Genomic DNA, 72089 nt, shown 5'->3' with positions numbered 1-72089 from the left:
AGCGCACCGACATGAAATAGGAACAATGACGACTGGGGGAAAAAACAAAGGGAGTGACATATATAGGGCAGGTAATCAAGGAGGTGATGGAGTCCAGGTGAGTGTCAATAAGTGCGTAACGCTGTTGACAGGTGGGCGCCATAACAAGCAGCCTGGTGACCTAGAGGCCGGAGAGGGAGCACATTTGACAGCACCCCCTCCCCGACACGCGGCTCCGGCCGCAGGACGCCGACCAAGATGACGATCCCATGGCTATTTGAAGAATCTCAAATCTCAAATATATTTTGATTTGTTTAACAACTTTTTGGTTACTACATGACTCCATATATGTTACTTCATAGTTTTGATGTCCTCACTATTATTCTACAATGTAGAAAATAGTCAAATTAAAGAGAAACTCTTGAATGAGTAGGTGTTCTATATTTTATATTTTAGCAATTACATTTAATTTTGATACTTACGTATATTTAAAACCAAATACTTTTAGACTTTTACTCAGGTAGGATTTCAGTCGGTGACTTTCACTTGAACTTTTTTTCATTTTCAATTAAGGTGTCTTTACTTTTACTCAAGTATGACAATTGGGTACTTTTTCAACCACTGGTGAAGGCCCTTATACTCACTCGTATAACGCAGTTTCCTTGGATCCCCGCAAGATCGGAGTTTTCCACACGCACCCACACAGTTGTGACGAAGGCGCAACAGCGATTGGGGTAGAGGCTGTTAAGAAGCCTTTTGTACCTAGACTTGACGCTCCGGTACCGCTTGCCATGCGGTAGCAAAGAGAACAGTCTATAACTAGGGTGGCTAGAGTCTTTGACCGTTTTTAGGGTCTTCCTCTGACAATGCCTGGTATAGAGGCCCTGGATGGCAGGAAGCTTAGCCCCAGTGATATACTGGGCCATACAAATTGCTCTCTGTGGTGCATTGCGGTCGGAGACCGAGCAGTTGCCATACCAGGCAGTGGTGCAACCAGTCAGGATGCTCTTGATGGTGGAGCTGTGAAACAATTTGAGGATCTGAGAACCCATTCCAAATCTTTTCAGTCTCAGGAGGGGGAATAGGCTTTGCTGAGCCCTCTTCACAACTATTCTGGTGTTTTTGGACCATGATAGTTTGTTGGTGATGTGGACACCGAGGAACTTGAAGCTCTCACTCTGCTGCACTACAGCCCCGTCGATGAGAATGGGGGCATGCTCGGGTCCTCCTTTTCCTGTAGTCCACAATCATCTCCTGAACATGCACCCCTGAGGGGCCACCGTGTTGAGGATCAGCGTGGCAGATGTGTTGTTACCTACCCTTACCACCTGGGGGCGGCCCGTCAGGAAGTCCAGGATCCAGTTGCAGAGGGAGGTGTTTAGTCCCAGGGTCCTTAGCTTAGTGATGAGCTTTGAGGGCACTATGGTGTTGAACGTTGAGCTGTTGTCAATGAATACCATTCTCACATAGTTGTTCCTTTTGTCCAAGGGTGAAAGGGCTGTGTGGAGTGCAATAAAGATTTCATCATCTGTGGATCTGTTGGGGCGGTATGCAAATTGGAGTGGATCTAGGGTTTCTTGGATAATGGTGTTGATGTGAGCCATGACCAGCCTTTCAAAGCACTTCATGGCTACAGACGTGAGTGCTATGGGTTGGTAGTCATTTAGGCAGGTTACCAGTGTTCTAGGGGACAGGGACTATGGTGGTTTGCTTGACACATGTTGGTATTACAGACTCAGTCAGGGACAGGTTGAAAATGTCAGTGAAGACACTTGCCACTTGCGCATGCTCGGAGTACACGTCCTGGTAATCCGTCTGGCCCTGTGGCCTTGTGAATGTTACATGTGACCTGTTTAAAGGTCTTACATCAGCTACAGAGAGTGTAATCACACAGTTGTCCGGAACAGCTGATGCTCTAATGCATGTTTCAGTGTTGCTTGCCCCGAAGCGAGCATAGAAGTAATTTAGCTAGTCTGGTTGGCTTGTGTCACTGGGCAGCTCGTGGCTTTGCTTCACTTTGCAGTCTGTAATAGTTTGCAAACCCTGCCACATCCGACGAGCGTCTGATCCGGTGTAGTACGATTCGATCTTAGTCCTGTATTAACGCGTTGCCTGTTTGGTTCGTTGGAGGGTAGAGCGGGATTTCTTATAAGCGTCTGTGTTAGAGTACTGCTTCTTGAAAGCGGCAGCTCTACCCTTTAGCTCAGTGCAGATGCCGCCTGTAATCCATGGCTTCTGGTTGGGGTATGTATGTACGAACACTGTGGGGGCGACGTCATCGATGCTCTTATTGATGAAGCCAGTGACTGAGGTGGTGTACTCCTCAATGCCATTGGAAGAATCCTGGAACATATTCCAGTCTGTGCTAGCAAAACAGTCCTGTAGCTTAGCATCTGCGTCATCTGACCACTTCTTTATTGACCGAGTCACTGCTTTTTCCTGCTTTAGTTTTTCCTCGTAAGCGGGAATCAGAAGGATAGAATTATGGTCAGATTGGCCAAATGGAGGGCGAGTGAGAGCTTTGTGCGCGTCTCTGTGTGTGGAGTAAAGGTGGTCTATAGTTTTTTTGCCTTCTGTTTGCACATTTAAGATGTTGGTAGAAATGAGGTAAAACGGTTGTAAGTTTCCATGCATTAAAGACCCACTAGGAGCGCCGCTTCTGGATGAGCGTTTTCATGTTTGCTTATGGCCTTATATAGCTCATTGAGTTCGGTCTTAGTGCCAGCAACGGTTTGTGGTGGTAAATAGACAGACATGAAAAATATAGATGAAAACTCTCATCAACTTGAGGATGGACATGCCTATGGACAGACAAGGGTTGGCATTGTAAATTGTTTTTCATTTAAATTGACGTAATCCTGAGAGACTTAGAGTAGGCAGTGCATACATTTATGGGTACACTTGACAACCAGTGTCATAACACGTTATGACACGTTCATAGAAAATGTCATAAAATGTCATAACAGCTGACATAACTTGTCATAACCTGTATATAATATGGCCATTCCACTGTCATGACACATATTTTTAGACCGGTTCTGACATATATTGTGACACCTACTTTACATTAGAGTGTCAAAACCCACAAAACCTACCACGGTAGTTATATTATTGCTGGTTATGACACCTACTTTACATTAGATAGCTCTTTCGTCCCACTGATGCTTCCAGAGACGAAACCTCTCTCATCATCATGCAACGCATAGGTTTACCTCCACTATATTCACATCCTACCATACCATTATGCTTTGAATCTATTATACCACACCCAGAAACCTGCTCCTTTTATTCTCTGTCCCCAATGCACTAGAGGACCAGATCTTATAGCCTTATCCTACTCCTCCTCTGTTCCTCTGGTGATGTAAAGGTTATCCCAGGCCCTGTAGCCCCGAGTTCCACTCCTATTCCCCAGGCGCTATCATTTGTTGACTTCTGTAACCGTAAAAGCCGTCGTTTCATGCATGTTAATATCAGAAGATTCCTCCCTAAGTTTGTTTTTGTGTGCTTTAGCACACTCCGCCAACCCTGATGTCCTAGCTGTGTCTGAATCCTGGCTTAGGAAGGCCACCAAAAATACTGACATTTCCATCCCCAACTATAACATTTTCCGCCAAGATAGATCTGCCAAAGGGGGTGGAGTTGCAATCTACTGCAGAGACAGCCTGCAGAGTTCTGTCATGCTATCCAGATCTGTGCCCAAACAGTTCGAGCTTCTACTTCTAAAAATCCACAGTTCCAGAAACAAGTCTCTCACTGTTGCCGCTTGTTACAGACCCCCCTCATCCCCCAGCTGCACCCCGGACACCATATGTGAATTAATTGCCACCCATTTATCTTCAGAGTTTGTACTGTTAGGTGACCTAAACTGGGATATGCTTTTCGCCGTCCTACAATCTAAGCTAGATGCCCTCAATCTCACCCAAATTATCATGGAACCTACCAGGTACAACCCCAAATCCGTAAACTCAGGCACCCCCATAGATATCATCCTGACCAACCTGCCCTCTAAATACACCTCTGCTGTCTCAACCAGGATCTCAGCGATCACTGCCTCATTGCCTGCGTCCGTAATGGGTCCGCAGTCAAACGACCACCCCTCATCACAGTCAAACGCTCCTTAAAACACTTCAGCGATCAGGCCTTTCTAATCGACCTGGCCCGGGTATCCTGGAAGGATATTGACCTCATTCCGTCAGTAGAGGATGCCTGGTTATTTTTTTAAAGTGCTTACCTCACCATCTTAAATAAGCATGCCCCATTGAAAAAATGTTGAACCAGGAACAGATATGGCCCTTGGTTCACTCCAGACCTGACTGCCCTTGACCAGCACAAAAACATCCTGTGGCGTACTGCATTAGCATCGAATAGCCCCCACGATATGCAACTTTTCAGGGAAGTTAGGAACCAATATACACAGGCAGTTAGGAAAGCAAAGACTAGCTTTTTCAAACAGAAATGTGCATCCTGTAGCACAAACTCAAAAAAGTTCTGGGACACTGTAAAGTCCATGGAGAATAAGAACACCTCCTCCCAGCTACCCACTGCACTGAGGCTAGAAAACACTATCACCACCGATAAATCTACGATAATCGAGAATTTCAATAAGCATTTTCCTATGGCTGGCCATGCTTTCCACCTGGCTACCCCTACCTTGGTAAACAGCTCTGCACCCCCCACAGCAACTTGCCCAAGCCTCCCCCATTTCTCCTTCACCCAAATCCATAGATAGCTGATGTTCTGAAAGAGCTGCAAAATCTGGACCCCTACAAATTAGCTGGGCTAGACAATCTGGACCCTCTCTTTTGTTGCGACCCCTATTACTAGCCTTTTCAACCTCTCTTTCGTATAGTCTGAGATCCCCGAAGATTGGAAAGCTGCCAGGGTCATCCCCCTCTTCAAAGGGCAGACACTCTAGAACCAAACTGTTGCAGACCTATATCTATCCTACCCTGCCTTTCTAAGGTCTTTGAAAGCCAAGTTAACAAACAGATCACCGACCATTTCAATTCCCACCGTACCTTCTCCGCTATGCAATCTGGTTTCCGAGCTGGTCATGGGTGCACCTCAGCCACGCTCAAGGGCCTAAACGATATCATAACTGCCATCGACAAAAGACAATAATGTGCAGTCGTATTCATCGACCTGGCCAAGGTTTTCGACTCTGTCAATCACCGCATTCTTATCGGCATACTCAACAGCCTTGGTTTCTCAAATAACTGCCTTGCCTGGTTCACCATACTACGACCAGTATGCTCTCGTTGGCTGGCCCTCGCGATTTTCATCGCCAAACCACTGGCTCCAGGTCATCTACAAGTCTTTGCTAGGTAAAGCCCAGCCTTATATCAGCTCACTGGTCACCATAGCAGTACCCACCCGTAGCACACGCTCCAGCAAGTATATTTCACTGGTCACCCCTAAAGCCAATTCCTCCTTTGGCCTTCTTTCCTTCCAGTTCTCTGCTGCCAATGACAGGAACGAATTGCAAAAATCACTGAAGCTGGAGGCTCATATCTCCCTCACCAACTTTTAAGCATCAGCTATCAGAGCAGCTTACACAGCCCATCTGTACATAGCCCATCCAACTACCTCATCCCAATATTGTTATTTATTTTATTTATATATTTTTTGCTCCTTTGCACCGCAGTGTCTCTACTTGCACATTCATCTTCTGCACATCTATCACTCCAGTGTTTAATTGCTAGATTGAAAATAAATAGGCCGTAGTGGCAAAATTATTACAGACTCCTATTTTGGAGGCATTTCTGAACATTGCGCCAATGTAAACTGAGGTTTTTGGATATAAATATAAGCTTTATTGAACAAAACATATGTATTGTGTAACATGAAGTCCTATGAGTGTCATCTGATGAAGATCATCAAAGTTTAGTGATTCATTTTATCTCTATTTCTGCTTTTTGTGACTCCTGTCTTTGGCTGGGAAAATGACTGTGTTTTTCTGTGAATTTGCGGTGACCTAACATAATCGTTTGTGGTGCTTTCGCTGTAAAGCCTATTTGAAATCGGACACTTGGTGGGATTAACAACAAGATTACCTTTAAAATTGTATAAAATACATGTATGTTTGAGGAACTTTAATTATGAGATTTCTGTTGTTTGAATTTGGCACCCTACACTTTTGTCACACCCTGACCTTACTTCCTCTTGTTATGTCTCTATTTTGGTTTGGTCAGGGCGTGAGTTGGGGTGGGCATTCTATGTTTTTGTTCTATGTTTTATATTTCTATGTGTTTGGCCGAGTGTGGTTCTCAATCAGAGGCAGCTGTCTATCGTTGTCTCTGATTGAGAACCATACTTAGGTAGCCTCATCCCACCTGTGTTTTGTGGGTAGTTGTTTTCTGTTTTGTGTGTCTTCACCTTACAGAACTGTTTTGTTTTTTCGTTCTTGCTCTTTGTTATTTTGTTCAGTGTTCAGGTTATTTATTCTATTAAAATATGAACACTTACCACGCTGTACCTTGGTCCTCTCCTTCCAACAGCCGTTACGGGTTATGACGGTGTTATGACCATGTTATGACAAGTTATATCAGCTGTTATGACATATTATGACATGGTTATGACCATGTCATAATGTGTTATGACACTAGGTGTCAAGTTAAGTGTTACCCATTTTTGTACTTTTTTGTAATGCTACCCCGTGGGAATATGAACTCACAACCCTGGCATTGCTCTACCAACTGAGCCACATGGGACAAAGATCGAAGAGCAAAGAGCTTGTGCTTTTTAATTTCCTTTGAATGATATTATTATTATTATTTTATTAAACCTTTATTTTGACAGGAAAGTCATACTGAGACTAGGGTCTCTTTTACAGATGAGCCCTGCAGAAATACATCAAACACATACAATATACAATATAAAAAATGACAAAAATACATGAAGAAAAACAAACACGTTCAACAACTCTGATCATTTCTCCGAACTGACCAAGGGGGACCAGAACATCTCATTTCAGAGATCTCTGTGAGTTGTTCCACGTAAAGAGCGCAAAAAAAAAACTAAAAGCAGCTTAACCCAACTCTGTGGAGACCGAAGGGGCCTCCAGTGTTATCCAAGCGTGTGAGCGGGTTTGGTAATTTGTACGTCTAAATTGAATTAATGATGATAGATACATAGGAAGTTTCTGCATGAGCGCTTAGTAAATAAACACAAGAGAATGCTGCTCTCTCCTTCCATACAAAGAGGCCCAACCTACTTTTTGGTACAAAACACAATGGTGAGTTCTATAACCATCACCAGTAATAAACCTAAGGGCACAATAGAAAACAGAATCTAGTGGTTTAAGTGTAGATGCTGCTGCATGCATGTAGATAATATCCCAATAAACTAAAATAGACATTAAAGTGGCCTGGTAAATTTACCTCCTATTAACAAAAGTCAGACATTCTTTGTTTCTGTAAAAGAAACCAACCTTGAACTTCAATTTCTTCACCAGCTCAGTGACAGGTTTTATAAATGGCAGTTTGTCATCATGCCAGATACCAAGATATTTGTAGGAAGGAACTCACCGTTCAAACAAGTCATTACAAATACATTTACATTTGGGTTATGGGAGCTATAAAAAAAACATGAATTGTGTTTTGTTTTTATTTAGCACTAACTTTACATCCAATAGTGACCTCTGACGTACTAGAAAATCGGATTTCAGATTTGAAAAGGCTTGGCCAACCGATGGAGCAATGGAATACGACACCGCATGCATCTGCATACACATTAATAAAAAACATTTTTACAGCATTACCACTGTTGTTGACAGTGGTGCAAAAAAGTATTTAGTCAGCCACCAATTGTGCAAGTTCTCCTACTTAAAACGATGAGAGAGGCCTGTAATTTTCATCATAGGTACACTTCAACTATGACAGACAAATTGAGAAAAAAAAATCCAGAAAATCACACTGTAGGATTTTTTATGAATTTATTGGCAAATTATTCAGTTAACCTGTTGAGGACAGAGGGCGCTGTTTTCACTTTGGGGGGAAATCGTGCCCAATTTAAACGGCCTCGTACTCAATTCTTGCTCGTACAATATGCATATTATTATTACTATTGGATAGAAAACACTCTCTAGTTTCTAAAACCGTTTGAATTATATCTGTGAGTAAAACAGAACTCCTTTTGCAGCAAACTTCCTGACAGGAAGTGGAAAATCTGAAATCGATGCACTGTTCTAGGGCCTGCCTATTAAAGTCCTTGATATTTATTAGTTTAGATGCACTTCATACGTCTTCCACTAGATGTCGACAGGCAGTGAGAGAAGAAATGGAGTGTGTAACTTGATCTGGTGTCGAATAATAGCTCTCTGCATGACGTGTCACCAGTTTCCTGTTTTCTGGAGAGCGCGTGAAGGGACCTGGATTTGCCTTCTGATAAGCTGTCCTTATGGACGACTAATATCTCCGGCTTTGATTTTATTTGATACATGTGACAATATCATCGTAAAGTATGTTTTTTCAATATAGTTTAATCAGATTATTGAAATTTTTTCAGGAGTTTTGCCGTGTTCCGTTCGCGCCACTTGGCAAGTGTGCTTGCTAAATCGAGAGGGAAAAAGGCCGTTCTAAAACCAAAAAACGATTGTTCTGGACAAAGGACCCCTTGTACAACATTCTGATGGAAGATCAGCAAAAGTAGGACCCATTTTATGATGTTATTTCATATATCTGTCGAACATGTGAAATAGTCGTTTGCGCCCAGATTTTGTGTACTCTCTCGCTATAACTAAGCTGTATGTCGTAATGAAGTTATTTTTAGAATTCTAACACGGCGATTGCATTAAGAACTAGTGTATCTATCATTTCCTACACAACATGTATTTTTTAGTTATGTTTATGAATAGTTATTTGGTCAGAATATGTGTGTCAGAAAAAGTGTCAGAAAAATATCCGGACGTTGTGGGAAAAAGATGCTACGTTAGCACAATGTATAACCACTGATTTCAGCTCTAACTATGCACATTTTCGAACAAAACATAAGTGTATGTATAACCTGATGTTACAGGACTGTCATCTGATGAAGCTTATCAAGGTTAGTCAAAAATTATATATCTTGCTAGTTTATTCGCTATCGCTAACGTGCCTATTGCTATCGCTAACGTGCCTTGATGAATGAATGCGGTAGTGTGGTAGGCTATTGTAGTAAGCTAATATAATGCTATATTGTGTTTTCGCTGTAAAACACTTAAAGAATCGGAAATATTGGCTGCATTCACAAGATGTTTGTCTTTAATTTGCTGTACACCATCGATTTTTCAGAAATGTTTTATGATGAGTATTTAGGTATTTGACGTTGGTGTCTGTAATTACTCTGGCTGCTTCGGTTCTATTTCTGACGGTAGCTGTGATTGTAGCTGCAATGTAAAACTGATTTATACCTCAAATATGCACATTTTTCGAACAAGACATAGATTTATTGTATAACATGTTATAAGACTGTCATCTGATGAAGTTGTTTCTTGGTTAGTTTGGTTGGTACTTGGTTAGTTAGGTTGGCTTTGTGCATGCTACCTGTGCTGTGAAAAATGTCTGTCCTTTTTTGTATTTGGTGGTGAGCTAACATAAATATATGTGGTGTTTTCGCTGTAAAACATTAAAAAAATCGGACATGTTGACTGGATTCACAAGATGTGTCACGTTCCTGACCTGTTTTCTGTTGTTTTGTATGTGTTTAGTTGGTCAGGACGTGAGCTGGGTGGGAATTCTATGTTGTGTGTCTAGTTTGTCTGTTTCTATGTCAGCCTAGTGTGGGTTCTCAATCAGAGACAGATGGTAGTCGTTGTCTCTGATTGAGACTCATATATAGGAGGCTTGTTTTGTGTTGGGATTTTGTGGGTGTTTGTTACCTGTCTCTGTGTTTGTGTTCTGCACCAGATAGGTCTGTATCGGTTTTGCACATTTGTTATTTTGTATGTTGTTTGTAGTGTTTCACTTGTGTTATTTTATTAAACATGTTGAACACTAGCCGCACTGCACTTTGGTCCAATCCTTGCTACTCCTCTTCGGATGAAGAGATGGAAGAAGCCCGTTACAGAAACACCCACCAAACCCGGACCAAGCAGTGTGGCAACGGGCAGCAGCAACAGCAGCAGCGGTACCAGGAGGAATTGTCATGGGAGGAAATCATAAACGGAGAAGGACCCTGGGCAAAGGTGGGAGAGAATCGCCACTCTTGGGAGGAGAAGGAGGCAGCCACAGCCCAGGAGCGCTGGATTGAGGAGGCAGCACGTAAGAGAGGCTGGAAGCCCGAGAGGCTCACCCAAAAATTTCTTGGGGGGGGGGGGGGGGGGGCTAAAGGGGCGTTTGGCGAAGCCGGGTTGGATACCTGAGCCAACTCCCCGGGCTTACCGTGGAGTGAGAGGGCGTCGTACTGGTCAGACACCGTGTTATGCGGTAAAGCGCACGGTGTCCCCAGTACGCGTGCTTAGCCCAGTGCGGGCTATTCCACCTTGCCGCACTGGGAGGGATAGGTTGGGCATCGAGCGGGATATCATGAAGCCGGCCCAACGTATCTGGCCTCCAGTACATCTCCTCGGGCCGGCGTACATGGCACCAGCCTTACAGGTGATGTCCCCGGTTCGCCTGCATAGCCCAGTGCGGGTTGTTCCACCTCGCCGCACTGGCAGGGCTACGGGGACCATTCAACCTGGTAAGGTTGGAGAGGCTCGATGCTCAAGAGCGCGTGTCCTCCCTCACGGTCCGGTATATCCGGCGCCACCTTCCCGCCCCAGCCCAGTACCACCAGTCCCTACACCACGCACCAGGCTTCCAGTGCCTCGCCAGAGCCCTGTTCCTCCTCCCCGCACTCGCCCTGAGGTGCGTGCCCTCAGCCCGGTACCTCCAGTTCCGGCACCACGCATCAGGCCTATAGTGCGTCTCAGCCGGCCAGAGTCTGCCGTCTGCCCAGCGGTGCCTGAACTGCCCGTCTGCCCAGCGGCGCCTGAACTGCCCGTCTGCCCAGCGGCGCCTGAACTGCCCGTCTGCCCAGCGCCGTCTGAGCCGTCCGTCTGCCCAGCGCCGTCTGATCTGTCCGTCTGCCCAGCGCCGTCTGAGCCGTCTGTCTGCCCAGCGCCGTCTGAGCCGTCCGTCTGCCCAGCGCCGTCTGAGCCGTCCGTCTGCCCAGCGCCGTCTGAGCCGTCCGTCTGCCCAGCGTCGTCTGAGCCGTCCGTCTGCCCAGCGTCGTCTGAGCCGTCCGTCTGCCCAGCGCCGTCTGAGCCGTCCGTCTGCCCAGCGCCGTCTGAGCCGTCCGTCTGCCCAGCGCCGTCTGAGCCGTCCGTCTGCCCAGCGCCGTCTGAGCTGTCCGTCTGCCCAGCGCCGTCTGAGCCCTCCGTCTGCCCAGCGCCGTCTGAGCCATCCGTCTGCCCAGCGCCGTCTGAGCCATCCGTCTGCCCAGCGCCATCTGAGCCATCCGTCTGCCCAGCGCCGTCTGAGCCATATGTCTGCCCAGCGCCATCTGAGTCATCCGTCTGCCACGAGCCATTAGAGCCACCCGTCTGTCCCGAGCCATTAGAGCCGTCCGTCAGTCAGGAGCCGCTAGAGCTGTCCGTCAGTCAGGAGCTGCCAGAGCCGCCAGCCAGTCAGGAGCTGCCAGAGCCGCCAGCCAGTCAGGAGCTGCCAGAGACGCCAGCCAGTCAGGAGCTGCCAGAGACGCCAGCCAGTCAGGAGCTGCCAGAGACGCCAGCCAGTCAGGAGCTGCCAGAGACGCCAGCCAGTCAGGAGCTGCCAGAGACGCCAGCCAGTCAGGAGCTGCCAGAGACGCCAGCCAGTCAGGAGCTGCCAGAGACGCCAGCCAGTCAGGAGCTGCCAGAGACGCCAGCCAGTCAGGAGCTGCCAGAGACGTCAGCCAGTCAGGAGCTGCCAGAGACACCAGCCAGTCAGGAGCTGCCAGAGCTGCCCTACAGTCATGAGCTGCCATACAGTAATGAGCTGCCCTCCAGTCATGAGCTGCCCTCCAGTCATGAGCTGCCCTCCAGTCATGAGCTGCCCTCCAGTCATGAGCTGCCACTCAGTCCGGAGCTGCCACTCAGTCCGGAGCTGCCACTAGTCCGGAGTTGTCCCTCTGTCCTGAGCTACCTCTCTGTCCTGGGCTACCTCTCTGTCCTGGGCTACCTCTTTGTCCTGAACTACCTCTTTGTCCTGAACTACCTCTCTGTCCTGAGTTGTCTCCTCTATTGTAGAGGGGAGTTGGAGAAGGTTCCTGGACCATGGTCGGGGGCGAGGGTCGCCACTCAAAGGACGCTAAGGAGGTGGACAAAGACAATGGTGGAGTGGTGCCCTTGTCCACCGCCGGTGCCGCCACCGCGGACAGATGCCCACCCAGACCCTCCCCTTGAGTTTTAGGGGTGCGCCCGGAGTTCGCACCTTGAGGGGGGGGGTTGTGTCACGTTCCTGACCTGTTTTCTGTTGTTTTGTATGTGTTTAGTTGGTCAGGACGTGAGCTGGGTGGGAATTCTATGTTGTGTGTCTAGTTTGTCTGTTTCTATGTCAGCCTAGTGTGGGTTCTCAATCAGAGACAGATGGTAGTCGTTGTCTCTGATTGAGACTCATATATAGGAGGCTAGTTTTGTGTTGGGATTTTGTGGGTGTTTGTTACCTGTCTCTGTGTTTATGTTCTGCACCAGATAGGTCTGTATCGGTTTTGCACATTTGTTATTTTGTATGTTGTTTGTAGTGTTTCACTTGTGTTATTTTATTAAACATGTTGAACACTAGCCACGCTGCACTTTGGTCCAATCCTTGCTACTCCTCTTCGGAAGAAGCCCGTTACAGAAACAAGATGTGTATCTTTCATTTGCTGTATTAGACTTGTTAATGTGTGAAAGTTAAATATTTCAAAAAAATATCTTTTGAATTTCGCGCTCTGCCTTTTCAGTGGCGGAACGCTAGAGCCAGACAGGATAATTATGAAACCATCGGCAAGAATTAGTACGGAACCCTATCGAGGACAGCTTATTCAACAGAATAACATGGTCTACGGTATCAAAAGCTTTTGACAAGTTTACAAACGCAATTCTTTCTATCATCTACGGCATTTGCAATATTCATTTACAACAAGCATGGTAGCCGTGGTGGTACTATGTTTAGGTCTGAATCCGGATTGATTAACATTAAGAACACCATGTACAGATAGAAAATAACATAGCAGTTTGTTGACCAATGATTCTAGGATTTCCGCAAGACAAGGGAGCCTGGAAATGTGTCCATAATTATCGAGATCACTACTATCCCCGCCCTTATGGAGTGGCAGCACAAATGCTGCTTCCACACTTTTGGAATATTTCCTGACACTAAATTTAATGAAAAATGTGTGTCACTGAGCCAGTAATGAGCGGCGCTGCATACTTAAGCAAAGATGGGCCCAAATTGTCAGCCGCTAATGTCTTCTTGGTGTCAATAGCTAATAAGGCTAATAAGAACTTCTGTTTCTGTGAGTTGCCTAAAAGGAAAACCCTGACTACCATTTCCTGAGTCACGTGAGATTGACTGATCATCCATCGAGGCAACTGGAGGCTGTATGTGGGAAGAACAGTCAACTGACTGGCCAAGACCAGTATGACCACCATTTCTTCAGATCCTCAGACCCCTTGTGAGACCATATGCTGACACATGCACATTTGTGGCCTGCTGGAGGTCATTTTGCAGGGCTCTGGCGGTGCACCTCCTTGCACAAAGGGGGAGGTAGCGGTCCTGCTGCTGGGTTGTTGCCCTCCTACGGCCTCCTCCACGTCTCCTGATGTACTGGCCTGTCTCCTGGTAGCGCCTCCATGCTCTGGACACTACGCTGACAGACACAGCAAACCTTTTTGCCACAGCTCACATTGATGTGCCATCCTGGATGAACTGCACTACCTGAGCCACTTGTGTGGGTTGTAGACTCCGTCTCATGCTACCACTAGAGTGAAAGAACCGCCAGCATTCAAAAGTGACCAAAACATCAGCCAGGAAGCATAGGAACTGAAAAGTGGTCTGTGGTCACCACCTGCAGAACCATTCCTTTTTTGGGGGTGTCTTACTAATTGCCTATAATTTCCACCTTTTGTCTATTCCATTTGCACAACAGCATGTGAAATTTATTGTCAGTCAGTGTTGCTTCCTAAGTGGACAGTTTGATTTCACAGAAGTGTGATTGACTTGGAGTTACATTGTGTTGTTTAAGTGTTCCCTTTATTTTTTTGAGCAGTGTATATATAATAAATCCAAAGCGACTTAGAGTCATGCTTGCATAAATGTTCTGTGTGTGTGGCCCCACCGGGAATCAAACCCATGATGGTGCAAGTACCATGCTCTACCAATTGAGACCCACAGGACACTATTCCCATTGGGTTGTTGTGTGTTTACCTCTCCTTTTCTTTTGCTTACATGAACCTCATCTTTTATTTTCCATCTTAGATTTCCCTGAAAGCGCAATTTATCCCTGAATGGCAGTGGCTTACACACACATGCGCACACACAGTATGCACACACTCAAGCAAGAACACACACACACACACACACACACACACACACACACACACACACACACACACACACACACACACACACACACACACACACACACACACACACACACACACACACACACACACACACACACACGTTCCTCCTCACGAAGATGTCAGTGAGACAGACTATCATGTTCTCCACAAGCAGATTACTCAGTCATGAACAGTGCAGTTGGCCCTGCAATCATACAAGCACTTCTCATTGGCCTTCCACAGGCACGGAGTTGCGCTCTGTCAAACTGCGATTAGGACCTACAGAACGTTCCGGCTCCTTCACTGGGATGAAATGCTGGCTGCAGTGATCCACGGACATTCCACTCGATTCAAAGCGGTGCATTGGAGAAATAACCTGCACAACTCAACTGAGCCTTAGACACCGAACACGGTTGCTGCCTCCCCTGCTGCAAAACAATGGTCAATTGCGTTCCGATTTTCCAGACTGAGCTCAAGAGTTTTTTCTCAGCTTCCTCTTGGGAGTTTTTAAAAGCAGTGAACAATAGATGTTTTAAAAAACAACGGGATTCATTTGAGAAGATTTCCTCTGCGTTCTAAATCTAAAATATTGCTCCGGGCAATAACCAAGCGCCTCAGAATCAATTCAAGCACTATCTTATCTTCTCGTGTCTTATTTTGCTCCAGTCTTTTGAGATGAGCCGGTCCTTGAAAACAATGCTCAATGCAATGCTGCTCCTACTCAAGGTCCTGATGGACCCCCTGGTCCCAAATTAAAGAGTGAGGCCTGCCAGGCACTCACAAAGCAATCACACCCCTATCTGTGCTGCCCCTCGGGCTCAGCACGGCTAGATTACTCAGAGAAAGAACATTGGGTCGGGGGGATTTAACTTCTCTATGCTATCTTGGAGTGGAGTGGCTCTTTCACAGAACAGCACATGGGGTGAATGCAGCAGGGCACAATTTCGACCCACGAGGGCCGTAGTCAACGTCTTCTTGTTTTCGTTCTCTTCTGTTGATAATCAGCTACTGAGTTTCGACCAGGCAAAAAAAAATTGGTGTTTGATCTCCATTGCCGATCATAGAATGTTTGTCAAAAAGCAAGGAACAAAAACCGGCAGGGCTGTGGAGCTTTGCAGATTGCTGTGGTGCATCCGTGGTTCTATGTGATGTAGTGTAATGCGGTGCTGTCGTCCCCACCTCATGAGTCAGAGGATACCTGACGTAATACATCATGCATCCTGTTGTCCCCTTTGATTCCAGTTCTGATATCAGCAGCCATCCATGCTTTTGTTTTTTTTCTCTCAAAGCCTCTGAATACTCAGATTCGCTTTCCCAATTCATGTTAAATTTGATGTTGTTTTCAGAGGGAACTGAGGAAGAGATAGCTTTTTGAAGATATGAATGCCTTTCAGTGTTAGTTATCAGTCTTGGGCTGGTGTGCCCAGTCAGTGAGGAAGCAAACAATGTTGATTTCTGAAGAAGATCAATACTTCATGACATATCAATATGTCTATCCTCATTGATTGACCTTATTTGCACTGTTGGTTAGAGCCTGTAAGTAAGCATTTCACTGTAAGGTCTACACCTGTTGTATTCGGCGCACGTGACAAATAAACGTTGACTTGATATCCTGACTAACTGTAACGACTGACGCTCTCCTCATCCTCGGACGAGGTGAGGAGAGAAGGATCTTCAGACCAAAACGCAGGCTTTGGGAAATAAGCCATCTTTATTATACAATATGATGGCAACACGAAACGAAACAAAACACTTTCAAACTACAAAACAAGAAACGACGTTGACGAGACCTGAACATAAACTTACATAACTAAACATAAACTTACGTACAGGAAACAGACGACATCGAAACGAAAACGAAACAAACAAACGCTACAGTCCCATGTGGTACGAACGTACATACAGACATAGGAGACAATCACCCACAAACAAACAGTGAGAATGCCCTACCTAAATATGACTCTTAATTAGAGGCAAACGCAAACCACCTGCCTCTAATCAAGAGCCATACCAGGCAAACCAAAACCAACATAGAAACAGATAACATAGAATGCCCACCCAACCTCACGTCCTGACCAACTAACACACAAAAACTAACATAAATAGGTCAGGAACGTGACAGTACCCCCCCCACAAGGTGCGAACTCCGGACGCACCAGCACAAAGTCTAGGGGAGGGTCTGGGTGGGCATCTAACCACGGTGGTGGCTCAGGCTCCGGGCGCGGTTCCCACCCCACCATAATCCATCCTAACTTCCTCCCTCCAAGAATGTTCACCCTCTTTTGACCCCCACAAAATCCCCTTAACAACATATCTAATAAGGACAACACCTTGACAGAGAGATAAATCAAGACAGAGGGATAGATAAGAATATAGAAGTAGATAAAGATAGAGAGGGAGATCAGGATAGAGGGGCAACTCCGGACTGAAAGGCAGCTCCGGACAGAGAGACAGCTCTGGACTGATGGGCAGTTCTGGGTATCTAGCCTTTTCAGGCTGAAGGGCAGCTCATGGCTGACTGACGACTCTCGACGCTCATGGCAGGCTGACGGCTCTCGACGCTCATGGCAGGCTGACGGCTCTCGACGCTCATGGCAGGCTGACGGCTCTCGACGCTCATGGCAGGCTGACGGCTCTCGACGCTCATGGCAGGCTGACGGCTCTCGACGCTCATGGCGCTCTGACGGCTCTGGCTGCTCATGGCGCTCTGACGGCTCTGGCTGCTCATGGCGCTCTGACGGCTCTGGCTGCTCATGGCGCTCTGACGGCTCTGGCTGCTCATGGCGCTCTGACGGCTCTGGCTGCTCATGGCTCGCTGGCGGCTCTGGCTGCTCATGGCTCTCTGACGGCTCTGGCAGATCCTGTCTGGTTGGCGGCTCTGGCAGATCCTGTCTGGTTGGCGGCTCTGGCAGATCCTGTCTGGTTGGCGGCTCTGGCAGATCCTGTCTGGTTGGCGGCTCTGGCAGATCCTGTCTGGTTGGCGGCTCTGGCAGATCCTGTCTGGCTGACGGCTCTAGCGGCTCCTGTCTGGCTGACGGCTCTAGCGGCTCCTGTCTGGCTGACGGCTCTGTAGGCTCATGGCAGACGGGCGGCTTTGCAGGCTCATGGCAGACGGGCGGCTTTGCAGGCTCCTGGCAGACGGATGGCTCAGACGGCGCTGGGGAGACGGATGGCTCAGATGGCGCTGGGGAGACGGATGGCTCAGATGGCGCTGGGGAGACAGATGGCTCAGATGGCGCTGGGGAGACGGATGGCTCAGATGGCGCTGGTGAGACGGATGGCTCTGGCCGGATATGGCGCACTGTAGACCTGGTGCGTGGTGCCGGAACTGGAGGCACCGTGCTAATGATAAGCACCTTCCTACTAGTGCGGGGAGCAGGAACAGGGCACACTGTACTCTCAAAGCCTACTCTATCCCTGATGCGAGGTACCGGCACTGGTGACACCGGACTGAGGACAAGCACATCAGGATTAGTAGGGGGAGAAGATACAGTGTGTTTAGGGCTCTGGAGACGCACTGGTAGCTTAGTGCGTGGTGCCGGAACTGGAGGCACCGGGCTAGATACACGCACTACAGGGAGAGTGCGTGGAGGAGGAACAGGGCTCAGGATACGCACTGGTAGCCTAGTGCGTAGTGTATACACTGTAGGTACTAGGCTGGGGCGGGGAGGTGGTGCCGGAAATACCGGACCGTGGAGACGTACTGGCACTCTTGAGCATTGAGCCTGCCCAACCTTACCTGGTTGAATGCTCCCGGTTGCCCGACCAGTGCGGGGAGGTGGAATAACCCGCACCGGCCTATGTAGGCGAACCGGGGAAACCATGCGTAAGGCAGGTGCCATGTATGCCGGCCCGAGGAGACGCACTGGAGACCAGACGCGTTGAGCCGGCCTCATGACACCTGGCTCAATACTCAATCTAGCCCTACCAGTGCGGGGAGGTGGAATAACCCGCACTGGGCTATGCACTCGTACAGGAGACACCGTGCGCTCTACTGCGTAACACGGCGCCTGCCCGTACTCCCGCTCTCCACGGTAAGCCTGGGAAGTGGGCGCAGGTCTCCTACCTGCCCTTGGCCCACTATCTCCTAGCCCCCCCCCAAGAAATTTTTGGGAATTACTCACGGGCTTTTTTGGCTTCCGTGCCAGACGCGTTCCCTCATAGCTCCGGTTCCTCTCCCCGGTAGCCTCTGCTCTCCTCCGTGCCTCTAGCTCAGCTTTGGGACGGCGATTTTCTCCTGCCTTAGCCCAGGGACCTTCTCCATTCATTATTTGCTCCCATGTCCAGAAATCCTTTCTCTCCTGTCCCTTACTCCGTTTAGTTTCCCTTTGCCGCTTGGTCTTAGCGTGGTGGGTGATTCTGTAACGACTGACGCTCTCCTCATCCTCGGACGAGGTGAGGAGAGAAGGATCTTCAGACCAAAACGCAGGCTTTGGGAAATAAGCCATCTTTATTATACAATATGATGGCAACACGAAACGAAACAAAACACTTTCAAACTACAAAACAAGAAAACGACGTTGACGAGACCTGAACATAAACTTACATAACTAAACATAAACTTACGTACAGGAAACAGACGACATCGAAACGAAAACGAAACAAACAAACGCTACAGTCCCATGTGGTACGAACGTACATACAGACATAGGAGACAATCACCCACAAACAAACAGTGAGAATGCCCTACCTAAATATGACTCTTAATTAGAGGCAAACGCAAACCACCTGCCTCTAATCAAGAGCCATACCAGGCAAACCAAAACCAACATAGAAACAGATAACATAGAATGCCCACCCAACCTCACGTCCTGACCAACTAACACACAAAAACTAACATAAATAGGTCAGGAACGTGACACTAACCATCCCCATAAGTATTTGGCTAGTGTTGTTTTTACAAATGATATCAATGACCACTGTCCTAGTGCTTGCATTTGAGATATCAAATTGAAAAACTCTGACCCTCGTAATATTGTGAAGAGAAATTTTAAGAAATTCTCACCACAGGTGTTCCTACATTATCTATATTTTTCAGAGCTTTTTTCTACTAGCAGCATACCAAACCCTGTTTTTGCACTTATGCTTTTCTCATCCATCTCACTGGATAATAAACATGCCCCTTTCAAACAACTCAGAGTCAAAAACGTAACTAATCCATGGTGCCCTCCTGCACTCTCAGACCTCCTCTTTATAAGAAATCAAGTGGGCCAAGGCTAGTCAAACTGTTAGCTAATTGGCAGCTATTTAGACGATTGAGAGATAGGTGCACCGCCCCGGTTAAACAGTCCAATCAAACTACTTTCTTAGCGTTATGGCCGACTCTGTTAATGATCCCTCTAAATTCTGGAAAACCGTTAAACGCACAATATGTTGGCCTTTGTGCGTATCTAACTAGTTCCAAAAAAATTGTCGGACAAAAACGGACAAAGATGAATGTGTATCCGTTTTCATGTGTCTCTGTGTGGCCACTTCCTAACAAAGGCTCAATATTCTTAGCAACAGACAGATGGCAGCCATGGTGAATGTAACCATTCCAGCTCTCAGTCAGGTGCCTTGGCCGAGCAAGGTTTAAATGGCTGGTGGTGGCAACTGATTGATTTCTACTGGTGGCATATTTGACTGACTGTAGACATAGGATATGTGTTTGTGTATTGCATGGAATGTTTAATTTTGTATGTGTGACTGGCATTAGACAAATATTCTATGTGTTTGTGTCAAATGTTTAATTTTGTATGACTACAAGAGTGCCTCTATAAAGTACATCATGACAATCGGAAATGGATAAATGGGTGATTACTCATACGGTGCAGCCAACTAATGGACTCCCTACTATAGTTGAAAACAACATTAATTTAAAGTGGGGAAGGGGAAATGACGCTCCAAAATGCAGGTGTTTCAGCCTAGCTCGGCGCTTTCTGTGGGGGTGGGGCAGCCAGCGAAGAATACAGACCGTAAGGGTTGGTAATGTTCTCTAGTTGCGTCGTGATAGGGTCAGTGTCCTGTCACTCATGGGGACACTATGTCTATAACTTACAGAACCAACAACATGATATTATAGTATCCCCTCCTCGTAATCGTGTTTGCCAGAGACAGTCTCTTCCCATTCAAATATTTTTGTTCAACAAAAAGTTCAGTAATTGACCCACGTAATTCCAGTTCCTATTGCGAGGGTTGTTTTGTTTGCTCAAGGCTCTGTCAGCGCGTCTTTATATTGTCTATAAAAGTGGATCCTCGTGATTGTATTGTCCTTCCTTTTTAGACCTTTACTACTTCAATTGGTAGGCTAACCGCTGAGTCTGGGAGACTTTGTGGTGACTTAAAGAAGAGTAAAGTTAAGGCCTCAACACCTTTTTTTATCTGAATTTATCTGAACTAACGTCTATCGGAATTTCTGTCGCTGTCCATTTCAAAATTGCTGAACGAATGGGCATACCACATCGCAGCTCGTTTGCTTGCACTTGCTTATACTTATTGTATAACAACAAACATTTGAATTTACTGAACATGTAATAATGTTTGTGTATGGTTCAAAAGTCAAAACTCATGTCGACATGACACAAATCCACGAGGAGTCAATAGAAACCATATTTATTTAATCAAGTCAGCCATAACCTCCACTGTTGGAACAGCTTTATGACGACCCTAACAGTTTGTGGGCACCGTTTGTCACCGTTATTGTGCATTTAATGTATTGTTTAGTGGCTTCGCTGGCATGAATCTAAAAAAACTTGGTTGTTTGCCCCACCAAGATTGACATGCTAAAATCGCCTACTGCACAGAGAGTACATGTTTCCTCAATAAAGTAGCTATCAGTAGAGTCAGAAGTAGAAAGCGAAGGGGGGGGATTTCTGATGTTTTCGGGAAGATGGGCAGGGACTCTGCAGTCCTAGCTTCAGGGGGAAGCTGGTTCCACCATTGGGGTGCCAGGACAGAGAAGAGCTTGGACTGGGCTGAGCAGGAGCCCTCCCGTAGGGGTGGGAGGGCCAAGAGATGAGGCGGCAGAACGTAGTGCTCGGGTTGGGGTGTAGGGTTTGAGCATAGCTTGAAGGTAGTGAGGGGCAGTTCCTCTTGCTGCTCTGTAGGTAAGCACCATGGTCTTGTAGTGGATGCCAGCTTAGACTGGAAGCCAGTGGAGTGTGCGGAGCAGCGGGGTGACATGAGCAGCGGGGTGACATGAGAGAACTTGGGAAGGTTGAAATCCAAGCGTGCTGCAGTGTTCTGGATAAGTTACAGGGGTTTGATGTTTGCAGAGAATGACAGGGTCACGCCAAGGTTCTTTGTACTCTGGGAGGGCAACACTGTGGAGTTGTCAACTGTGATGGAGAGGTCTTTGTTCATTGCTTTTACAGATTCCCAAGAGGAAGCTGAGAAAAAACTCCGGAGCTCAGTCTGGAAAAACCTCTCTGAATGTGATTGACCATTGTTTTGGGAGGCAGCAACCATTTTCACAGTCTAAGGCTCAGTCAGGCGGCACAGGTTATTTCACCAATGCTCCGCTTCGACTTGAGTGGAACGTCCGTCGGTCACTAAAGCCAGCGGGAAAACCTATTTAATTCCAGTGAAGGAGCCAGAACATTCTATAGGTCCTAATCACAGTTTGACAGAGCACCACTCTGTGTCTGTGGCAGGCCAATGAGAAGTGCGTGTATGATTGCAAATCCCGCTGCACTGTTCATGACTGAGTAATCTGCTTGTGGAGAACATGATAGTCTGTCTCACTGACATCTTCCTGAGGAGGAACGTGTGTGTGTGTGTGTGTGTTCTTGCATACGTGTTTGTGTACTGTGTGTGCACGCTTGTGTGTAAACCACTGCCATCCAGGGATAAATTGAGCTTTGAGGGACATTTAAGATGAGGTTGATGTAAGCAACAGAAAAGAAGAGTTAATTAAAACACAACACCAACCCAATGGGAATAGTGTTCTGTGTGGCTCAGTCGGTAAGAGCATGGCACTTGCAACGTCATGGGTTCGATTCTCACTGGGGCCACCCACACGGAAAATGTATGCACGCATGAATGTAAGTAGCTTTAGATAAATGCCATTGGATATATTGTTATTATAACGTAAGGCTGCAGGCAGACATACATTTTGTCTCCGAAAATGACGTGTTAAGCCTAAATCAACGATGTAATCTCTAAAAAATTGCCATTAGAGACAATATTGATGTTGCTTTGTGATGACTTGGACAGTGCAGTTGGCAGGAACCACAGCTGCTAAGAAAAAGAATTGTACAAAGGTGAATTCCACCTCAATAGTTACCATTGCAACAATGGTTGCTCACATTTAAGGAAATGTGTGGATCAGCAGGGCCAAAGTGTCCACTCTGGACATATCAAAAAAAGCAACAGTGGACATTTCTGAACTCTTATCCAATGGGCATTTACATCCATTAATGTACACTACTGTTCAAAAGTTTGGGGTCACTTAGAAATGTCCTTTTTTTTTAAAGAAAAGCACATTTTTGGTCTATTAAAATAACATCAAATCGATCAGAAATACAGTGTGGACATTGTTAATGTTTTAAATGACTATTTTAGCTGGAAACGGATGATTTTTTATGGAATATCTACATAGGCCTACAAAGGCCCATTATCAGCAACCATCACTCCTGTGTTCCAATGGTACGTTGTGTTAGCTAATCCTCCAAGTTTATAATTTTAAAAGGTTAAATGATCATTAGAAAACCTTTTAATATTATGTTAGTAGTACACAGCGTTGTACGAGATCTTCAGTTTCTTGGCAATTTCTCGCATGGAATAGCCTTCATTTCTCAGAACAAGAATAGACTGACGAGTTTCAGAAGGAAGTTCTTTTTTTCTAGCCATATTGAACATTTAATCGAACCCACAAATGCTGATGCTCCAGATACTCAACTAGTCTAAAGAAGGACAGTTTTATTGCTTCTTCAATCAGAACAATAGTTTTTAGCTGTACTAACATAATTTAAAAAGATTTTTCAATTAGCCTTTTAAAATGATAAACTTGGATTAGCTAACCCAACGTACTATTGGAACACATGAGTGGGTGATGGTTGCTGATAATGAGCTTCTGTACACCTATGTAGATATTCCATTAAAAATCAGCCATTTCCAGCTACAATAGTCATTTACAACATTTACAATGTCTACACTGTATTTCTGATAAATTTGATGTTATTATTATTATTTTTTTACATTTTCTTTCAAAAACAATGACATTTCTAAGTGACTCAAACTTTTGAATGGTAGTGTATATAAATCATTTGTAACTATTTTGGATGCTATATGATGTATTGTTCAGTAGATTTATTATGTAAATGTAATATTTGTTTATTTTTTATCCTATGATAGTATTTAAAATCTGATTGCCAGCGGGGTGGGGGGAGCCTTTAAAAATATATGTATGTATTGTATGAATCGTATGAATTGAAATAAAACATTTATGTAAAAAAAAAAGTGTTTACAATGGGAGTTATCCATTGATGGATGATCACGACGGAGATGATTGTCTGTTGAAAGTCACAATAAGTTGGCCCTCCAACTCGTCCAAAAATCGTTGACTTGGGTTGAACTTTTGACGGACAAAAACGGACAATGATGAATGTGTATCCGTTTTCATGTGTCTCTGTGTGGCCACAGCCTAACAAACGCTCGATATTCTTGGCAACAGACAGCACTAAATGTAGCTAATCTCTTTCTAAAGGTTATCATACAGTGTGTAGACTGTTTCATAGTAAGGTGCTGTTTGTGATACCTCTCTGTACTGCTGAACAGAGGTACTGGAGATGATCTATCTATCCATCCATCTATCTGTGTTGAATGAATTGTGCGTTCTGTTTGATCAGGCCCCACGCCTACCCTCAGGTGATTCTCCAAATGGCAGCCATAATGAATGTAAGAATGCCAGCTCTCTTTAGGGGCTGGCAACGAGCACGGATTTAAATGGCTGGTGCTGGCAACTGATTTATTTATACTGGTGGCATATCTGACTGACTGTAGACATATGTGTTTGTGCATTGCATGGAATGTTTTATTTTGTGTGTGTGACTAGCATTATAATCAAGAGTGGATATTTTCCGTTCCACTTCCCAAGGACCTTAGAGATGCTTTCAATGTGCCACTCAGAAATTTCCAAATGGTGGTCTGAAAGGAAGATGGAAAGTGTTGAAAATAACGGACAGCAATGCAGGAAAAGCTTCAGATTGTTCATTCAACACAGAACGACATTTAACTACCAGCTCTCACAACTTTATCCTCACCCTTTTAAGTCCAGGAAGGTGCCGGTTCTTGTCTTCCCTGGTGACTCATTTATAAAGGTGTGAGTGTGTGTGTAAATAGTTTTCTTGATAAACTTGACTCTCTTTTGTTTGTGTGTGTTCCTCTCCCCTATGGGAATGTACTATATGAGGCTAGATACATTAACTGAGTGTATATAGTTGATTGTTCAACTTGATTGTGAGGTAAAATCTGCTGCACAAAAATGGGATTCATTTATGCCTTTAAATGGATTTACCGTGATGTCGGGCACTTTGCCAAGTGATACCCCCGTTTTCTTGTGAAAAGTAATTAGTCAATGTAAATGAGGCATTTCGATTTCAAAAGGTAACAACAGAAGGTAACAGATTACTTGATCGTTTTGAACAATTATCTCATAATTACTTGTTGAGTTAATACAATACAATACTATATCACCTTGGGAAAGTCTCTGTCGATCACTTCTTTGTGCAAATGCCAGCCAAATCCCTACACTTCAAAATACATCTGGCTTGTCCTACCAAAACACAAATCCCTTTTTCCAATTTCATTGACCTTTCAAAAAAAAATATTGTTGGCCAATAAGCATTTGTCCACGGATAATTAAAACAGAAAAGTTCAACAGGCATTAAGCGGCATGCATATTCACATTATTGCATATTCATAGATACAGGCTCTTGTCAAGCTTACCAAAAAGTGAAAGAGGGCGAGGGTGAACCCACTGGGCACACACTGGTTGAATCAACGTTGTATCCACGTAATTTCAATGAAATGACATTAAGCCAACGTCTGTGCACACTGGGGAATAGAGATGGAATAAACCAACGCATCTGCTCCACAAAACAAGTCTCCCTTCAACTTCTACATTGTGATCGACCTCATTGGTATCATTTATCAAACTAGAAAAAAATACATTTCCTGAAGAAAATGTGTGTGCTTGCTTCACCTTTTAGTTGTCTTAGATGTATAGTCTAGTTGGAAGTGTAGTTAACATAATTGGTTTAGATCGACAAGTCTAGTTGGTCTACATCGTCTCCATTAAAAGTAGTTACAAGCACAATACCAAACTGGCTTACATGGTCTGAGAGATCTTGTATATCTGTTGACACTTAACCCTGCATCTAATCCTACCGGCACCACCACACCCGTATCGCTATGCCTCTCAAACATGCTCCCCCAAGGGCTACTTTCAAGAGATCCTCCACCTACGTCAGGAAGTCCAACTGTGGGAGTAGTGGAGCACAAAGCACATTGGGGAAGCTGCTATCTGTCCCCTAACAGCACACACACACACACACACACACACACACACACACACACACACACACACACACACACACACACACACACACACACACACACACACACACACACACACACACACACACACACACACACACACACACACACACACACACACACACACACACACACACACACAAATGCAGGAAGTGCAGCTTAAGGGCATCTTCTACTAGGGACACTCCTGTAGGCGCTAGAGGCACTCATACTCATGTAGGAACATGCTGTGAACACATGGTGAGGCTTGTGGGGGAATATGAACGTCCCCAAGCATTTCATGCAGTAGACCTACATAAAGAACATCACTCTCCCACCACTTCACGCCAAGACTATATGGATTTAGTACTTAATACTTTAGGATTTAGTCGTTGTTTTTCCTTTGTTTAATATCAGGTGGTACAACAGCTGATGAAACCAAAACATAGACATGTGAAGAAACTGGATCCATGCTATTTCCTGATAGTTGCTGATTGAAAATACATTCTACACAGGACCCTCTAATCAGTAGGTTTGCATGGGCGGGAGTTTCGGCATTCTATGGTAACATCAACATGCGGTAAATTGGTTAATAGACCAAAAACAAAGAGAGTTCCAATAACAGCTACTTTTCAGTTTTCCTCTCCCCACTCAGACCACTCCCAGACAGTCCTAGCTAAATTATTGCTTGAGAAATTGTTTTTTGTTAAAAAGCCATTTTTGCCTATTTTAATGGAAATCTGTTACAGCAAGGTTAGCCAGAAGTGATTTGATATTGACATAAAAACTACTGCATTAAAGTAATACTCCCACCTGTGTATCAGCTATTCAGTGGTAAACAGACATGGGCTTCATTCTCTGTAATTTTTGGGATAAGCACTGCTGATTCCAAACAGCACCAAAGAAAAAGACACCAAATGTACGCAAATCGCAACAGCCAATCAGACTCCAAAGGAGAGAGCGATACGATTGAGCTACATTGCCAGAAATCAAATTTATGAAAATGAAGGCATAAATGCATATATAAGCGTATATAAATCACTGGGTAACCTTTCGATCAAAAAAAGGGAGAAATGACAGCCTAAACAATATATCTTTATCAAAGCCCATCAATACATCCTGTGACACAGACATACACCAGTGTAGGTTGAAAGATATGCAAATTAGAATAGATAGTTGGATAGCAGGCGAGGAAGATGAATGCAAATGATAGAAGGGCTGTTATTGTATTGATGATCAAGGGTACGTTCGCAACGGATAAAATACATCTAAGAAATGTGTGTGTTGCGTGTGTGTGGGGCGATCATTTCCATGGACCCGTGAAAGTAAATGGTGGGAATTCTGTTATACGGACTCCTCAATAATTCATAAGGAAATATCATCATAAAGTCATCAAACACTTTCACCATTTCTTTTTATTTGAAAAAGAGAGTTTGTCACTTTACTGAGGTCTTGAGTCTCTGCCTTGATAAAAGTCAACAGAATGCATCTTACATAATCAAAATCCTTAGAGAAGAGGCCTGGCTCAATATCAATGTACACAAACTAGATATTGTGTCTCCAGTGTAAATCTCTGGGATTTTCCACCTCACACACTATATTTCATGAGCGACATACTTTCAGAGAAAGCTTTCGACTTTTAATTTACTCTGGAGCGAATATGAAAGCAATCGCTTTAGGATTGCAGGTTGCAATGTCAAGATGGGCTGTATGGAATACTGTATAAGAAAAGTTTATGACATGACTAGTAAGATGAAAGATCTGTGTGCTTGACACTGAATTCGTAATACAAACATGCAAAGGTGTGCAGGGTTGAAAGTGCAGTTGGTAAAATAAAAATAGAAGATTTATCTGGACCACCCAGGGGCCCAGAATGTTTAATCCACATCTTAAGGATTGTGGGTTGTGTTGAATTCTATTCCTCCCTTCAGATGTGGTCCCTCATTGCTTTCGGATGAAATTGAGAAGAAAAAAAATTATTAAATTATTAAACCACATATATTGTGTTTATTCCCATTGTTTCTTTTAAGAATGAACATAGGGGAATGGAATTAAGACAAAACAGGACCTTCTTGATCTAGATAAACATTCTGAAAAACAGACCCCTGAATATAGGATAAACAGGATAGTTGAGTGGCTCAGGGAACTGTCTTTTAAAAGACAGGAAAGTGTTCATTCCATTGTCTGGGGAAAAATTCTAAGGAGTGAGGCAACTCCAGTGATGAATGAAAGTGGATATTTCCAATACATCTCTGCCAGCCCACCCCTTTTAAAGCGAAGAATCTCGCTTGAGAAGAAGAAAAACACATATTTTCTTATATAAAAAGGGACTTTGATTTCCACACCAGTGCTCCCCTCTGATTCTTGTTGTACGTCTCACGAAAATGGGTCTTATTTCAAAAAGGAAAAAAAAAGATTGTATACCTATGTTCCCTTTTGAATTTCAAATGTTTTTTCTTGTAAAAAATGTCCAAGAAAGACTGATAGGCATATCAAGCTATGCTGCCTTGCTAGCTGCCATGGAACTAAATTGACAGGTATGTGCAATTTTCCACATCTGCCTTTTGGCAGTAAGGCCTGTCTGTATACCTTAATACTTAACCTGACAAGAGCACAGACACAGAACAGCCACAAGCTGTCGCGCGCACATGCACACGCTGCTCTGCCATGTAGTGCGTTGGTGGTAGGATATATTGCTGTTACAGTAACAGTACCCTCCAAAGAGCCTCTGCATGCCAATTGCCTTATTTAGTGGTGTGTTTCCAGCCATGACTTGTGTGAGTTTGAAAGAACACGTCCATGGAATCACAGTAGCTGCTATCCAAGATCACATCAGGGCCCGTATCCACAAAGCTGCTCAATGTAGGCGTGCTGATCTAGGATCAGTTCTGCCTTTTAGATCAAAATGAATCATTTTATAAAGACAGACGGGGACCTGATCCTATTTGGATAATCAAATTTGTCACGTGCGCCGAATACAACAGGTGAAATGCTTACTTACAGGCTCTAACCAACAGTGCAAAAAAAGGTATTAGGTGAACAATAGGTAAGTAAAGAAAAAAAAACGTTAAAAAAAGTGAAAGATAACAGTAGCGAGGCTATATACTGTACAGTAGTGAGGCTATATACAGGCACCGGTTAAAGTGACTATGCATATATGATAAACAGAGAGTAGCAGTAGCGTAAAAGAGGGGTTGGCGGGTGGTGGGACACAATGCAGATAGCCCGGTTAGCAAATGTGCGGGGGCACTGGTTGAAGGGCCAATTGAGGCAATATGTACATGAATGTATAGTTAAAGTGACTATGCATATATGATAAACAGAGAGTAGCAGCAGCGTAAAAGAGGGGTTGGGGAGGCACACAATGCAAATAGTCCAGGTAGCCATTTGATTACCTGTTCAGGAGTCGCATGGCTTGGGGGTAAAAACTGTTGAGAAGCCTTTTTGTCCTAGACTTGGGAATCCAGTACCGCTTGCCATGCGGTAGTAGAGAGAACAGTCTATGACTGGGGTGGCTGGGGTCTTTGACAATTTTTAGGGCCTTCCTCTGACACCGCCTGGTGGATGGCAGGCAGCTTAGCCCCAGTGATGTACTGGGCCCTACGCACTACCCTTTGTAGTGCCATGCGGTCGGAGGCCGAGCAATTGCCGTACCAGGCAGTGATGCAACCAGTCAGGATGCTCTCAATGTTGCAGCTGTAGAACCTTTTGAGTATCTGAGGACCCATGCCAAATCTTTTTAGTTTCCCGAGGGGGAATAGGCTTTGTTGTGCCCTCTCCACGACTTTCTTGGTGTGTTTGGACCATTCTAGTTTGTTGGTGATGTGGACACCAAGGAACTTGAAGCTCTCAACCTGCTCCACTCTGGGATACGATCGCAGATCTCTGAATTATGCATTCAATCAGTGGTGGAAAAAGTACCCAAACCTCATACTTGAGTAAAAGTAAAGGTACCTTAATAGAAAATGACTCAAGTAAAAGTGAGTCACCCAGTAAAATACTACTTGAGTGAAAGTCTAAAAGTATTTGGATTTAAATATTCTTAAGTATCAAAAGTAAATGTAATTGCTAAAATATACTTAAAACTTCTTATGGCTGCAATCCCGTTAACGGGATGATATGACAACAGCCAGTGAAAGTGCAGGGCGCAAAATTCAAACAACAGAAATCTCATAATTAAAATTCCTCAAACATACATGTATCTTATACCATTTTAAAGGTAATCTTGTTGTTAATCCTACCAAAGTGTCCGATTTCAAATAGGCTTTACAGCGAAAGCACCACAAACAAGTATGTTAGGTCACCGCAAAATCACAGAAAAACACAGCCATTTTCCCAGCCAAAGACAGGAGTCACAAAAAGCAGAAATAGAGATAAAAGTAATCACTAACCTTTGATGATCTTCATCAGATGACACTCATAGGACTTCATGTTACACATACATGTTTTGTTCGATAAAGTTCATATTTACATCCAAAAACTTCAGGTTTAGATTGGCGCCATGTTCAGAAATGCCTCCAAAATATCTGGAGAAATTGCAGAGAGCCACGTCAAATAACATAAATACTCATCATAAACTTTGATGAAAGATACATGTTTTACATAGAATTAAAGATACACTTGTTTTTAATGCAACCGCTGTGTCAGATTTCAAAAAGCTTTACGGCAAAAGCACAATATTCAATAATCTGAGAACAGCGTTCAACCACAAAAGGAAGCCATACAGTTACCCGCCAAATTGTGCAGTCAACAAAACTCATAAATAGTGTTATAAATCTTCACTTACCTTTGCTGATCTTCGTCGGAATGCACTCCCAGGACTCCCACAAGAAATGTTTGTTTTGTTCGGTAATGTCCATCATTTACGTCCAAATAGCTATTTTTGTTAGCGTGTTTGGTAAATAAATCCAAAGTCAGGAAGCGCGTTCACTAAAAGCAGATGGAATGTCAAAAAGTTCCATAACAGTCAGTAGAAACATGTCAAACGATGTATTGAATCAATCTTTAGAATTTTTTAACATAAATCTTGAATAACATTCCAACCGGAGAATACCATTGACTTCAGATGTGCGATGGAACAGAGCTCCCTCTCATGTGAACCCACATGGTCAGAGCATGGTCAGGTCATGGTAGACCTTACTAATTCCTGTCTCCTTCGGCCCCACTTCACAGTAGAGGCATCAAACAAGGTTCTACAGACTGTTGACATCTAGTGGAAGCCGTAGGAAGTGCAAACAGATCCATATCCCACTGTGTATTCAATAGGGGCTGGGTTGAAAATCGACCAACCTCAGATTTCCCACTTCCTGTTTGGATTTCTTCTCAGGTTTTTGCCTGCCATATGAGTTCTGCTATACTCACAGATATCATTCAAACAGTTTTAGAAACTTCAGAGTGTTTTCTGTCCAATACTAATAATAATATGCATATATTAGCAACTGGAACTGAGGAGCAGGCAGTTTACTATGGGCATCTTTCATCCAAGCTACTCAATACTGCCCCTGCAGCCATAATACGTTTTAAGTATCAAAAGTAAAAGTATTAATCATTTCAAATTCCTTATATTAAGCAAACCAGATGGCATCATTTTCTTGTTTTTTTAATTTACGGATAGCCAACACTCATACATAATTTACAAACAAAGCATGTGTTTAGTGATAGCTCAAAAAACTACTTATGTAGTACTTTCAAGTATTTTTACTTAAGTACTTTACACCACTGCATTCAATTTAGAAGAAAATGTGTTTCTTATTTTTGTCACACCTTGACCTTAGAGAGCCTTTTTATGTCTCTATTTGGTTTGGTCAGGGTGTGATTTGGGGTGGGCATTCTATGATTTTGTATTTCTATGTTTTGGCCGGGTATGGTTCTCAATCAGGGACAGCTGTCTGTTGTTGTCTCTGATTGGGAACCATACTTAGGTAGCCCTTTCCCCTCCTTTCAGTGTGGGAAGTTAACTTTGTTTGTGGCACATAGCCCTTAAGCTTCACGGTTGTTTTGTATTGTTTATTGTTTTTGTAGGCATCATTTCTTAATAAAAGGAATATGTACGCTGACCACGCTGCACCTTGGTCTTCTTCCAGCAACGACCGTGACAATTTTGTTTTCTTTTTATCTCGCTAACCAAGAAGACATCTAACCTTTGAAATACACATTACATTTTCAGTTTTTCGTCTTTTTTTTTTCTTTAGAGAGTCCATCTAATATAATATTATGGAGTAAGTTTAGTTGCAAAAAAATACTTATCAAATCCATTATAATTAATTCCACGTTGTGAAACAAGAAAATGGGGAAAAGTCCAAGGGGGGGGGGGCAATAATTCCTGGAGACACTAATGTAAAGGGCTCAAATAAAACATTCATATGACCAAAAACATATTCAAGCAAGAGCAGATGCTGGGGGGTGAAGTGTGGGAAGATGAGAGCGAACGGAAGGACGGAGAAATAGCTTTATTGTGCTTCATTACTTCTGCAATAACAGCAACAGCTTCAATGACAGCAAGAGATAAACAAGATGGCCCTAGTACAATAAGTCTCTTCGCTACATTAGTAACCATGTCACTTTAGACTGCGGTAATGGCACTAATGTAATGAGTAACGCCATCAACCCTGCATCATCCCGTGGCTTCATTCTACCCTCTTCAGGGAATCACCACACAGAGAAATATTGAAATGATGATGTTTGAGGACAATTTTACTGTCAATGCTAAGCATATAGAACCGAGAGACAGGGAGAAAAGGAAAACTAAAAACATCTGATTACAACAAAATCGTCTTCAAAATGTAACAATGTCGAAGGAAATTGTATGTAAGTTGGAAAAGTAAGTAGAACAACCATAGAGTGTATCTTGCTCAAACCTTTTTCGGTGTAGTTACCTTTCTTTCAAAAAAGAATTCAACACAAACGCTTCCACCTCAGCTCATGGTCATGAACAGTGAACACCCAGCTGATACCAAGTGAGGCATGCCTAAACATTCAGTCTGTCAATTTACCTACTACTATGTACTAAAAGGAAAGGATGTAATAGCTTTACAGGGAGGTAATAGTACATGTCGATGCAAATATGTGGGCAATTAGCTTAAAGTCATGTCCGTCAGTCTGTCTGTCTGTCGATCTTGTAAATAGCTCTCTAAGTAAAGACAATTGAATAAGGAAGCTTAAATGAGGAAGAGGCTGAGTCTGAAATGGCACCCTATTCCCTATATACTGCATTACTTTTGAACAGAGCCCTATGGGCCCTGGTCATGAATAGCGCACTTAATAGGTAATAGGGTGCCGTTTGAGATACAGACAGGGTTTGAAGTGAGTGGCGATTACAACTGAGTTAGTTTTGGTTTCATTTGGAGTGCAGACAAGTGAATCGTCCGATTGTCGTGTGAGGGCTTCGAGGCAAGGCAAGTCATGGTGTTGGTTCTGCTTCTTGAATATCAATACACATTTACAAGTCTCTGAACTAAAGGTTAGACAGTAACAGCACAACAGTAGCCTAACCTCTGGCATTTCAAAACCAAAAAACATGATATTTCTGCTTGACCATGTGGCAAAACCGACCAAAGGTTATCATTTTGTTTTCTTCAAATCTTGTACTTTAACTGAGACTGTTTGCGGTGCCAGCTAGGTGGTATTTGCCTTTTTTGGGACTATTTCATTGGTTCCACTGTGCCTGGCAAGCTCGATCGAGCAAACTGCAGCTAAATGATTTGGAAGAAAGTAAAGACACTACAGTCAGAAAGTTTCTTCCACAGCTCGTCTGCTGTCCTTCCATAAAGTTGCATAAAGGATGCACATGGAAGATGCAAAGATGAGTCCTCTATCCTATTGTATACCTCCTTACAAATCCATAGAGGAATGCCCAGACAAGTTTCACATGAGGGTTAGTCACGTCTGACTGGGTTCCGATTGGACGAGCGATTGACTAATATTCCCTTCCACATGCACGACTGCTCCTAGTAGGAAAGCATATGTTTGACTTTGGTTGAGGATAATTGGTTAGATATCTGCTTTGTTTTGACAGTCCCCCACGCCACTTTAACAATAGTTTAAATTCAAGGGAAACCCCAATAGCTAAATTCTGCAACACCATGGTAATGTAAATACTGTACCACAGAATGTTGACAGAGCATCCACAAGAAGTATTAGGGATGACAAAACGTGGTGGGGTGTAGTGGGGTGAACACTTTGCTGTTGTTTGAATCCCATTTCTTTGTTGGAAAACTGCAGTAGCTAAATTCTGCTACACAATGGCAGTGGTGTAAATTACTAAAGTAAAAATACTTTAAAGTACTACTTAAGTCGTTTTGGGAGCGTCTGACACCCAAAAGTACTTGTCGCATTTTGAACAGGAAAACGGTCCAATTCACACACTTATCAAGAGAACATTCCCGACACTCATCTGGCGGACTCACTAAACACAAATGCTTCCATAGTGTGGCGCCTTGGAGTGTACTCCTGGTTATTCTTAAATAAATAAATAAACAAGAAAAATGCCAACTGGTTTGCTTGGGCTCCCGAGTGGCGCAGCGGTCTAAGGCACTGCATCTCAGTGCTAGAGGCGTCACTACAGACACCCTGGTTTGAATCCAGGCTGTATCACAACCGGCCGTGATTGGGAGTCCCATAGGGCGGCGCACAATTGGCCCAGTGTCGTCTAGGTTAGGCCGGTGTATGCCGTCATTGTAAATAAGAATTTGTTCTTAACTGACTTGCCTAGTTAAATAAAGGTTCAGTTTAAAAATTTACTTTTACCTTTGATACTTAAGTATATTTGAGCAATTACATTTACTTTTGATACTTAAGTATATTTAAAACTAAATACTTTTAGACTTTTACTGAAGTAGTATTTTAGTGGGTGACTTCTACTTTTGCCGGACAAATTTTCGATGAAGATATTTTTACTCTTACTCAAGTATGACAATTGGGTACTTTTTCCACAACTGCACAATGATCATGTAAATACCACAGAATGTTGACACAGCATCAACAAGAAGAATTAGTAGGGACACCTAATGAAGAACATAAAACTATTTTATTTACAGGATCACTTTCCATTGACAATGACAAAGTCCATGTTGTGACGAAAGTCAACCAAAACTCCACCAGTTGGTCATAAATAACTAACACAAAACTGTTCACAATGTACAGAATTGAATGTATTGATTACACGTCTTAAATTGGAAGGGCCTGTGCTACTGTTATCACTGTGAAACACCGCAAGTTACACATATGCTGCTTGTCACTGTTCATATGCCGCTTGTAAATATACATGTAACGCATAACCACATAAAACACTTTTCAATCTAAGCAAACAGGATTTCCCAAGTGTATGTTTCTTCAATTTGGAATGTATTACAATAAAGTGTTTTAAATTCGATATTTTGGGTTGTGTAGATGTAAACATTCATGATAAGACCATAGACAGACCCTTGACATTAAGCTAAGACAGAATGTTGTACATTGATAACTGATACCTAGATTAAACCTATTCAAAGCAAATTTTGAGGCCATTAATAAACTTAATTTGGGTACATGAAACTGGCCCATGAAAACAAACTTTAGAAGAGGTTATGCAGAAATACTTTGTACCACATGCATAAGCATCACATTACAACTTTATAAGCACTACATGAACATTCATAATATCTTATGCCAATGTTAAGTCACTACACAGCATTGGTCAACTGGGAGTTTGTTGCATACTGTATGCTGCCATTAGCACTGTGAAGGTGTTATGACTGATTGCACTGTGGTATATCCTTATTCAGGGCTTTTTACATTTAAGTGTTATCAAATCAGTTCATCTGGACAACTGCAAAGCAAAAAGACCTACCGTTTGATAGAGGCACCATTAGTTACACATTAAACCTAAAACATTGTCTTCAGTAACAAATATACAAAGGACGACTGACGTCACAACATTTTTTTTTTTCGTAGCTGTATTTTGTTTCTTGTAGTATCAAACCATATCTTAATGAATACCAACACTGTATCAAAACAATTGGAGTACCGATGAAAAGCTTGATTTGCCATTGAATGATAAATACTATAGCTAAAACACATCATGACGACACGTAATGAAATACACGACGCAAATATAGTATTTCTTTACATTCTTGAATCATAACGTCTCTAAAGTTTCTTTACATTCTTTCATAAAGGCATAGAACATTCTATTGGCATTCTCCAGCAACACTACACCAGACATACCTCATTAGAAATATGTCAGAATGTTGACGTTATAGGACAACCTGTCCCTAATCTTAGACAATGCGTCTTTACAATGACATAAGAAAAATAAGTGACACAAGTAATACATCAGATTAGGTAAGTAATGTCATTGTAAGTGATATACAACTAATACGTACGCGTAAGTGGCATATAACTACAATGGTTTAACGTCACTATCTTTACATATTCTGGTAAGACCATGTTGACTTCACGTCTAGGGTAAGGAAACGTTGGAAAGAATCCTCGCGGAGAAGATGAATGGCAATCTCAAACTGAATCTAGTCTGATTTCACTGTAATATATGCATTTACATCACTATCAAATGGAAGGGTCACATTAGCTCATATCAAAACAAGCAAATGAAAGTGCGTGTCATGAAAAGAACATCTAGAAATGTCTTTGATCAAAGTTATAACGCTCTTAATATCTTTTGATTAACCTGCTCACTGCTCATCGTGCCAAATTCCTGCCTCTATATCACCATAGCATTTTCTATAACGACTCCAATCCTCACATTATATTGCATAAATGCACTGCTTTAAAATGAGGTATCATGCTCAAGTATTAAAGTAACTAACTACATTCCATCGCTTGTGATGCAACCCCACTGATATTTGATAACGCTATTGAATGTGACTTGTTGTACGTACAGTTTGTTACCTTACTACCGGCTGGGTTTTTTTTCTTCATCCACACAGCTGTTATTTTAAATGTTATCTTTAAGTCAAGCTGAGGGCCACAGGTGGGTAGTCTGTCATCTGGGGGAAAAAAACATTACATTTCAATTCAAACTGTGACAAAATACAACACTTCACCGGCTACAAGGGCCTTGGGGGGCCAAGGTAAGACCGGTGCATCAGGCTTTGAATTATCTTCGCCCCCTGAGGGAGTTGGCAGGAGACCCCCTAGAGACCCCCTATCAGACAGCTGTGGAACCTGAGCTATGGCATGTAATGCCTTTATACTGCGCTGGGCTGTTGGGTATAACACGGCTCGTTGGTCAGCGGAAGAAATATCCTAAACCAAATGTGGTTGTTCTCTTGGAGTGTCGAGCCAAAAAAGTCAAAGGCTGAAGAGACGCCTGGTGCTAGTGCCAGCACTTGATTTAAACCCAGAAGGATTACACACACACACACACACACACACACACACACACACACACACACACACACACACACACACACACACACACACACACACACACACACACACACACACACACACACACACACACACACACAGGGGAGAAATACCATCCCTCTAAATGATGGCCCAAGGGTTTACCTGACATCTCGATTCTAAACACTGTGGTCATATCTAACCACTGTACTGTGGACGCACCCACACACACAATGTGATCATGAAAACTCTGCTCCGTGGACGCACGCACGCACGCACAAGCACACACACATCTAAACACTGTGATCGTATAAAAACCTCATTGTGGCCATTTCTTTCAAAGCTACAGTACTATAGGTAAGTACAATGCGGGAGGTGATATCATTCTCAATGGGAATATGAAGGCAAAATAATAGTAGGTGGGCAGCTCAAAAAAAAGCTATTTTCATTCCATTCCACATCAGTTGTCCTTGCACTTGTTTTCTTATTTGAAAGCGTGTATCAACCACAAAGCTACCCAAACATAGAAAAACATGGACACTGCTTTAAAACATTAGCAGTAACAAATAGGCATCTATTTACGCTGTTCTAAGCATTCGGATTCAGATCAATGACGCCGCTTTAAATAAACAATTAGCTAGTTATTTATGTGCACAGTTGTGTAATCGTTAGTTTGCTTTGTTGCCAATGGTGGCCTAATGTTGACCATGTAGGACTATGGAGGAAAAACAATGTGCACACACACAAACGTGCACTCTCACACACAAGGACACACACTTGCACACGCACACACACGGGACTATGGGAAAAAGGTTGAGGGACCATTAGGTAATCAAACCAGATTCACTGCAGCGATGGAATGCCATCGAAACTCAATTAACAAAGATATTTCTTACTGGCGAGTTTAATCAACAGTGTTTTCCATTGGAAATCACTAAGTGGCTATAGAGGTTACAACTGGGGCATAATGGAGGGATAGACGGATACTTTGGTCATTCTATACATGATGTAACTACATGACATAAGAATTGACATGTAGAATCTGTGCAGTGCTTACGGAGACCATATGTATGCCATATGAAGCCTTTATAAGTTGTAGTTTGTTTAAACTGGGACCAGTCATTCTATACATTACGTAAGACTACAGCTAAAAGCCACAAATGGTAACTACGGACACACTACCTAAAGATATCGGTTGCTCCAGAAAACACAGGTCAATCAAATGTGCTGATGTTAGAGCGTCACATGATGATCTGGCACACGGTACTCTAGCCTATACAGTTTACAATAGCATGAACCAGAAACGAACACGGCAAGCCCAGTGTTCCAATCATAGCTCCGGTAAGCAAAAGATCAAAGGAGGGAATGTTTAGGTGTCCGTGTATATTTTATGGGTCCCTCCATGACAGGTTAATTGTAAATTTCCCACAGTGCTAAATGTGTGTTTGTTTGTGTGTGTGTGTGTGTGTGTGTGTGATGAGAAAGGATCATTCAGCTCAAATGAGGACCGTGCATACAGAAGAACCGTCGTCAGTGAGGCATGTATTCTGCCTGTTTCCCCCCAGCACATCATTGTAAAATGGAGTACTGGCCAACATTATTGCGTAAACAATACATTGATGACGTAGCTTGCGGTCGCTGTTGTAGCTCTTCACATGAACTCTGTACATTGTTTCAAATGTATACGGTATTTCATAATATGCAATATGTTATATACAGTGAGCTCCAAAACTATTGGGACAGTGACACATTTGTTGTTGTTTTGGCTGTGTACGCCAGCACTTTGGATTTGAAATTATACAATGACAATGTTGTTAAAATGCAGTCTGTCAGCTTTCATTTGGGGGTATTTTCATCTATATCAGGTGAATCGTTTAGAAATTATAGCACTTCTTGTACAGTACATACTCCCCCCCATTTTAGGGGACCAAAAGCATTGGGAAAAATTTACTTACAAGTTTAGTATTTGTAGTGCTGAGCGATTAACTGTAATGTAGATAATTTTTCAGTTTCTAAAACCACTAATTGACCAAAGTCAGTTAAATTATTTGAATTCCATTTATTTCTGAGGTTTTCTGTGAGCTCAATGTGCACATTGCACAGTTTCTCTAAAGATAAATAAGATCCAGCCTGAACTGTGCAATATAGTAGGGAGTTGTAGTTTCCAAAATGCCAATATTCTACATAGTTTAGCGCATAAAAGGTGGTAATTAAATACAATGACCATAAGCCATTGCTCAGCTACTTGTCCGCTCTGTGTTTCTTTTAAGCCTGCTACTGAAGACAGAGAAGAATGTGCAATCATGAGGGGATATAGAGAGTAGCTGTTGCTTCGGATGTCTACCTGAAAATAGATGATCTAAGTGATTGATAGTTGGTATTCAGCAGTCATGAAAGTTTGCCTAATTTACTTTGAAGAACTACAAAATAGGGATTTTGTCAGACAGCATAGGCAGCAGCTCTATAGAGATGAGACTGTTTTGGTGGTGTTTCAGAATGTTTTGTGCCCAATGTAATGTATTGTGTCCTTTTGGAGTCACTTTTATCGTCAATAAGAATACGCTTCTAAACACTTCTACATGAATGTGGATGCTACCATGATTATGGATAATCCTGAATGAATCGTGAATAACGATGAGTGAGAAAGTTAAGAGATGCACAAATATCATACCCCAAGACATGCTAGCCTCTCACCATTACAATAACAGGGGAGGTTAGCATTTTTGAGGGGTATGGTATTTGTGCATAATCAAACAGTGCTGTAATTTCTAAACAGTTCGCCCGATATGGATGGAAATACCCTTGAATTAAAGCTGACAGTCTGCACCTCAGTATGCTATATGAAGTCTTTATAAGTTGTGGTTTGTTTAAAACTGGGACCAGTCATTCTATACATGACATAAGACTACAGCTAAAACCCACTGCTACAAATGGTAACTACGGACACACTACCTAAATATATAGGTTGCTCCAGAAAACGTTTTCTCTGGTATCTACTGTAGCAGAGAGAATCTAAAAGTACTGTAATGTCTAAACGATTCACTCGATATGGATGGAAATACCCTTAAATTAAAGCTGACAGTCTGCACGTTAACCTCATATCATTTAAAATCCAAAGTGCTGGTGTACAGAGCCAAAACAACAAACACATTTTCACTGTTCCAATACTTCTGGAGCTGAGTGTACAAAACATCAAGAACACCTTCCTAATATTGAATTGCCTCAATTCATCGGGGCATGGAACTAGGTGTCTCAAGGTGTCAGAACACATTCTACAGGGATGGTGGCTCATGTTGACTTCGATGCTTCCCACAGTTGTGTCAAGTTGGCTAGATGTCCTTTGGGTGGTGGACCATTCTTGATACACGGGAAACGCTGAGCGTGAAAAACCCAGAAAAATCCTTCTTTAACCTTTCTCCTCCCTTTCATCTACACTGATTGAAGTGGATCAATAAGGGATCATATCTTTCACCTGGATTCACCTGGTCAGTCTATGTCATGGAAAGAGCAGGTATTCATAATGTTTTAAACACTCAGTAGCCATTGCATTCAGGATGTTACTTGACCAGGCATTTTTTGTAAATCTTATTTTCTTATGCATGTTTTTATATACAGTACACTTCAGTGATGTTCATAGTATCACAGACCGTACAACAATATGCAATCTGATGGTTATATTTGACAATTAATTCCTGCTTCTCATCTAAAATGTGTTTTCAGCGATATTCTCTGAACTCTATGAAAAGTGTGTGTTTGCATGTGTGTGTATTGACAGGGACAGCATGTATGTATGTTTGCAATGTCTACCTGTCTTTGCATGTACTGTACACAGTAGATTTTACCACTCTATACATGCTTGCGTGTGTGAACACATGCCTGTGTGTTTGCTCATGCCTGACAGTGTGTGTCTGCATCCAGTATGCCCTCCTTTAGGAGAAGTCCTCAGCCTCGGCATTGGGGGCGCAGCCTGCCTTAGCCTTGGCCCCGTTCCCATTGCAACCAAGCCCGTTTTCCATTCTCTGGTTGACGTAGCTCTTCTTCCTGGCCTGGTTCTGGTTGTTTGTTCCGTCTACAGGGTCATACGCCACTACCACGGAGGTATCCATGCGGGACAGGGTGTACATGCTGCTCTGGCGGGCCGGGTGGAGGCGGGTGGCCCTCAGCTCCAGCTCATCATAGCTGGACACCTGGACGAAGGGGCACCAGCGGAACGCCCGCTTGAAGCCAGCCCGGAACCTGGGGGGGAAAAGGGGCGTATAGAGAGGGGGGGGGCGGGGGTGTGAATGACATTTGATTTTGTGAACAGGGTAGTGTTCAAGGCCACGCTGTTTGTAAAATGTTTTCCAACAGAAAGGAAATTCTGTGTTCTTATTGGACGAGTTCAAGTAAGACAGCACCAGTGTCACTACGTTTCACAACGTTTTCTACCTACTGAACACAACCCAGGTTTCATATAATGATCTGATTTTCATAAAGGCAGCAGCAAACAAATGACATACCAATGTGTACAGTGCAGTGAGGTTGAAGAGTCGTATAATGACATAAAACATCAACCGAAAGCACACAGCAACAAATAAACAATTAAACAGGAAACTAAACCTAATCGACTGCAACATACACAGCCCTGTGTTCTCCATCAATTTAAAAGTCAACTAATGACCCAGATAATAAACAACAAAATACAGTCCTTAAAGAAATACATAAAATAAAACATTTGTAATATAGAGTCCTGTCCAGGGGTATACTTCAAACTCCCAAACTCTACCAAAACTGGAGATTTTGGCTCGGACAAGGCTTACTTATAATAGCCAAGAAGGATTTACTTGTCGTTTTTATATATTCACATCATGAAGGGGGAAAAGCAACCACACATACCACACAGCACATCCTTCCTGAATAGCCTGATTGTGTCGATGGTAAGAGTGCTATGTGCTTTAGATAATTTCCTGTGTGTACCTAAGTGCACTGGGGAGCTTCATTCACAAGCTAGCGTTCATCAATGCTCAGAGTCTGGATTCAGAGCACTGAAGCTTCTTCAAGGAGGTCTTGCTCTGTGTTTAATATGGTTATGAGATTCCCGAGGCCGGGCAAAGGACAGACTAAGGCATAGAGCTTGTCAAGATGGATATACAACTTCTATGCTCTTTTCATGCCATTAGGATTCATTGACCATGGAAATTCAGATACAGTACGTGTGTGTAGGTTTGTGGGAGTGTTTTTGTGTGTGTACACGAGGTGACACTGAGAGGGTCTTATATGACTACACCTGACGTCATACCTCCAGGCTCTGTATCTGCATTGTTCCTGTTTGCAGAAAGAATGAGTCACACAGGTACCGAACTACCCGCCTAAGCACCGAGTGGCTTAAAGAACATGTTCAGAAAGCATGCAATGGTAACCAATTGAAATTATGCTTTGATTCCCAGGTCTCTTTCAGCATTTCTCAGTGATGTCCTTGAAGTAACTTTACTTTCAAGCCTCAGTCCTAAACTACCTAATATGTTGTTGTTGTTCTTTTGCATTTTCAAGAGGGTATGAACATCATAAAAGGACCTATTATCAGGGTTGCCATTGCCTGGACCTTTGTTGAAGCACATCTCTCGTGGGCTCTGTTCAGAGGATTACAGGATATTCCAATAGGAGATTCTGCACTTCAGTTGTTTTTCAAAGATTGTCATGAACCTACACAGAGGCAGGCCAACAGCATATTCTTTCCACGCCCTTTTCAACCATCGACCATGAAAATGTGTGTATGTGCCTCCGCCCGTGCATGCTCCCATTTCTGCTTGCCTTGCTGTCTGCCTGTGTGCACTCGTGTGTATTCTCCTTACCTGCTGTTGAGGCAGCAGTAGATGATGGGGTTGTACATGGTGGAGCTCATGGCCAGCCACATCACTGACAGGTAGACCTGCTGGATGGACTTCCACCTCATCAGAGCCTTGTTGAGGCCCGTCACGATGAAGTAGACGTGGTACGGCAGCCAGCAGAGGGCGAAGGTCACCACCACAATGATCATCATCTTGACCACCTGGAGGTGAGGGAGGGAGGCGGGGGGGGGGGGGGGGGGGGGGATTAGTTCAATTCTCGTTCAACCCTGTGAGGCGAGCTGTCTGGACACTGTGTGGCGTCTGCTGATAAAGAGGCAAATTCCCCTGCCACTCGATCAGCCAGACAACTGAAGCTAATTAGGTTGTGAAGTGCGCTCTGCAGTTATTATTCAAGGGAGAGCAAAGAGAGCTGTCTCTCCTTCCTTTGGAGAAGATAAATGAAGCTTCAGCCTGTTTCCTTCTTCCACATCACCTAGCTGCATTAGCTTTAATGAGTGTGTGTGTGTGTGTGTGTGTGTGTGTGTGTGTGTGTGCTTTAGTGAGCCTGGTAAGAGCTGTGTGTTACTGTAAATGTATGTTACTGTAGACAGAGTGGCAAGAAAAAGTATGAACCCTTTGTAAATACCTGCATTTCTGCATAAATTCGTCATAAAATTTGATCTGATCTTCATCTACGTCACAACAATAGACGAACGCAGTCTGCTTAAACTAATAACACACAAACAATTATACGTTTTCATGTCTTTATTGAACACATCGTGTAAACATTCACAGTGCAGGGTGGGAAAAGTATGTGAACCCTTGGATTTATTAACTGGTTGACCCTCCTTTGGCAGCAATCAGATCTGCACAACGGTCAGGAGGAATTTTGGACCATTCCCTTCACAGAACTGTTTCAGTTCAGCAATATTCTTGGGATGTCTGTTGTGAACTGCTCTCGAGATCATGCCACAGCATCTCAAAGTGGGTTGAGATCAGGACTGGGCCACTCCAGAAGGCGTATTTTCTTCTGTTGAAGCCATTCTGTTGTTGATTTACTTCTGTGTTTTGGGTCGTTGTGCTGTTGCATCACCCAACTTCTGTTGAGCTTCAATTGGCGGACAGATAGCCTAACAGTCTCCTGAAAAATGTCTTGATAAACTTGGGAACTCATTTTTCCATCGATGATAGCAAGCTGTCCAGGCCCCGAGGCAGCAAAGCAGCCCCAAACCATGATGCTCCCTCCACCATACTTTACAGTTGGGAGGAGGTTTTGATGTTGGTGTGCTGTGCCTTTTTTTCTCCACACATAGTGTTGTGTGTTCCTTCCAAACAACTCAACTGTAGTTTCATCTGTCCACAGAATATTTTGCCAGTAGTGCTGTAGAACATCCAGGTGCACTTTTGCAAACTTCAGACGTGCAGCAATGTTTTTTTTGGATATCAGTGGCTTCTTCCGTCATGTCCTCCCATGAGCACCATTCTTGTTTAGTGTTTCACGTATCGTAGACTCGTCAACAGAGATGTTAGCATGTTCCAGAGATGTCTTTAAGTCTTAAGCTGACACTAGGATTCTTCTTAACCTCATTGAACATTCTGCGCTGTGCTCTTGCAGTCATCTTTGCAGGACAGCCACTCCTAGGGAGAGTAGCAACAGTGCTGAACTTTCTCCATTTATAGACAATTTGTCTTACCGTGGACATCAAGGCTTTTAGAGATACTTTTGTAACCCTTTCCAGCTATATGCAAGTCAACCATTCTTAATCTTAGGTCTTCTGAGATCTCTTTTGTTCGAGGCATGATTCACATCAGGCAATGCTTCTTGTGAATAGCAAACTCAAATTTGTTTTTATAGGGCAAGTCAGCTCTAACCAACATCTCCAATCTCGTCTCATTGATTGGACTCCAGGTTAGCTGACTCCAATTAGCTTTTGGAGAAGTCATTAGCCTTGGGGTTCACATATACCTTTTCTAACCTACACTGAATATTGAAATTATGTATTCAATATAGACAAGAACAATACAATAATTAGTGTGTTATTAGTTTAAGCAGACTGTGTGTCTATTGTTGTGATTTAGATGAAGATCAAATCAAATTTGATGACCAATTTATGCAGAAATCCAGGTAATTCCAAAGGGTTCACATACACTTTGATATACAGTGTCAAGAAAAAGTTGGTTAGATATCAAAATGCCTTTCTTGCTTTAAAAAAAACACTCCAGATCCAGGTCCTTTGCTCAAAGATGAAGCAAAATACAAAAAAAAATACAAAAAAACGACCAATTTTAACGCAACACACATTGGCCATTTAAACCTTAATTTTTCATCAGGGAGAAACTGGTGACAAAAACACAGTTTCTGAAAGACACTTCAACAGCACGTTTGAAAAGGGAAGAAGTGAACTCCAGCTTTCAGTCTCTTATCACCAGTTGGTGGTATTTGTTAGTCTGCACCACAGTCCCAGAAGTATTTCAGAAACTGAAGACGTTTCTCAGGTTCGATCCTCTTCACAGTAAGGGGTGATCTTTGCTCCAGGTGGGCGTCAGATCCGACAGGCAGGAGAGAATAACAGAGCTTGTGTGTGTGTCTGTGTGTCCATTGCGGAAAGACTGCTATTATGATTGCACATATCTCTCTTCTCCTCAAAAGGACCTGTGGCCCCGAAGATTAAAGAAACGGAAGCTGACCATTCGGCCTACCGAGAGACTGGCAGGAAAGCTGAGAAAAAAACTTGTCTTCTTTGATCTTAGTTACCCTTTGAATCCCCAGGACATGGCTTCACTTCTGAAGAGAGAGCTTGGATTGTCCCAAATGTCACCATATTCCCTATATAGTAGTGCACTACTTTTGACCGGAGCCCTATGGGTTAGGTTAAATAGGGAGCAGTTTGGGATTAAGCCCTTATTTTAGGCTGCACAATGGTGTGGATGCTAGATGGTGGTAGGAGTTACCACAAATATGGTCATGTTCAAGGTTGAATGGACTTACTCAAAAATGGAATAACAGCAAGGAAAATCTACACCTAAAGACTTACTCGATCAGTGTTAATGCAAAATAGAAGGATGAGCAAATGTATGGTACAAAAGCAGCAATGTCACTGTCAAATTAAAAAGAATACTGAAAACTGTTGAATATCAAAAGCATCTAGGTAGAAAGATTTATTTATTCTGGAAATATACCCATCTTCCCTGTCCTGTTGCATTGTGGATACAGGTAGTGTACACACGACACACGCACTCTCTGTCTCAACCTTGCTGTCTCTCTCTCTCTCTCTCTGACAGCAACAAGTGGACGGTGGACGAGCATGGGAAAAGAGTCGGCTGTCTTCTCACAGTGGGTGATTCAACAGAAGGGATTTTCATAAAAGCTCAGAGGCTCAGAAGAGCAAAGTTCAGAGCACGCCACACGACTGAGCCCAGACAGGCAGAGAGCAAAAGAGCAAAAAGAAGTGAAGGAAAACAACCCGGAGAGAAAACGAAAATAAAATGTTCCTCATCTCTATTTCTGGCAGCCAATATGGAGTGACAGAAAAGTTCACGGATGCCTGCGCAATAATTGAAACAAGGCAAGACAATCTTATATTTCTCATGTCCATGACGTGGATAGTACTTGTTTTCTTTCTGTCCTTGATTGGAACCAATGGCGTAATTCCAAAAGTGCAAACCCTAACCTACTTGGCACTCTCGGCAATGCCCAATCAAGCTCTCAAAGTATTTAATTGAAAACAAATGCTACTTAAACCCAGGTCTGGCTGGCATATCGACGGTATTGTACAAAAGGACAGTACATGGAATATGTTGTTTTCAGTGTTTCTTGGGAGGATACGGAAGCCATACTAGCATACCTAGTAAAATGCCAGTCACTGCCTGTGGCTACATGAGGTCATGTCCTATAATAACCAATAGAAACAATGGTCAGGTAGTCATGTCACAGACAAACTTGGTGTACCAAATGGCACCCTATTCCCTTTAAAGTCGACTACTTCTGACCAGTTGAGGACTGCTATAACGAGTGCGCTGAGGGGGGGGGGGGTGTTTTAATACATAAAAGTAACAATCCAAAACAAGAAACCACGAACAACGTACAGCAATGACACAGAAACAATAACGCCTGGGGACGGAACCAAAGGGAGTGACATATATAGGGAAGGTAATCAGGGAAGTGATGGGTCCAGGTGAGTCTGATGATGAGCAGGTGCGCGTCACAATGTTGACAGGTGTGCACCATAACGAGCAGCCTGGTGACCTAGAGGCCAGAGAGGGAGCACACGTGACAACAGCAGATAAGTCAGGGTTTTTAAGTTTTAGTAAGATAAGCGGACAACTGCTATTTTCGATCACTTATCTCAGATTTTTCCAGGACAATCTGTATTTTTAATCTGAAAGAAATGTTTCAGAAGTGTTACTCCTAGCAAATAATAGCAACACATGCCTTAAAGAAGCGTTTACACTTTAAATCTCAGGAAATGTAGATAAAAACAGACCCAATTATTATCTCCTTTTCCATGTCAGTAAGTGAAGATAAAAATGGAGGGTGGTTGTTCTCTGACAAGGAGAAAAGACATGTCCTTGCTAGAGGACACTTGTTGCTAAAATGAATGGACAGCTCAACAAAACAAAAGCCTGTGGGTGGGAGAAAACTAGAGAGGTCGCAGAATGTGTTAGTAACACTACTGCTGGCCTGGTCAGCTAAGGCCATATGGATTCTGTTTTAGCATTAATTGGGGGGGGGGGGGGGGGGGGGACTAGAGCGGTCACACAATGTGTTAGTAACACTACTGCTGGGCTGGTCAGCTAAGGCCATATGGATTCTGTCGGTCTGCGTTAAGTGTGTTGGTTCCCTGTTATTGATCTGTACGCCATGAAAATAAAGAGCTAGGGGATCTATTGACCACTGGGTAAAAGAGACACAGACACAGCAACAAACACATGCAAGCACACACACACACACGAGAATGCATACGAATGTGCACGCACGCAGACACACACAGCAGATCAAAACTAAATGGAAAGGACAGTATAACCCCGAACCAGCTGAATGAACCACGAATGAACCATCATCCATCCCAATGACTATCCTAGTAAAAAGCGAATTAACGGGCATCTCGCTCAACAAATCGAGCACACACATTGAAGAGCAGTGGAGCTAGAGACTCAAAAACAAGCAAGACTAAACACAACCTAAAAGCCGAGCGGAGCTATCAAGAATGGATCAGGTATGCATTCATTCATAGGGAGAGCAGTGGGATGTATTTACTCATAAGTGTCACTCGCCGTAGGGGGGCAGGGAAGGAGCGATGTGTCCCGCAGAAAGAGTAACTGTCTGATTAGGTAGGTGATGAGGTGGGTTGATTACGCCCAATTTGCCATTTTTTTTTTGCCCTCCGCATTTACGCAATCCGAAGCAACCGCCTGCTGTCAGCAATCATTAGTGTTGGTGGTGACTCAGTTATCTGGACCGTATGACCCCTTGCAGGCAGGCAGGCAGGCACGCACACACATCCCATACAGGGTTTTGACAACCTGGTGGTTCTGTTTTTTCTTCCTGCTAGACCTGGGTTCAAATAGTATGTGTTAACTTTCAAATAGAGCAGTTCAGGTGCACTTGTTTGAGTTTGAGCCTTGTACAATGGAACCAATGGTGTAGTCCCAAACACCCCCCATCTCATGGCACTCCAACTATGATTCAACCAGTGGGCCCAGTGGGTTTCTTCTAATGGCCTCTATCGCACTTTCCAGGCCATCTGTTTGGAGAGTTTAGGAAAGTCTTAAGAGAGGAATGTTCAATGCAGTCCATTTTCATGTTTTTCTTTCCTTCGCACATAAGAGAACTAAGAGAATGGTTATTAAATTAAATTACGAAAATAAATGGCCAACTCTCATTCCCTGAGGCCTTCAATAGCAACTGACCAATTTTGTCTTTTTGGTTTCAAAGGCTCATTTGTTCAAAGAAAAAAAAAATGTACTGAGAAATGCTCTTTCAAAAACATCAATGCAACTGATGTGAAAGACTGTACAGTACCTTCTGCTCTTTGAGTGACATTGTGACAGACATTTATGAATGTGACATGCTGATTACAGCTTCAAGAAAATAGGAGACAAAAAAAGTTTGGAAAAAAATACTGTATGTTAACCAAATGTGCTGTTTAATGTGGGATCAATTCATTTCCAAGTCCTTTTTTTTAAATCCTTCAAAAGTCCAAAATAAATACAGTATATTTAATTCACCCTGGCCCAACCCAAAGAAGCTACAAATCCTTTGAATTCAGTCCTACAGAACACCTGATTTGAATAGACAGTCTACTCAAATAACCAGAGAAAATATATTTACACACCCAGAAGCTACAATGAATAAACTGTCTATCCTTTCTTTTTATTCCTATTATTGTCAATATTACCATATTATGCCCCCTTTCACAATAACCACTTGGAAGCAGATAGAAAACAAACGTCAGTTGATTTAAACTAACACCGGGGGAGAAACCTTGTGTTATAAATACTGAATGTTAATGAACATTTAAATTTGGATAATGGATATTGAATTATTCAGTAAGAGAGCTGAACGGTCTTGGGGCATGTCGTCCCCGACATAAGATTGATATTGCATGGTAATGTCGGTAAGTGACTAACAATAAGTTAGACTAGAGGAAAACCAGAGGATGTAGCGCTACTAACAACAATGAGATAGATAAATAGTGAGAGAAAAAGATAGAGATAGAGAAAAGAAAGATGCAGAAAGAGCATTTTAAAGTTTTGTGGTGGAAGCATCATGTTATGGGTATGCTTGTCACCGGCAAAGTGAGTTTCAGGATCAAAAGAAAAATGAAAGGAGCAAAGCCTCAGTAAAAAGGTAGAGGAAACCCTGCCTCAGTTTTCTGAATACCTAACCCTGGGATAGTTAGATTTTTCAGCGGAACAATTATATACATTGAATGCCCAAGGCTTTCCAAGAGGTGTTGAGTGTTCCTAAATGATCCAGCCTCAGTCCTGACTTAAATCTGCCTAAAAATCTGAGACAAGGCTAGAATATTGCTGTCCGACAATGGTTCCCAACCAAATATACTGAGCAATGTTGACAAAAACAATGGATAGATGTTGTCCTAAGAGTTGTGCCAAGTTGATAGAAAGGCAGAAACATGTGAAGACTACGCAACGGATGTGTAGACTTTCGCTGGGCACATTATATAGGGAATAGGGTGCCATTTGGAATGCAGGAAACAGTCAGACTGGGAGGATTACACCTGCTGCTCCTGCCCTCCTATCTGCCCAGCTCAGAAGGAGCCCGTGTATCACATGTGTGTGTACCATGGGGATTACCAAACAGTCTTATTGGATTTTTTAAAAGGCAAAAATACAGGTCTCCCCAGGTAATCTATCTATCCACCACCCACACGTCAACAGCAAAATGCATCCAACTGCTTTCAAATTCTGCTTCGCTGCCAGACACTCTGAATTGATGATTCTTCGAGCGACTCCACTCTTTACCCAGATGGGATAATGGATTCGCAGGTGTCATTACGAGGCATTTGTCAAAAGCCTTGTCATTTTTCCCAGAGATAGAGCTTTTTTGTACGACACCAGACAGGGACCAAATATGACCTGGACTACCAGGCCTGGTCTGCACAGTGGACGTTCAAGCAACAAAAGGAGATGCAAGCCTCCTCCGACGTCATTTCAGTTGAATGGAGATGACGGGAGATAATGGGAATTATGGCATTTATAGCTATTCAATGCTTCCTGACACACTTCCGACCTGACCTGCGCTCATGTAAATAATAACATGTTCATCTCACCTGGCTGAGAAAGCGAGAACGATCAATTAGGCTGCTTAGTATCCGAGATTAGTATTTAATTCACTGTATATACTGTTCACCTTTCTCATTGGCTCGCGATGGAATGCCCCTAAAAATACATCAGAAGAAATGATCTATCTTCAAAGCCTTTCAAACAAAGGCCCACAAAAAAACAGTAGCCCAGCCACTTGGATTGCTATGTAACTGAGGGATGATAAACAAAAATATGACAGAGTGGGCAAGTCAAAAGATGTCCATTCTGGGACCCTATTGGAAGATCTTGAACTCTTGCGCCCATTATCTGTACCAATGCCTATTATATGTACCACCCTACTTCAAAAGTAGAACACGAACAGCCTCTGGTGTCTGCTGAGGTAAAAGAAGTAGGCTTCCACTTTAAACAAAACATAACGGAGGATATTGCTTTTTCTCCATTCTAATTATTGACAGCTGCTGCTAACTATGTAAAAATTAGAGGACATACTATGGAGAGAAATAGTAAAGGCCTCTTTTTGTACGCACTAACTCCGCCATGGGCAAAGCAAATGTGGAAACTAATGCCGATTTTAGACGTTACTTGGATAACGGCAGAAATTATTTAAGAATTTATGTACACTGAATAAAAATATAAATGCAACAATTTCAAAGATTTTACTGTGTTACAGTTCATATAAGGAAATCAGTCAATTGAAATAAATTCATTAGGCCCTAATCTATGGATTTCACATGACTGGGAATACAGAAATGCATCTGTTGGTAACAGATACCTTTAAAAAAAAAAAAAGGTAGGGGCGTAGATCAGTCAGTATCTGGTGTGACCACCATTTTCCTCAAGCAGCGCGAAGCATCTACTTTGCATAGAGTTGATCAGGCTGTTGATTGTGGCCTGTGGAATGTTGTCCCACTACTCTCCAATGGCTGTGATAAGTTGCTGGATATTGGCGGGAATTGGAACACGCTGTTGTACACGTTGATCCAGAGCATCCCAAACGTGCTCAATGGGTGACATGTCTGGTGAGTATGCAGGCCATGGAAGAACTGGGACATTTTCGGCTTCTAGGAATTGTGTAAAGATCCTTGTGACATGGGGCTGTGTATTATCATGCTGAAACATGCGGTGATGGCGGCAGATAAATGGCACAACAATGGGCCCCGGGATCTCGTCACAGTATCTTTGTGCATTCAAATTGACATCGATAAAATGCAATTGTGTTTGTTGTCCGTGGATTATGCCTGCCCATACCATAACCCCACCACCACCATGGGGAACTCTGTTCACAACGTTGACATCAGCAAACTGCTCACCCACACGACGCCATACACACTGTCTATCATCTGCCCGGTACTGTTGAAACCTGGATTCATCCGTGAAGAGCACACATCTCCAGCGTGCCAGTGGCCATCGAAGGTAAGCTTTTGCCCACTGAAGTCGGTTATGACGACAAACTACAGTCAGGTCAAGACCCTGGTTAATACGACGAGCACACAGATGAGCTTCCCAGTGATGGTTTCTGACAGTTTGTGCAGAAATTCTTCGGTTATGCAAACCCACAGTTTCACCAGCTGTCCGGGTGGCTGGTCTCAGACGATCCCACAGGTGAAGAAGCCAGATGTGGAGGACCTGAGCTGGCATGGTTACACGTGGTCTGCGGTTGTGAAGCCGGTTGGACATACTGCCAAATTCTCTAAAACGACTTACGGTAGAGAAATTCACATTTTATTGTCCCCAGCACAAGGTCCACCTGTGTAATGATCATGCTGTATTATCAGCTTCTTCATATGCCGCACCTGTCAGGTGGATGTATTATCTTGGCAAAGGAGAAATGTTCACTAACAGGGATATAAACTAATATTTGCACAATATTTGAGAAAAATAAGCTTTTTGTGCATATGAACAATTTCTGGGCTATTTTATTTTAGCTCATGAAACATGGGAACATCACTTTACATGTTGTGTTTATATTTTTGTTCATTATAATAAAATAAAACACATAAAGCCTTCATAATTCATAAAGGTCATGTTAACTGACTGATATTACCTCAAAGAACAAAATGTATAATATCTCCTAAGCTTGTGTTAAACGGCAAAAATAAGGTCTGAGGTTATCCCAAAACCCTATTCTTTTCCCATTAATTTTCACCATAGGATTGGCTGAACGAACCAGAGGTAATTCATTTCCGGGTTTTAAGACTACAAGCTGGCGAACTCTATAGAGAAAGTGGTATTAGTTCAGCTAAAAGGTTTATGATTGGGCTCTATCTAGCCTGTATAAAACCATAGAGCAATGACATGACATTGATGTAGCCTACTCTTACTTTTTTATTCGATTCCAATTGATGTAATCCATTAAAAACAACTGTCTTTAACTGAAAAAAATTCTGGTATGGTAATTTCCTATCAAGATCGGGAGTAAAATATCCCTTGACTGTCCATATTTGAAATGTGTAACTAAATCATGTCAACCGTGATTGAGTTATACAGCCTGTACTTTTTTATCAAATGAAAATGTAGGCTAATAAAGTTATTTCAAATGGCATATATTATATTATTTTGCCATTTAAGGTGAAACATTTGAATGAAAGATAGGCCTATTATACTCCAAGCCTTAAAGTTTCTGATGCTCCTAATAGGTCGACATTTCATTGGGAGGGGGGGGGGGGGGAGTAGAGAACCTAGATGCAGATGTCTGGTATCATAATCACTTGACACGGTAACAACGAGAGATCAACTTTTCCCCCTGGCTTATTCTTGTGGGTTTTTGGTTGCAAGCAAGTTTGCTTTAACACGCAGATGCATGTAATCTCCCGTTAGTAGCATTTTAAGAAACACAGGGCCAGTGGTATTGCTTAGCACAGTGCTGCATACTGCCTGTTGGCTGCAATGCACACCCCTGGTTTAGATGTTCTAGTTGAATAGAATAAAAAGTAGTGTTGGAGCTTTATTCATAGCTCCAGCACAGCTGGAGTAAATGTGCATAATATTAAGCTGCAATACTTTACATGTATATCAACATGGGGTATGTGGATCGGGGTGAGGTGCGAGTGGGGGTGCTGTAGGATTATTTAAGATACTCGTTGAAGAGGTAGATACTCTGCTGTCCTAGCTTCAGGGGGAAGCTGGTTCCACCATTGGGGTGCCAGGACAGAGAAGAGCTTGGACTGGGAGCTGCCCTCCCGTAGGGGTGGAGGGGTCAAGAGACCAGAGGTGGCAGAATGGAGTGCTCGGGTTGGGGTGGAGGGTTGGAGCATGGCCTGAAGGTACGGAGAGGCAGTTCCTCTTGCTGCTTCATAGGCAAGTACAATGGTCTTGTAGTGGATGCGAGCTTCGACTGGAAGCCAGTGGAGAGTGCTGGGGAGCAGGGCAAAAGGGGAGAACTTCGGAAGTTTGAACACCAGGCGGGCTGCAGTGTTCTGGATAAGTTGCAGGTGTTTGATGGCACAAGAGGGGAGCCCAGACAACAGCAAGTTGCAGTAGTCCAGACGGGAGATGACAAGCACCTGGATTAGGACAATGGAGTTGTCAACCGTGATGGAGAAGTGTTGGAGCGGACAGGCCTTCGCCGGGAGGAAGAGCAGCTTCGTCTTGTCGAGGTTGCGCTTGAGGTGGTGGGCCAACATCCAAGCTGATATACAGTGCATTCGGAACGTTTTCAGGCCCCTTGACTTTTCCCGCATTTTGTTACATTACAGCCTTATTCTAAAATGGGTTGAATAAAAAAATGACCTCATCAATCTACACACAATACCCAATTTGTTGAAATAACAGAAATACCTTAGTTACATAAGTATTCAGACCCTTTGCTATGAGACTAGAAATTGAGCTCAGGTTTATCCTGTTTCCATTGATCATCCTTGAGATGTTTCTACAACTCGGGTGAGAAGGGCCTTGATCAGGGAGGTGACCAAGTAGATGGTAAATAGTTTCCTAGGGTTAGAGGCAGAAGCTTGACATTTAGAGTGATATAACGCGGCTTTGGCAGTGGATACAGAGGTAGAGAAGGTAGAGAGGAGGGAGTGAAAGGTTGATAGGTCCTCTGGAAGTTTTGTTTTCCTCCATTTTCGCTCAGCTGCCCGCAACCTTGTTCTGTTGGAGAGCAATTAGTCACTCAGCCACGAAGCAGGAAGGGAGGGCCGAACAGCCTCTAGTAAAGATGAGGTCAAGCGTATTACCTGCCTTGTGAATGGAAGGGGACTGGGAAAGGGTGAGGTCAGAAGAGGCAAGAAGGGGAAAGAAAGAGTAAGAAATCAATTATTTGAAGGCAGATGTCGGGAGGTTGAAGTCGCCAAGTAGAAAGAGCTGTGACCATTGTCAGGAAATTAGTTTATCAAGGTGTCAAGCTCATTGATGATGAAAGATGACAACAATGTACAGTGACAGCATGGCATTCAAATGAGTAGATGAGCGAGGGAGAAAATAAAAAACCTCCACTTACGAGAAATGAGTAGCCCTGTGCCACCACCAGAATCTCTCAGACTATGAGAGAAAACGTAGTCAGACGAAGAGAGCAGCTGGAGTAGCAATATTCTCTGTGGGGATCCATGTCTCCGTCAGGGCCAAAAAGTCAAGGGACTGAAGGGCACAATAGGCTGAGATGAACTCCGCGTTTTTGACAGCAGATCGACAGAGACCAGGAATTCCACATGGGTTGTGCACACAGGGTACACTAAATTTGAAGGGTTGCAGCCAAGGGGTGGGGAGGATCTGGACAGCTTACAGTGAGATGAGTGAACAGGTAAAAAAAAAAACACACACACACGTCTGAAAATAACTAGGTAAGATACTCAAGTGAGAGAGTGGTGTGGAGCCTTCCTCTCTTTCCTACCTCAAACAACTCTGCAGAACCGTCTTTGTTTCGGCGATGGTCTTAGTTTTGCAACGAGATCATCGGTTTGAGGAAACAGGGGAGACTGGAGAACTAATACTAATTGCAAATTGCCTTGCAAAGGCGAAGAGCATACCTCCTAGTCGGTACCAATTGCCTAGGAGAGGAGAAACCACTCCCCCTCTAATACATCCACTGATTACCAAAACAACAACAGTCACAAATTGCCCTGCCCCTTAATCCTAGTTGATGTGTCAACAATCATCTGCACGTTAACCACCAAGTAGGCTGCTGGGAAGACAGGCAGCACTTAAAGCAGAAAGACAGTTTAAAAAAAGACAGTACCAGACAACAAAATATAAAGACAAAAATTATACTTATCAATCCTGGATATCAGGAGTCCTCTAGCTAGAGAATGACCCAGAATAGAGGAGTCCTTTAGACTGCGCCAGTTCAATTCAAGATATGTTTTGTGCCCAAAGAACATCCACAGTCCCTATTGATCACCACCATGGGTACACCCACAATTTTCCATGATTCAGGCATTCGCCTAACAGTACCTTAAGCTTGTAAAGATAATACAGTCTGTACGCATCAAATGGATCCAGATTATGACAATACAGTGCTCTCTACTCCTCAAGCAAATTTTGATTTCATTTTGGAAAACAGGATAATAAGAAAGTTAGAGGAAAACAGTGCTGGTGCTAAGCTAGGCTCAGTGTGGCCTGACAGAGCAGAACAGTACCTGAGGCCACTAACGCCCTATTCAGACTGTCTCTGAGCACCTAACCTTATCTGAACCCCATTCACCTGGGCCCGTATTTATGCAGCGTTTCAGAGTAGGAGTGCTGATCTTATACTTTTTTAAAAAATAAACAAAATATATTTTATACTTTTTAACCTTTTCACACGTACCAACAAACAGGTGTGATCATTCTACAGTGGTCCCTGCAGCGTACGCTCAAACCGGTGTGATTAGAATGCTTCTTTAGAACGTCCAGTTTCGATTGATGCAACAGTCAGCGTTTGAGCTGGCCACACTGTTTTTTCACAGAAACATTTTGCACAAACACAGGCCTTACAAAGTTATGTCCTGAATGTGACCAGTTTATTTGGGGATGTAATGTTCAGACATTCAGAGAAGTAGAGACAGCCTTACGCACTCCTCCAAACCACAAAATGTAGACTACATTTGTCCTAGCGCTAACTGAGAAAAGATGAACCTTAACACAAGCAGTCATATTTAGATAACTCTCGGCTGACAGAAACCACAATATGAATTAGGCAATAGGAATGACTATTTATAATTAATCACGTCACGGGTGAGCTCACCATTGATCGAAATAATTGAGTAAAACACTTTGTAGTAATCTAAAGTTATCCGACGATGGGTAGTTTGTGCGCGCCGCCATGTTTGTTTTTTACTTGAAAGATGAGAGAACCATTCCTTCACCTCAATTTAACATCTTTGGTCTGAGAGACGTTTACGTGACACCCACTTTCCCAACAAGTTCGACAAAAAGTTAGAACATATGAACTCTTACACTACTTCTCTACTATTCAAATCGGAACAAAAATATCCGCTAACAATCAAAAGTTACAGCAGTTTGTCGGAGTTTAAAGTGATGTAAAGTAGCTAGCTAACGTCAGCTAACAGCTCTCTCATGTCTCTTCACTGAGGTCCCAAACAGAGCCGTTGCTATTAATACTCACACACACAGAGGAGCCCATGGGACAGCGAAGGCAAAAACCATGAGGAGGGTGAAGAGGGTGATTGAATTTAGAACAATAGTGTAATGATGATGAAGAATTGTGAACACCAAGAAAGAAGCTACAAGGAGGCAGCCAAGCCAAGAGCGCGTCGTCTTCCATCTCAGTATCGTACACCATGCTCTAAATAACTCAACTGGCTAGTTTTCCTGTCTTTAAAGAGACGAGTGGTTTGTACATTGATCCTGCTACCCTGATTGGATAGATGGAAGCCGTTTCCGTTCACTCACTTCATATTTCACCAAATCACTTCTGATCGCATGTGTCGGTCTAATCATTTAAATTACTGCGGCCTCCTGTCAGCCTGCTACTATGATAAATCAATAGGCGAGGACGTTTGCTAGCAGCTATCAATGTGAATTATATCTAACAAGCGAAGTGAGAGTAGGGAAAGAAGAAGAAACGCTGATCTGCATGCGGACTGAGTGACAGCAGACTTGTCTGCCAGCTTGCCCTCCAAGTTTGGAGGACAAGACACACAGTCACACACACACATCCGCATGCTGCTCCTAATCTGCAGCTGTTTTGTTCTATAAACCTGCAGATATATATTTTTCCAACATCTATTTAGGCATAATAAAACACTTTTCCTTTCACGAATATCAACTGTCAATTTATGGATAACAACACACTAGAATCTGATACGTAGGCTAAAGGGGGGGGGGGAAATTCCATTGTTTTTTATTGCGTGTGAAAACTTCTTTCAGTTTTTACACGGGTCAACATAGACATTTTAATATGAAGGAGAGTTGTGTAGTCTATTCGGTTCAGTCAGTCAGCATCAGTGATTTGTATTTTCCTGCAACTTTCTGAAACGGCACAGGAATGTCCCTGTGTGTGTGTGTGTGTGTGTGTGTGTGTGTGTGTGTGTGTGTGTGTGTGTGTGTGTGTGTGTGTGTGTGTGTGTGTGTGTGTGTGTGTGTGTGTGTGTGTGTGTGTGTGTGTGTGTGTGTGTGTGTGTGTGTGTGTGTGTGTGTGTGTGTGTGTGTGTGTGTGTGTGTGTGTGACTACACTTTGTGTAGCCAATAGTGATGATGCTAATGATAAACTACTTCTGGTGGAAATGAAAAACCTTCTCAATGAAATGTTAACTACGAGGTGGCCTATGCATACTGTACCTGGTAGAATGATATCAATCTAATGGCCATTTGTTTAGCAAACTCTTGCAAAACACACCCAAAATCTAAATGTATATTTTTTCCAGACCTCAAAAGCAGCCCTTGATGTGGTTTACGCATTGTTGTGGACTTAGAACATCCAATTGTGTTGTTTTTCTCTTTACAAAGTGTGGTTTTGAGAGCAAAAACTTACAAAAAAATGGGGGGGAAATGAAACCTGAAAAAACGAATTGGAGAAAACGGAATATGGGAAGAAACAAGACGAATCAATCAAAAAATAAAATAGATTTTATAGGGCCCTATGTATGCTATGCTCAGTTAACATATGTGTCCCCCTTGGTTTTAAAGGTTCTCAGAGGGAAGGGGATCCCCTTTTCTGGCCAGTGGGTCCCTCTTCCCACTGATCTCCCTCCAGTCCAGAGAGGACTGTCATCCAAATACATAGTGATTTTTGGGGGTTTATTTGTATAAAACTTAAGCAATGCCTCATTGTCTTCTGTGTTCTATTATTACAGTTTGCATATACTGTCGTGTTCTAGTAGCAGAGTGTATACAAGTGTAGTAGTCCTAGTATAGTTATTTCTGATTAAATGTGTGATCTAACTGCCGCACAGTCCAAAGTAATACGATTGACATATAGTAGTATATCAAAGTAATCAGACTAATTATTTTTCTACATTTAACTTTGACTATATGTACAGTAACTGCTTTGCTTTAAATAGTAAAGTAAAACTTCTTCCACTACCACAAAAATACCTTTAAAGAGCTAAATCCAGCCCAACTACTTTACTTCATGTAAAGTTACCATCTAGTTCATTGTGATCTTACAGGCAAAACTTATACTAGATCAGCACTCCAACTCCGAGATGCTTTATGAATATGGGCCTGGGGGTGGAGGTGACCTTCTCACTGTTGAAACTCTATGGTTTATCCAGAGGTATTGTTCTGATACATAGAAAGGTCTCTTCACATACAATAGCCTAGCCTGGTGCTCCAGTCCGTTCGTGTTTTAGCCAACTTCACACTCCATCTCTCTTCTCTCTGTGGTCTGTAGAGTGTGGACACTCTAGTGCCTCCAGTCCAATCCTTATCACTCATATTAATTCCCAGTGGAGGTGCATCTCCTATATTTCCTGTCGGCCTAAGGCCATTTACCCAGCAGGGCTCCCAGTTTAAAGGGGCAATCTGGGATTAGTACAAACATGTTTTAACTCAAATGGATGGTCAGTTCTTGCATCCATATCTTCATCTATGAATTTGAGAGTGGTTACATTTAACCAGCCCCATACCTTAGCTGTTTAGCAAAAAAGTGGTAGGGTGAGAGCTTTGTTGTTGTTTGAATCCCAGATGGCCCCTTTAAGGAGCCTCTTAGTCTTACTGCCAGGATGGACAGGGCCTGACCCACCCACTGTGGTCGATACTGAATCCCATTGGCACAAATTTCTAGAGACAAAATGGGTCAAAATCCCAAACAAAATGTAATCTGTTTATTGGAGTGTGTACCAACAATCTGGGACAGTTTCCAATTAATTTTTCCGGTTTATGTTTAACACAACTACTTTCTTAGGAAGCACATTTTACTCTCAAAACCAGAAAACAACACTGACAAGTCAACTGTTCTGACTGTCTGAGTATGCTTGTGACTCACAGAGTAGACAGTCCGGAGAGTATATCCAAGTGTTGACTTTTGACATCAGTACGAGATGGAGGGCCAAGCTCACAGTGCCTCGGGAGTCCATTAGCATTCAAAGCTAGCGCTGCATGTCAAAAAGCAACTACGTCAAAAAAAACAAGGTCGATGGAGGAACGGCGACCACGAGTCAGAAAAAACTAACGTCTCAAATTCGTTTTTCATAGACTTAAAGGTCTGTGCTGTGTTGCAGCGATCAGGTTGTGTTGCTAGGTTTTCCTCTGCGGAGATTGACCAATGTGCCGGATTAGGTGACCCAGACCGTAACGTAATAGTTATTGTGAATGTCGAAACACATAAAGACACAGTAAATCCTCCATGATCTAGTTATAAACACACTCTGAGTTTGTCCCCATAGTACAGTATGTGTGTAGTATGTGTGTTTTGATGTATTGTATGTCGCCGTAGTACACTAACCCTTTGCCAACTCACTTGAGTGATTTGGGCACTTTGATTTGGGCACTTTGAAGATAAAGTCAAAAACTCATTACACAATAATTAATCTCTCTGTCTGTGAAACTCCTAGTGGATGGCGTATATAGCATTGCTAATGCCTTAAAGTTCCTGAGACCTGAAGCGCTGTCACCCCAGAACCAGAGATGCCTTTTCTGGGCCAGTGGTACTGACAGAGCATCGTAAATACATTGTGTTTGTTGTGTTGTGGGTTATTATCCAGGGTCTGCTCTGGATTTACCTTCCTCTTGGCCCGGAGCTGGCCGTGGTAGTTGTCAGATGAATCCCCCGGGATCTCTCCCCCCCACAGCGTCACCCCGACGATGGTGTAGGTGATGCCCATTACCATTAGGGGCAGTAGGTAAACCAGTAGCATCACAATGATATGAAACCTGGGCACGACAGGGAGAAGAAGAAAACCAGAATGTAAACAAAGATGATTGATTAGAAACAACAATGAGCAAAATGGCTCTGGCCCATTTTTAAAGAGGATATGCAGGCAGAGAAGTAAGGGATGAGAGGAGGGAGGAAAATAAGGGTTGGGTAAACTAGACATGATAAAAAGAGCAGTTCAAATCTCAGAGAGAGGAGAGAGAGAGAGAGAGGGAGAGTTAGGGAGAGAGAGGAGAGAGAGATAGAAAGAGAAAGAGAAAGAGAGTGGAGAGAGAGAGAGAGAGAGAGAGAGAGGGAGAGTTAGGGAGAGAGAGAGAGAGAGAGAGAGAGAGAGAGAGAGAGAGAGAGAGAGAGAGAGAGAGAGAGAGAGAGAGAGAGAGAGAGCGATAGAGAGAGAGTACCAGTGTGCACTTCCAACCAGAGAGGACAAAAGCAAAGGGAAGAGAGAAAAGCCAACTGTAGGTGCTAATAGGATGACGTGTTTATACTGTAACACAACCAAAGGAATGAGGTGAGATAACACATTGACTTGTAGAGAGAAGATTGAAAAGAAGGGCTATGCTAAGCTAGCCTAGAGAGGGCAAGTTAATCTATCTCAACTGGTACAGTCACATCTTTCGTTTGTCACAGCCAATGTGTGATGAGCACTCCGGCACAATATGGCTGCCATATGCAACCCTGAAGAACGCCACGGGCTGAAATAACAATAAATACGCTTTTCTATCAACTTCCACTGTCCTCCAAGAGTTGTTGAATATCCTCCTCACTTCAGTTGGCTCCACAATTCATGCATCCCATAATGCATAAGCTACCATAAAGTGTAACCATGTGAAACTGGTGTTAAACGGGTGTTAAACGTGTCTCATATGAAGTAGTCGTTTTAGACGTCTAGAATGAGGTGGCCTGGTACGATGTACCGCGGCCAACATGAGTTCAAATCTGACCTACTGCTTTTTCAGCACTCTCTCTCCTACCTTTCACCTCTATCTCTCTCTATCCAATAAACAAATAAACTTTAAAGATACAGTTGAAGTCGGAAGTTTACATACACTTAGGTTGGAGTCATTAAAACTAATTTTTCAACCACTCCATAAATTTCTTGTTAACGAACTATAGTTTTGGCAAGTCGGTTAGACATCTACTTTGTGCATGACACAAGTAATTTTTCCAACAATTGTTTACAGACAGATTATTTCACATATAATTCACTGCATCACAATTCCAGTGGGTCAGAAGTTTACATACACTAAGTTGACTGTGCCTTTAAATGGCTTTAGAAGCTTCCGATGGGCTAATTGACATCACTTGAGTCAATTGGACTTGTACCTGTGGATGTATTTCAAGGCCTACCTTCAAACTCAGTGCATATTCGCTTGACATCATGGGAAAATCAAAATAAATCAGCCAAGACCTCAGAAAAAAATTGTAGACCACAAGTCTGGTTCATCCTTGGTAGCAATTTCCAAACGCCTGAAGGTACCACGTTCATTTGTACAAACAATAGTATGCAAGTATAAACACTATGGGACCACGCAGCCGTCATACCGCTCAGGAAGGAGACGCGTTCTGTCTCCTAGAGATGAACATACTTTGGTGTGAAAAGTGCAAATCAATCCCAGAACAACAGCAAAAGACCTTGTGAAGATGCTGGAGGAAACAGGTACAAAAGTATTTATATCCACAGTAAAACGAGTCCTATATCGACATAACCTGAGAGGCCGCTCAGCAAGGAAGAAGCCACTGCTCCACAACCGCCATAAAAAAGCCAGACTACGGTTTGCAACTACACATGGGGACAAAGATTGTACTTTTTGGAGAAATGTCCTGTGGTCTGATGAAACAAAAATAGAACTGTTTGGCCATAATGACCATCGTTACGTTTGGAGGAATAAGGGGGGGGGCTTGCAAGCCAAAGAACACCATCCCAACCTTGAAGCATGGGCGTGGCAGCATCGGGTTTGGGGGTGCTTTGCTGCAGGAGGGACTGGTGCACCACAAAATAGATGGCTTCATGAGCACGGAAAATTATGTGGATATATTGAAGCAACATCTCAAGACATCAGTCAGGAAGTTAAAAGCTTGGTCGCAAATAGGTCTTCCAAATGGACAATGACCCCAAGCATACTTCCAAAGTTGTGGGAAAATGGCTTAAGGACAACAAAGTCAAGGTATTGGAGTGGCCATCACAAAGCCCTGACCTAAATTCTATGGAAAATGTGTGGGCACAACTGAAAAAGCGTGTGAGCATCCAGGCCTACAAACCTGACTCAATTACACCAGCTTTGTCAGTAGGAATGGGACAAAATGCACCCAACTTATTGTGGGAAGCTTGTGGAAGGCTCCCCGAAACGTTTGACCCAAGTTAAACAATTTAAAGGCAATGCTACCAAATACTAATTAAGTGTATGTAAACTTCTGACCCACTGGGAATGTGATGAAAGAATTAAAAGCTGAAATAAATCATTCTCTCTACTATTATTCTGACATTTCACATTCTTAAAATAAAGTGGTGATCCTAACTGACCTAAGACAGGGAATTCTTACTAGGATTAAATGTTAGGAATTGTGAAAAACTGAGTTTAAATGTATTTGGCTAAGGTGTATGTAAACTTCCGACTTCAACTGTATATACTGTATATTTTTTATAAGGCTTGAAGTAGGCTAGTCTACAAAGGAGGCTACTGGGCTAAAAGTGCCGTTACTCACATGAAGGGGTCGTCCTCCTTGCGGGGCCAGGCCACATAGCAGATGGTCCGGCGGGGCAGGATGCGGATGGTGGAGTAGAAGCAGAGGGGGAAGGCCAGCACCACAGCCAGCGCCCAGATACACATGATCACCACCTTGGTGGCTGTGGCCGACAACCGTGGCTTCAGAGGGTGGATGATGGCCATGTACCTGCAAGGGTCAAGATGTCGAAATGGGGTTGAAGGTCAAACATAAGGAAAGAGAAAGGGGGATACCTAGTCAGTTGTACAACTGAGTGCATTCAATTGAAATGTGTCTTCGCATTTAACCCAACCCCTCTGAATCAGAGGAAGTCCAATCATTAATTTAATTTAGGAGTCAGGGAATTAATTGGAAGTCCCATTCATTAATTTAGTTTTTGTAGTGGCAAATTACATAAATGAATGTGTGAAGGTTATATAACATGTTTGACATGCAATTTTAATGATTTAATTAAATTCCTGTACTGAATTGAGAAGGAATTGACTGCAACCTAGCTCTTGTCTTGGTCTTCTGTGTTTCCAAAACACAAAGATGTTCCACTTGAGGTCTGGCGGTCTCTATTGTAACATGGATTCATTCATATCAAACCAGAGGCTTTAGAACAAAGCCACGGACAAAGTTGAAACAATGGATCGTCCAAATTAGTGGGAGATTACTCTAAACACGCTGTAAGCCTGGGGACACACTTTATTATGCTGCTGTGTCCTCTGATTTGCCTCACTTTATGACTGTCCATTACTGAGAGCCATGGCTCGTTGATGCTAATGCTAATTATCATCTCCTATCCTTGAATGAAGCGCCTCGCTAACAGACAAGTTCCCCTCCGGACTCTGTTTCTGATAACTTTCAGAGCCCTGGCTGCCACCTCAATGACAGTCCGAAATCCCCCAAAGGGCCGTCGCTAGAGAGCAGTCCGTGCAGTCCCTTACCTCGTCTGTAATCACTTGGCATTTAGTCTGAGTGGCACTTGGGCCCTGGTATTGAGATGAGAGGAATTCAGAATTTGTCAATTTAACTTCAGTAGCAGTCCAGGTGTGTGTGTGTGTGTGTGTGTGTGTGTGTGTGTGTGTGTGTGTGTGTGTGTGTGTGTGTGTGTGTGTGTGTGTGTGTGTGTGTGTGTGTGTGTGTGTGTGTGTGTGTGTGTGTGTGTGTGTGTGTGTGTGTGTGTGTGTGTGTGTGTGTGTGTGTGTGTGTGTGTGTGTGTGTGTGTGTGTGTGTGTACGTACAGTGCTACTGGTTGATTAAAAGAGCCGAACTACGCAGGGGTCTGCTCTTTCAGGGCTTCATTGTATTTCATCACAGACACCTCATTATGGTGTTTTCCTGAGGTCTTTTCTTAGGCGAAAGCAATACCCAAGGGCCGCCAAGACCAAAATTGATACTTGCAATGAAGCATTTCGTAATTTCTTTAGGCAATAAAAGGAATAAAGGGTGGAAGTAATGCATGAAAAGGGTAGAGGGTGAAAATCCTGCAGTAGCCTACACATCAGTCTTCCAAAATGTCTTACTCTCCCTTTGCATCACAAAATTGGCAATGAAAGAATTTGAGCATTTCATTCATTAAACCTCTCTGGGATATTTGGGACGCTAGCGTCCCACCTCAACAACAGCCAGTGAAATTGCAGGGCGCCAAATTCAAAACACCAGAAATCCCATAATTACATTTCCTCAAACATACAAGTATTTTACACCATTTTAAAGATAAACCTGTTGTAAATCCAGCCACAGTGTCTGATTTCACAAAGGCTTTACGACAAAAGCACACCAAACGATTATGTTAGGTCAGTACCTAGTCCCAGAAAAACACAGCCATTTTTCCAGCCAAAGAGAGGAGTCACAAAAAGCAGAAATAGAGATAAAATGAATCACGAACCTTTTGATGATCTTCATCAGATGACACTCATTGGACTTCATGTTACACAATACAGGTATGTTTTGTTCGATAAAGTTCATATTTATATCCAAAAATCTCAGTTTACATTGGCGCGTTATGCTCAGTAGTTCCAAAACAGCTGGTGATTTTACAGAGAGCCACATCAATTTACAGAAATACTCATAATTAACATTGCTAAAAGATACAAGTGTTGTGCATGGAATTTTAGATCCACTTCTCCTTAATGCAACCGCTGTGTCAGATATTACAAAAACTTTACCGAAAAAGCACACCATGCAATAATCTGAGTACAGCGCTCAGACAACAAAACAAGCCATACAGATATCCGCCATGTTGCGGAGTCAACAGAAGTCAGAAATTGCATTATAAATATTCACTTACCTTTGATGATCTTCATCAGAATGCACTCCCAGGAATCCCAGTTCCACAATAAATGTTTGATTTGGTCGATAAAGTCCAAAACTTATGTCCAAATACCTCCTTTTTGTTTGCGCGTTTAGTACACAATCCAAACTCACGAGGCGCGGGCAAGTCCAGGCGAAAGTTCAGACGAAAAGTCATATTACAGTTCGTAGAAACATGTCAAACGAAGTATAGAATCAATCTTTAGGATGTTTTTATCATAAATCTTCAATAATGTTTCAACCGGAGAATTCCTTTGTCTGTAGAAATGCGATGGAATGCAGCTAACTCTCACGTGAGCGCGCGTGATCAGCTAATGCCAGACCCCTGACTCAATCAGCTCTCATTCCCTCATCCTTCACAGTAGAAACATCAAACAAGGTTCTAAAGACTGTTGACATCTAGTGGAAGCCTTAGGAAGTGCAATATGACCCCATAGATACTGTATATTTTATAGGCAATGACTTGAAAAACTACAAACCTCAGATTTCTCACTTCCTGGTTGGATTTTTTCTCAGGTTTTTGACTGCCATATGAGTTCTGTTATACTCACAGACATCATTCAAACAGTTTTAGAAACTTCAGAGTGTTTTCTATCCAAATCCACTATGCATATGCATATTCTAGCTTTTAGGACTGAGTAGCAGGCAGTTTACTCTGGGCACCTTTTTATCCAAGCTACTCAATACTGCCCCCCACTCCCAAAGAAGTTGGCCCAGTGCAGTCAAAAACTGGATTTATCTGCGTTCTATATATATTTCCACACTATGAGGTTGGAATAATACTGTGAAATTGTGAAAATTATGATAATGACCTTTAAGTGTAAGAGCTGTTTGAAAAGACCGCCTAAACTCAGCCTGTTTTGGTGGGATGGAGTTTTATCCTGCCTGGTGACACCACCTCTCTGCCAGCTAACTTACTTGAGAAATTGCTTTTTGCAAAGAAGCTATTCTTGTTTCTTTTTGACTATTTTAATTGAAAACAATCACAGTAAGGTACTTAATTTTGAAGCAGAAATTATTTGATATTGAGATAAAAACGTCTGCATTGGAACTTTAATGATTTTGTAACTTGCATAGTCTCAGCCGGTTATCAGTTATGGGCTGCTGTGCCTAACATGACCGTCTAAGAATAACGAAGAATAATGAAGTGAGGGACTTGCTTGAAGAGTGTCAACTACCAACAATGGTAAATCTAATCAGTCCCATCTCAAAGAATACACTCGCTGACAGACTGGCACCTCGTCACACTCTTCCCGCTAAACGTGAGTGTGTGTGGGAAGATGTCTTGCCGTTTTTATTATACTAGGTGTGTGTAGGAGTCTTATCTGAAGTGCTGTTCACACAGGAAATTAGTTTTACTTCCACATGAAATAGGGATGGAGGGGTGGAATGGGGGCACATTCTGCCCTTAATAGAAGGGGGGCACATTTACGGATGGCCACCACATTGCAACCCTGTGCCATTTCCAATGCGACAGACTGTCTGGATTGCGCTGCACATCAGTTCAGCCATGCAACAAGTAGGACTGGAGGTTATGTCTTTCAATCTGGGTCAAATCTATGTTCTCTGGTCCTCTTGTTCTCTTCATCTCTGGCATGGGGTGATCAAATTGAAGGGACACTTAAAAATATGGAATTGTCTGCCTCGGCTGCAGGAAGGTCATGGAGAGCAGAGCCTAAAGGGTGCTCCTTTTGTGTTGTCGCAGCGCTGCAGGAGATACCAGTGGCTCACACTCACTACTTCTCCTCCATTATCACACCATAGCTCTACAGTATATAATGTAACATGGGGGATATTGATCAATATCAAATCAGCCAGAGTCCCATTTGAAATGATAATCTCATTAAGTGACAAGAGAGTCATTGGGGGATGTGGTTGTGTCTGTGTTTTGTGTGTGCCAAGCCACTTGTGTTTGATGCAAGGGTGTGTGTGTGTACATGCATGCCTTTTATGGAAGTGCTTGCGTGTGTGTGTGTGTGTGTGTGTGTGTGTGTGTGTGTGTGTGTGTGTGTGTGTGTGTGTGTGTGTGTGTGTGTGTGTGTGTGTGTGTGTGTGTGTGTGTGTGTGTGTGTGTGTGTGTGTGTGTGTGTGTGTGTGTGTGTGTGTGTGTGTGTCTATGCGTGTGTGTGTGTGTGTTATTTTTACAAACCAAGTCTGGCATCTGGCTTTGACTAGGGTATAAACAACCCTTCAGGCCTGTGGTGTCGGGAAACAATTCACTTTGAGGTCAAAACAACAAGTCCTGTCTCATCTCTTTAGCAGACTATCGGAGAATGGTGTCAACAGTAGGACAGCAACTCATAGTGTTTGACTGACACCCCGTTGAGTGAATACTATTCGGTTAAAACGCCAATTCCAATCAATCTGCTGTCAAATGAGTGAATCATTTAAATTCACTGCAACCAATCAACCAATCAATTTCTTATAGAAATATGAGAGCCGAGATGACTCTCTATGTATACAGTGCATACACTGTATATCAATGCACTTCATAGTTAACACCAGATTCGTTTGTGCTATAGCCAGCTCCTATGATCATAATCAAGCCATGTATTGGCATGACAAGGCATACTAATGACCATAAGAGTTGGCAAGGCAATGCAGATCCAAGCATACTATCAATACTTAACTACACATTTATCTAAGGGGTAGCGTTTTTCTGAACGGTCAACTGATGTGAAGTGGATGCACACTAACACAACCCTCAGAGGCACCTCCATCACCGGAATGGATGTGTGTAGGCTTCCCCAGTGACACCCCCTGAAGACGCCATTAATAATATATTAGTGTCTGAAAATGTCCAATAATAGTGCGGGCTTGTGCCAATTTGTCAAACGACTGTAATTAGGGGTGTTGTCCAAATGTAGGTTTTGGTTTCCTCGAGTGTAAGTAAAGCCCAGTGAAGAGTGGTTACTGGCGTTTCTGTATTTCTGTATTTCTATTTGGTCGTACCTACACACACAAACACACGCTAAACTGCCACACCCTACACAGATGCAAGCATATGATCGCCCGTGCACGCAGGCATGCACACACACACACACACACACACACACACACACACACACACACACGCACACACGCACACGCACACACACACACACGCACACGCACACACAATACTCTGCCACCCCACATGCAAGCAGGCCATCAGTGTTGTGTCAATGTGACGTTCTACCTGCTACACAGGGCGTGTTGTTTTGAGAGCAGAGGAGCAGAGGGGAAGAGGGTCCTTATTCCATTTTTCCTTATCGTACCATATTCATTGATTATGCATAAGTTATATGCAATAGCTTTAGTCCAGTTTCTCACAAGTACTCATTAAATTGTTGCTAGTGGTTGTACTAAATGATCCTCTAATTACACAAGTTGCTTTTGTATACAATGTGAAAATAATCTATGTAGCTAGCTAGTGTTTCTTCTCGACAGTATCTTCTTGACTTCATAAATCTTAGTAAAATAACCAATGGTGTCTAGTGGAGGCCATATGCAACCAAAATCAACTTTATTTCTAATGATGTAAATTCACAAGATAGAATTAACACGTGTGTCAGCCATCGAGAACTGAACCTCAGAGATTCTTGAGCTTGGACGCTGCCATTGGACGTGACGCAACGCGAGCACAACATGGACAGTATAACAGCATTCAAGTGATTTCAAAGGAAGCATTCCCTCAATGGCGGATGACTGACGGCAATACCAGATGCCCGATGGCTATAGTGTAGCAGGGCCATAATGATGACAAACCTGCAGTTACTGATATGCCAGAACACGCTACAGAAACCTGACACCGGCTCCGTCTAGATTTACAGTGTGAATCACAAGGACATTTCCAACATAGAACCTGCAATAGAGCTGTGCTCTGATGGTCTGGATAGATGGCAGTAGTCTGGATATTCCATGTCTCTTGATATGACTGCCAAGGTAAGTTAAGAATATTTTTCACCTCCCCTGACCTCCATCAAGAAGATGAAAAGCATTGCTAATTTCAGTTACTAATCTTTTTTTATCTTTTCATTTTTTCACTTTTCAAAAGCATAAATGTACACACATGCATGTACGCAGGCATCCACATACACAGACACACAGGCACACATCATTGGACACACGCAAACTCATGATTACACATGCAATAGACTGCCCTCCCCAGCATAGACACACGTAGGCATACACACACACAAATTAACATTCATGCATGCATGCACAGACACACGCTCACACACAATATATACCCTACACACACACACACACACACACACACACACAGGCATGCACACGCACGCACGCACGCACGCACACACACACACAACACACTGTCCTCCTACACATGCAGGTATGCACACACACACACACACACACACACACACAACCTACTGCCTCGATAGAATGAACAAAGAAACGTACATTTCCTTAAACAGAAAAAAAATGCAGCCATGGTGTGTGATCTCCATTCAATAACTACTTGAGGGAGATGGGGGAGGGAGGGGTGGGGGGAGAATACCAGTCCCCTACAACCTCATCAGCATCACCATGAAGAGTGAATCCTATGTTTTTTTTACTGGTGGAAAATGCTTGTAAAGAATCATGAGAGGTGCTGAATAATAAAGTGTATAGATCACCATCATAATAATTCATAATTAATCATAATACATAAATACCATTATTGATTTAAAAAGTAGGCATGATCAGCATCAGTTGCCTACCTATCAACGGCAATTGCAGTCATCGAATAGATGCTTGCGAACACGGAGGTGACGGGGAAAAAGTTGTGAAACCTGCAATAAGCCTCTCCGAAGTACCAGTCTCCGTGGGCAGCATATATGAAATTAATTAATGTGTTGAAGGCGGCCATGGATGCGTCCGAAAATGCCAAGTTCAAAAGGAAATAGTTGGTGACTGTCCGCATTCGTTTGTGGGCGAGAATTATCCATATGACAATGAGGTTTCCGAACACAGCCACCGCCAAAACGGAGCTGTAGGCGACCGACCACAGGGCAACTTGCCAAGGCGGCTGAACAAACTGATTCGTAAAGTTCCCCGTTGTTATGTTCGATCCATTGAGTGCCACGGCTGCCATTGTGACTTCAATTGTCACTTCCTACTGTGGAATAAGTAGTTTTTTCAGGCTGTGTCCTTGAAATCTTTAGAAAAGAGTAGATATTTAGAGAAGAGTAGATAGCTGCACGACCGCGCGCAACGCACCTCTCCGCAATACGCCAGGAAAGATTATCTCAACTTTGAATAAAAAGACCTGTCAGCTCCGACTCCACCGCAGTCGCCTGAACGCATCCCATTTATAATTTTAGCTTTGAGTGCATGCCTCTACTTCGGTGAAGATGGCAAATAAGAAGTACAAGTTTCCATCCGCATCCACCACTTGCCTCCTGTTGAATGTGAGCGCGATGGCACCGCGGGGCCCCCAAGCATATGCAGTATAAACTGTGCGCGCATATAATGACGTACCACCAGTAGAAGCTGGCACAAATAGGCTAGAAAACTCGATTGATTCTGGCACTGCTAATTTTAAACTCGGTGCGGGACAAATAGGTCGGATCAGGCGTCTGCCTACACTCAGTAAACCTAAAAAACACCATCCCCAGTGACAACATGATGTTTGAATATTTGGGAATCCCCCGCATGCATTCAAATATCAGACAGCAAATCCATATTTTTCATGTTTTATCTTCTTACCATATTTGCTCAATTCTGTCAAACAATTAGGGCTTTGATTTGTTACTGATATCTTTGCAAATATTTACTTTTGAGAGATATGTTTAATGTTTAAGTGCAAACAGTAGCCTTTTAGTCCACCATGGCATGATGGCATGCATCTCATGTTAGGTTGATGCAGCCCAAGCCTTACAAAAATAACGTCAACAAAATCAGCAGAAAGAAA

The 72089-nt window shown here is 43.1% G+C and overlaps 1 protein-coding gene across 1 annotated transcript; it reads right to left on the bottom strand.

Annotated features, from left to right (window-relative positions):
- Positions 1-34984: 34984 nt before the first annotated feature.
- On the bottom strand, positions 34985-71716 carry tacr3a (tachykinin receptor 3a). The gene is made up of 5 exons (XM_055923810.1): positions 70897-71716; positions 63875-64063; positions 61017-61167; positions 43153-43349; positions 34985-41557 (listed from the first exon to the last, which is right to left on the bottom strand). The coding sequence occupies exons 1-5, from the start codon at positions 71268-71270 to the stop codon at positions 41251-41253; spliced, it is 1218 nt and encodes a 405-aa protein (XP_055779785.1). The 5' UTR covers positions 71271-71716; the 3' UTR covers positions 34985-41250.
- Between the last annotated feature and the right edge of the window lie 373 nt (positions 71717-72089).

This window comes from Salvelinus fontinalis, chromosome 5 (assembly GCF_029448725.1).
Source record: "Salvelinus fontinalis isolate EN_2023a chromosome 5, ASM2944872v1, whole genome shotgun sequence".
Classification (NCBI taxonomy): Eukaryota; Metazoa; Chordata; class Actinopteri; order Salmoniformes; family Salmonidae; genus Salvelinus; species Salvelinus fontinalis.
Note: the sequence above shows the minus strand (reverse complement) of the source record. Positions and strands in the feature narration are given on the sequence as shown.

What these genes read in the sequence shown, in the direction of transcription:
- tacr3a (XM_055923810.1), bottom strand. Translation starts at nt 71,270, where the DNA reads ATGGCAGCCGTGGCACTCAATGGATCGAACATAACAACGGGGAACTTT. An exon ending in AAGGAGGACGACCCCTTCAT is followed by an intron (nt 61,168 to 63,874) that starts GTGAGTAACGGC and finishes TGTCGTGCCCAG; the next exon opens with GTTTCATATCATTGTGATGC. An exon ending in TACTGCTGCCTCAACAGCAG is followed by an intron (nt 41,558 to 43,152) that starts GTAAGGAGAATA and finishes TTTCCCCCCCAG; the next exon opens with GTTCCGGGCTGGCTTCAAGC.